Source organism: Equus caballus, chromosome 11 (assembly GCF_041296265.1).
Source record: "Equus caballus isolate H_3958 breed thoroughbred chromosome 11, TB-T2T, whole genome shotgun sequence".
NCBI classification, from domain to species: domain Eukaryota; kingdom Metazoa; phylum Chordata; class Mammalia; order Perissodactyla; family Equidae; genus Equus; species Equus caballus.
In genome coordinates, this window is record NC_091694.1 from 25758868 (window position 1) to 25818117 (window position 59250).

At 56.2% G+C, this 59250-nt stretch overlaps 1 protein-coding gene and 1 long non-coding RNA gene across 6 annotated transcripts; one reads left to right on the top strand and one right to left on the bottom strand.

Annotated features, from left to right (window-relative positions):
• Window positions 1–27789: 27789 nt before the first annotated feature.
• LOC138916151 (uncharacterized) lies at window positions 27790–43944 on the bottom strand. Its single transcript, XR_011422954.1, has 2 exons — window positions 40469–43944; window positions 27790–30910 (listed from the first exon to the last, which is right to left on the bottom strand). It is a non-coding gene; the product is annotated as an uncharacterized lncRNA (long non-coding RNA).
• A 3967-nt stretch (window positions 43945–47911) lies between these two features.
• Window positions 47912–54289, top strand: DLX4 (distal-less homeobox 4). Of its 5 annotated transcripts, none has more exons than XM_070226279.1 (4): window positions 47912–49020; window positions 52223–52370; window positions 52497–52693; window positions 53099–54289. In XM_070226279.1, exons 1-4 carry the CDS (start codon window positions 48453–48455, stop codon window positions 53464–53466), a joined length of 1281 nt encoding a protein of 426 aa, XP_070082380.1. In that variant the 5' UTR covers window positions 47912–48452; the 3' UTR covers window positions 53467–54289. The 5 variants fall into 5 exon arrangements, with proteins under 5 accessions (XP_070082380.1, XP_023508471.1, XP_070082379.1 ...); XM_070226278.1 differs by having other exon boundaries at window positions 48342–49020; window positions 53757–54289; XM_070226280.1 differs by having other exon boundaries at window positions 48461–49020; window positions 52268–52370.
• The last annotated feature ends 4961 nt before the right edge of the window (window positions 54290–59250 follow it).

The window sequence follows — 59250 nt, forward strand, 5'->3', positions numbered from 1 at the left end:
TAACAAGCACTGATGCTCGGGGCGTCCCTGAGTCACGGGAGGTCAGGAGACCTGGGTTGAGTCCTCTAACAGGCTCCGGGACCTTGGGCAAATCTCTCTGGGCCCCAGTGTCCTCTATAAAGATGTAGATACTTAACCTTCTCTGCCTGCCTCTCTCAGTTATTTTAAAGATGATTTGAGCCAATGTATGGAGAAGCGTTATGAAAAGCACTGCAAACATCTGAGGAATAATAAATACCAAGAATAACTCTCCCACCCCTCCTACTCCTCCCTGGGCGGGTTCTTTTGTACACAGGTGTACTTGTGCTGGAAATCTAGCCTGCTGGGGATGGGGTGGGGGAGGAGTTAAGTGGCCAACAAAGTGGAGAGGGGAAACCACGGTGGACTTCTTGGAGGAGGGGAATGTGGAGCAGGACTAGGAAGGAGTGAAGGGAGCAATATTGGAAAAAGGAGAGAGATGTCTCTGCTGCCTGGGGGAAGGGCAGGAGAAGGAGAAGCAGGAGCCAAGGAGGAGGAGGGGCTCCTGCCTGGGTGCCGCAGCTGGAGAAGTGGCTTGGGGAGAGGGTTGTCTGCCCAGTTGGTGGGTGGCATGTCTCCCAGAAAGGCAGATTGGTGGCAGATCCTGGTGCAGCACGGGTGGTGGGTGGGGGCCATGCCTGCTGTCCCTGGGGAGTGTGGGGCTCCCCTTGGCCCCTTCCTCGTTCCTTTCCTGCGGGCGTTGGGCACCTGGACGCTGGTCCCTGGGCTCGGGGCGCCAGGTGCAGGGAAGCTGGAGCTGTTGTCTCCTTTGCTTCCAGTGGCAGTGGAAACTTGTTTGCCAGGCTTGGTGCCCAGGGACATGCGTTCTTGCTCCACACCTGGCAGAGCCACATGTTTCTGCTCTGCTTTCTGGAGGTCCCTAGTGGGCAGCCTGGTATGGGGGCAAAGCCCATGGTACCAGCTCCTTGTTATGGGCCCTGACACATACACACTTGTTGACAGGACAGAGAGCTGAACCTGGCCAGAGAGAAGAGGAATCTGTAAGGGTTCCCGGAAGAGGAGGCTGAGGAGCACCCTGGAAAGCATGGAAAGAGAGGGTGAGGCCAAGGGGGTAGGGAGGGCAGAGGGGCCGGGCCAGGTGTTTCCACCCGAGGAGTGGGCTGTCAGATGAGACCCTCCCTGGGCCTGCCCCATCTCTGATACGCTCTGGGCCCCAACCCCTTCTCCAGGGCAGAGCATCTCAAAGGCTTACAACAGAGAGCGCTTTGATCTGCAAGTGGGATGAGATCTGCAAGTGGGCTGAGGGGCACAGACTCGGCGGGGGCGCGAAGGGGCTCGTGGGCTCTGCCTGTCGTCTCTTACCTCCTCCCCTGGCTGGAGCAGGTGCTGAACTGACCCACCCAGGGTAGCTCACTCACCCCCCTGGCATGTCCTGTGCCTGTGCCAGCTGGGCACAGGGCAGGGATGCCATGGGAAAAGAATGAGGGAGCCCAGCAAGGGGTGGGTGGCTGCCCAGAGTAACCTGACCAGGTGGGGCTGGGCCACCCCTGTCCTGAGAGCTGGCCAGGCTCAAGGAAGCTCCCTGACTTCCAGGCCTGGGGCCCCCTGGACACCACTTCTCCCAGGGGCAGGGCCCAGGTTTCCCTTGGGGGCGAGGATGACAGAGTCCTGGGGAGACAGTCCTCCCGTAGGTCACATCCTTTCCTTTGGAAGATCTCAAAGCGTTTAGCCTGACCGACTTCTTCCTCGGCCTTCTCCCTGGGAGCTGGAGGAGGAGGTAGCCCAGTCATCTTACTGGGGGAGGGTGACCCAAGACCGGAGAGCCCCAAGGCTTCCAGGACACCACATTCTGCATTAGTAGCCAAATGCTAAGAGGATTCCACTCCCCACCCAGGCCAAGGGCTCCGCCAGAAACCCAGGTGTCTCTTCTGTCCCCTTTCCTCATCCCCTCCAGCCCTCCCATCGCCTCACCCCCACCTCCTTAGAGCCCACACTGGCTTCTGCGCACACTGCACACCCCTCAGACCATGAGCAAGCCTTTCTCAAGCCCACCTCTTGCAGGAAGCCCACCAGGCTGAGCAGGGATGGAGAAGGGGGTAGCCAGACACCCGCAGGCCTTCATCTCCAGCCCCTGCAGTGGGCCAGGCCTGAAAGAGGTAGTGTCCTGTTTTTTCCCTGCCCACGCCCCCCAGCCCCAGGATCCTGGAGGTCAGGCCTTTGAGCAGTGGGGAGAGGGTACTGAATCTGAGGCCTCTGTGGGCTCTGGGCCCCAGCTGCCAGGCTCAGCTTGGGGTTGGGGGTGACTCTCCTGGTTCAAACACTTCCATGGGGACTGGGATGGAACTTTTGGGAGAGGGAGTGGGACTCACCCACCGGGGTCATCCCTGTCATCAAAATGCCCACAGGTAGGCGCCACGGGCAGCAACTCTCACAGAGGAGTCCTTGCTCTCAGGAACTCAGGTTTGATGCTTCCAGAAAGGGCAGGCTGGAGGAGGGGACCAGAAGGCGAGTTGCCCCACGTGACCTCTGAGTCTCCTCCAGGATCCGTTCCTGGATCTGTGGTCCTGTGATCCTAAGAATCTAAGAGCTTGAGATGTGGTGGTCCTGACAGATTAGGGGTGTAATAACCACCATCATCGTGATAGCGCCGGGCACTGCTAGCAAGCTGTTCAAGCTCCGTCCCACTTCCAGCTCTGCGGTGCAGAACTAAGGCGCAGAGAGGGTCAGTTCGCTTGTCCCCTGAGAGCCTTGGGACAGGGAGCCCAGCCCGGCTCTCTGGGACCTCAGAGCCTACTCCCTTGGCTGCTTCTCTGCCACTCTTGTGCCCCTGAAGCCCCTGTTCTCTTTAGGGTCTGAGATTTGGTGAATCCCCAGGTCCAACACCAAGTCCTGACACAGCATCTTCCGTGGGGAAGGAGCAGGTGGGAGGGGTGCATCCTGGCAGAGGAGCGATGAAGACCGCAGTCATTTGTCATCTTCTGGGTCCCAGTAAGCTTCCTGGAAGAGGAGGATGGGCAAGAGAAGGCAGAAGAGCAGGAGAGGGGAAGAGGGTATTTCAAGGTGGTTAGGAGGATGGCCATTCCAGACAGCAGCATGGGCACCTGGAGGGAAATGACCTTGTCTGAGATGAGAGGACGGGAGGGACCCAGAGCAGGCAGGACGGAGGAAAGGAGTCTTGTCTGGCTGCATTCCCCTCATCCCCCAGCTCGTGGGCTCGGGGTCTGAGGACTCAGACCCCAAGGGGCAATTGGACTGTGCCCCACGCCCTCTGAGAAAGCCTCCTGTTTCTCGCCCCCTCCTGCAGCTGCTCAGTCCTCTGCCCCAGGCCTGAGGCCACTTTCAGCCACTCTCAGGCCGAACCCCTAAGGGAAGGGCCCCGCTGATCTCCCCCAGGTCTGATTAACAGCAAACAGCTGGTGGCGAACATCTGCTGTCTCCTAGGGGAGGCCTGTCCTCGTTCCCCCAAAGGTGTGGAGCCTGCAGGCATCTTCCATGCCCACTAAGGAGACAGGGCTACCTTCTCAGGCATCCAAGGAGGCTGGACAGAGGGAAGAGAGAAAATAAACATTTATCGAGCGCTAGCCTTTGGGCAGGTGGGAACATCCTCATTTTGCAGAAGGAGAAACTGAGGCACAGGCCAGTGCAGGCACTTGCCCAAAGAGGTAAAAGACTGTGTGCCAGTTGTTCTGGCCCCAAATCTGGCTCTTTTCTGGCTTCAAGGTGCTAGGGGTCTGTGCCCAGCAGGTGCATCTGCCCCCACCTCCAACCCCCACCCTTCCCGCGCCCTGCCCCTGGCCCGTGGGTTTGCCCATGAAGGAGCCCAAAACTCCAGAAAGGAGCTGTGGTGTTGACCGGGTCCCTCTCAGGAGGCAGGGCAGATGGCAAGGTTGCCAGGCACCCTGAGCAAACCCGGCGCAGGCCCTTCCACGCCTTGCAGGTACAGCAGCCTTGCTGCTGGCTGGCTAGGAGCCAGCACTGACCTTCATGAGGGCCTACGATGTATCAGGTACTGGGCTAAGCACTTTAGCACATAACATGTTTAATCCTCATAACAGCCCTGTGAGATAGGTCCTGTTACTCTCCCCATTTTACAGATGAGGAAAGTGAAGCTCAGAAAGGTGAAGTAACTTACCCAAGATCACACAGCTGTCAGCAGTAGAGGCGAGATTTGTATCCAGAATCCTCTCTCTTAGGCTCTATACGACTCCCTTGGTGATACAATTGCTGGGTGTGTGACACTCCATCTCCCCTAAGTGGGGTCCAGGTGGATTGGAAGAGCAAACCTTCTCTTGTCTACCCTCTGGCCTCCTCTCACCTCCCTGAGAAGGATTGGCTTGGGGCTCTGCCTCTAAGAGGTGAGGCCATCCCTCCCAGCCCGGGGTGCCGGGACGGCGCAGGGAAATTGGACAAGTCATGAATCCAGTTTCCTTTCTGCTCACTCCTGTCGCAATTTGGAGTTCCAGCTCCCTCCAGGGTCAGAAGGAAATGACTTGTGGGGTGCCTGGTGTTTGGAAAGTGGATAAGAGTGCAGGCCCACATCCTGCTACTGGCTTGCTGTGGGACTCTGGGTAAATTACTTAACTTCTCTGTGCCTAAGTGATGGCATCTATAAAACGAGGAAACAAGAGTACCAGGCTCGTAGGGCTAAGGAGAGCATTGAGTTGGGAAGAGTTTGCAGTGTCTGGAAGAGTGCCTGGCACACAGTAAATGCTGTCATTCTTATTATTAGCTGGAGAATCAAGAAAGGACTGTTTAAAAAGGGAGCTCAGAAAACATGGGCAAGTCTATAAAAAGGACGTGGTTGATTTGGGGGGGTGTCTAGATTTCCTAATTTTTGAGGGCCCAGGGTTCCTGAGAGGGAAGGAAAGGGTGGATGGTTTCCAGGTGACATTCCTCTGCTCCCACCCCCATCCCCAGGAGGATAAAATTCCTCACAGGTTTCTGTGCTTTCATGTGGAGCCTGCCAAGCCCTGGCCAGCATTCCTCTGCCCCTCCTGTCTGTTGGGGGCTGGTGGTCATTAGCCCCTTTTACAGCTGTGTAAAGTGTGAGGGTAGACGCCTGTACCTGAGGTCCCAGCTGGGACCTGCTTGAAGCAGGTGGCCTGCCCCCCAGCAGAGGGGCTATGAGGCTCGAGACAGGGGGAGGAACCCCATGGGCAGGCGTTTGGGTCTGCCTTACCCCCCACACCTCATCTGCAATGCATGCTGATGCCTGTCGTGTGGATGCGTCAGGCACCAGGCAGGTGTGGGTCTGGTCATTTCCCCTGCCACCATCCCTGTCCTGAGAGCCCCTGAAGACAGCGTTCCACGTGGACACCATGGGACGTGCAGTGTTGCCCCAGGGGAATGAACCTCCGTTATTCCCTGCCCCTGAAGCGCCCAGGCAAGTAGGGGGTGGGCAGGACCTCGAGAAGCATCCAACCCAACTGGTCAGAGCTGGGGAACCAGAGGAGATGGAGGAGAAGGGGAAGTAGGGCAGGCTTCCTGGAGGAGAGGGTAGGAAAGATCAGGGCCTGGAAAAGGAGGATCAGGGCTGGAACTATGCGGCTGCATGTGGGGGATACGGGGACCTGGTCTTTTAACCCTCTGCCCCAGTGCACACATGTTCTTCTGCACCCATCCACCCATCCATCCATCCATCCACTGACCCATTTTATGTTTACATGTCTGAACAGGACGAGCAGCAGCCTTTTCCCCATTAGCTGGAGCTGTCCCAGCACAGATGGGCTCAGTGACAGGTAGGGAGCGTCCCTTCACTCAAGTTTTGTCAGCAGCTCTTGCAGGAAGGAGCCCTGCACAGGGCGGGGGCTCCCGTAAGTGTCCTCCATGACATCCTTCCCACTCTGGAGGACTGCGAAGTCCTCCGCCTCCAGTTCTGCCCTCTGAGAGCCTGGAGCTCGAGGCCTTCTCCCTCAAATCAGCCAATTTACCCATTTCTCCTGTCTCCTTCCCTGCCATCTCCAACTCACACCCCCTCCCTGTGCAGGTGCGGTCCCACCATGGCCCACGTGGACTTTCTCATCCCTCTCCCCAGCGTCCCTACCTCCAGTCTGGCCTCTTTGCTGCAACCAGGGCTACTTCTGAAGGACCTTGCTGTAAGTGTGGACTTTCCGTTCCTCAGAAGCCTTCCATGGCTCCCCATTGCCTGCAGAAAAACAACCAAACTCCTCCATCTGCCTTTCGAGGCCCTCTCCGGGTGGGCCCCAGGCTGTCACTCACATTTACAGATGACATTTGCTCCACCTGCAGCTCTTGCCAACCACCTCTCTTGGAAAACCCCAACTACTACTTCCAGTCTAGGCTGAGAAACTGCCTCCTTGAGGAAGGCTCTGGCTGGCGCCCGCACCAAGGCAACAACTGAGTTGCTGAGGCGCTTTCCTTAAGGGTGGGGCCACATCTTCTCGTTTGTATCCCCAGCACCTGGGGGAGTGAGTGAATGAATCCCCATCCTTCTGGTCTGAGAACTTCCCATCTTCCCATCACTGCTGTCAGAATCTCTCCCTTCCTCTGAGGGCATCTCAGTGCCTCCCCATCCTGAACGCCTTCCCTGGGAAGCCTCTCTCTTCTCTGAAGCCCCACAGTGGGTCCTTCTTCTTGTCCGTGTGTCCAGGGCCCGCTCCCATCGACCGGCAGGCTTCTCAAGGGCGGGAACTGAGTCTTCCTTCATGATGCTGGATTGTTATTACTGTTGCTATAACCTCTGATGCTTTAAAAAAAAAACTTTCACCCACACCCCATTCAAGATTAATTCAGCAGACACTTAGGGACCGAGCTTCTGCGGCCAGCACGTGCCGGGCCCTGTTCTAGCCTGGGGGTGGGGATGGGGGCGGGGGGGCGCTGCAGGGCCCACAGAGTCCTGTGAGGGAGGCAGACATAAGTAAACCCACTGAGGTCAGGCCGCCATGGCCTCTGTCCCCACTTTAGAGCTGTCACTGAGCCTAGGGAGGTTGAGTCTCCTGCTGGGCCACCCAGCCAGGGAGTCGGGGGCTGGGCTAGCCCCCTGGCTGCCCTTTTTCCCTTGTGACCTAGAAGGAATCCTTTTACCCAGCCCAGGCCCACCCAACTCAGATGGGTGCCCGGTAAAGCAATACATCTACAGTATAGAATTTCTTTTTAAAGTGATAGCAAATGTCGCTTCTTATTTTATGTGGAATCTTGTTGATTGGGAATCCAGGAGGTGTCCCAACTAGGTGTGAGCCATTTCTATTTCTGACGTGAAAAGATGTTTCAAGGGCAACTTATTACTTTCTGGATAAAACCAAAGTCGGGGCCACTCTTGGTCCCCCACCTGCTTCCTCTGTTTCATCTCTCCTAAGCGGGGAGGGTCAGGCTTCGTCTCTCAGGGCCTTTTTCCCACCCTGGCAGCTCCTGTGATTAGGGGTTGGGTCCTTGGTACTCCTGTGTTCCCTCTCAGAGCAGAGATGGGCTCCATCCCGATGAGCAGTGAATCCCACACCCTACCCAGGAGTCTGACCCCAATCCCTCTGGCTCTGGCCACTACCATCTCCCTGTGCTCTGGCCCCAGAGGGAGCATGTCTCCAATGGGGAAACCTCTGCCCCTAGACCCCTTGCTCCATCCCTGAGATCCTGCCTTCCTTGCTGTAGAGCGGGCTCCCAGCCCCCACCAGGCTCACCTGCTTGGCTCCTGTCCCGGGGGAAACAGAGATAGTTATCCCTGGGGGTACGGGTCTCAATGGGGGCATTGTTCCCACGGGGTCCAGAGCAGGATCAGGGAGGGACAGGGCAGAGACTGGGAATGTCCCAGGTGTCACACAGGCCAGCTTTGTCCTCCTCCTCCTTCCTTGCCTGGCCCCCTCCCTCTCGCCCCCACCTAGACCACAGACCCTCCCTGGGCCCCCTCCACAGGCTCCTCCTCAGCCCCGGGGCATTGCAGCTGTTGCCCAGGTGGGGTTCAGGATGGCCGCGGGCAGTTCTGCGGGAGCAAGGTGTCCCCCCTACATGACAGTGCTCTTGGCACTGGGCCTCTGCCCCAGCCCTGCCTGATCAACTTGTCTGGCCGCGGCACCCCTGTCCAGGAGCACCCTGTCTGGTCCCTGCCCTAGGCCCACCCCCTCCTCTCCACAGGCCCTGCCAACCCAGCCCAACCTCAGCTGCCCCACGGAGACTTCCCGGCAGAACCACACCAATGGGCCCAGGACAGAATAGGAGGATGTAACAATCAGCTCCCAAGAGCTGACCCCAGAGCCAGGACTCCCGGACTCAGGGTCCAGCTCTGCCAGTAGCTGTGTGAGCTTTGTGAGTCATTGCAACCTGGAGGCTTCCTTCTCTACAGTCCCATCTAGAAAGTGACAGCATTGGACCACCTTCTCTAAGTTCCAGTTGGCCTCGTGGGGCTGCCTCTGAGACATAGAGCTGACCTGGGGAGAAAAGAGCCCACCCCCCACCCAGACGTCTGGTCTCCTTAACCTCCAGCCCGAGCTTTGTCCCCAAAGCATGAGTGACAGTCAAAGAAAGCTCATGGGAATCCACACTGCTGCAGGCGAAACTGATCTCCAGCCCCGGATCCAGTTTCTCCTCTCGGCCGGCCCCCAGGCCTCCCTCACACCTGCTCTGGTCTCCTTTGTACGTTAGGCCAGGAGGCTGGCCGTCTTTCATCCACCTCCTGCCCCATTCATGCCATAAGCCTGGGGCGCCGCCTCCCGCCTCCTGGCTGGGGCTCGAGTGCAGTAGGCTGGCCAGGCGGCACCCCGGAGCCCAGCTTTCCTCCCCCTTTCTCTCATCTGGAAAGATCACAGGGAAGGGAGATTAGGAAGGGCCAGAGGGCAGGAAAGAGGCACTGTGTCCTGTCGGAGGCAGTGAGGAGTTCTCAACACTGGGGTTTTTTTTTTCTGCTAAAAAAGGCATAAATTCAGGAGGGCTTCTTGGAGGAGGGGCAATTTCTCACATGGATGTAGCACAGGTTTAAGCCCAGCAGTGCCCGTGAGCAGGTCCTGCCCTTCCTGTCGGACTGGTCAGAGCCGTTCATTGATTTATTCGGCAAATACTTATTGCTGTTGACTCTGTACGAGGCACCGTTTTAGGTGTTGGGAATATAGCTGTAAACCAAACCAAGCCCCTGCGTTCTCGAGTTTCTGTTCCTGAGTGGGCTTGAGGGAGACAGACACAACAGGTAGATAAGATGTTATTTGGTTATAACTGCTTAGGAGAAAAATTAAAATGGATCACGGAACAGGGAGTGACACGGGGAGATTGAGATAAGGAGCTCAGCAGGCCTCTCTTAGGAGGTGACATTTGAGCAGAGGGCTGGGGGGACAGCTGGGGGAAGATGTCGCAGGCAGAGGGAACAGTCAGTGCAAAGGCCCTGAGATGGAGAGAGCTTGTCATGTTAGAGAATAGCAAGGAGCCTGCCATGGCTGGAGTGGAGTGAATGGAGGGGAGGGTGGTAGGAGATGAGTCTGGAATCAGATCACCTAGGGCCTTGTAGACTGTGGCAATGACTTTGGATTTTATTCAGAGTGAGGTGGGGTAAAGAAAACAGCCAGGGTGCCTCACCTTTGGGGCCCCTGGAAGGCTCTAGAAATCCCCTCTTCCTTACTGCCGTCCAGGTTTAGGGGGAAGTTAAGAGCTAATTTGAGAGTCAGACAGACCTAGGCTGACTCATCCATACCCCCATCTATCCATCTACTTGACAGATCTTTCTTGTGCACCTACTGTGCACTTGGTGCTGCCACTCACTAGCGGGCTGACCTTGAACAAATAGCTTATTTTGCTTATCTGTCAAGTGGACCAGCAATAATTCTTTCTTTCTTCAGAGGCTTGAGAGGACTAAGCAAGATAAAGGGCTTAAATCGCTTAGCACAGCGCCGGGCACGTGATGAGGGCTTCAGACATGAGCCCCAACCCTCTCTGACCTGCCCAAGGGGGTCACCCTACTCTGGGGAGCTCTCAGGGGAAGTTCTCAGAGCTTCCATGTTCCTGTCCCTTCCCAAACTGCCCAGCCCTGCTCCCTGCCCCCTGCCGTCTCCCCTCTGCCTCCTGCCCTATGTGTGGTGTCAAAGTTCAGCAGGACCTTCACTCTGGGCCTCATGGTCTACTTTCCCTCTTGTCAGCCCGCCTCTCTCTGCCCCGGCCCGTGGCCACCCACCCACTGGCCCCCTCTCTGGAAAGGAGTTGTGCTGTCTTGTGTTGGGCCCCCAGCTGGGGACTCAAAGTCCAGAAACAGAAACTTAATTTCCAGGGAGCAAAACCTGGAAAAGGCCTAGGCTTTGAAGCCCTTCGGAGTAAGACGGTGTTGAGTAAACCCTGGCCCAGCACATCCTCGCTGTCGCTCCCTGCAAGTCATTTCTTGGCTCTGGGCCTCAGTTTCTTTATCTGTAAAAGGGAACAATACCACCTGCAGGTGCAGGGCTGTTGGTGGATTGGCGATCACACACAGAACGCTCCTGCATGAAGAACACGCTCGCGAGTTGCTGTTAGCAGTGGAGGAGTCGGGACGCACATCCCGGCACTGAAGCCTGGGGGTGTGACTCTCAGGAGTCTGTTCAAATGTGCGTGGACTTTTGCGGGGGGTGAGGATTTGCAGCTTTCGTCAGATTCTCCAAGGGGTCCTGAGCCAAAACGATGAGGACGGGAGGATGACATGGCCCCAAACTGAAAGAGTTGAAGAAGTCAAGACTAGAATTTGTTGGTTCCGTTTTAAAAAATTCAGTTATTCGGATGTGTTTTTGGTGCCAACTCTGTGCCAAGCCCTGTGGGGGAGTCAAAGATCCACAGGGACCCCCCTTCCCACCAAGGTGCTCCCTTTGGCAGTGGAGATAAGCCCCATGAGGGCAGTGCACTTTACAGTTTACAGAGCACCTCATGTGAGTCATCGTCAATGATCCTTTCCACTCCCCTGTGGGAGAGGCAGCGCTGGGGGGCCATCTTACAGATGACAAAATCGAGACTCAGAGATGCTAAGTGACTGGCCCAAAGTCACACAGCTGATAAACCAGGACTGAGAGCCCTGCCTTCAAGCCTCCCTCCTGGCATGTCCCCCGGCTCCCAGGAGTGGCAAGCTGCTTCCCTGGCACAGGGGCGCAGGGGGCTCCCTCTCCTTTCATATTGGCTGGTTCCTCCTCCTTCCCTTCTCCTGGCCTCAGACGCTTGATGCAGCCTGCCCACTGCCCTCTGCCATGGGAATCGGCAGGGCCCTGGCCATGCCAAGGGTGCCCTTCGGTTGGGAGTTACCTGCCTGTATTTTCTCTTCCCACTGTTGAGGGATGCACTCTGGACCTGTTGGAAGAGGCAAGATGGCTTTAGATTCAAAGGTGCTGAGGAGGGGGTGGCTTGTGCTTGAGGTAGAAAGGGTGGGGTTGTGAGAGATGGGGGGACACCTGCTGACGGACCCTCCCTCCCCACACAGCTTCAACCACCCCCCCCCCCCAACACAGGCTTTTTGATGCTGCTGAGGATAAGCCAGGCCTCAGCCCACGCGAAACTCTTCACACACACCTCCAGCTCCAGGCGGTCCCCAAGACCTCGTCAGGGGCTGGCCCCGTGCCTAGGTCCCAGCCCAGGGCGCCGGGCAGCAGCGAGGGGTGGGAGGTCCAGCGTGTTCCAGTATTTATTTGTTTATTTGAAGGCCCAGCATTTACACATACCGGCTCTGATTAACGCCCCCCGCCCCGGGGCCGGGAGGAGGGGGACGCTGCTGCCTGGGCCTTTGATGTACAGGAGAAGAGATGGGGAGATGGGGAGATGGTGCTGGGAGTTGCTGCTTCTGCTGCTGCTGTGGGGTGTGTGCGCCTGGGGGAGCCCTGGTGATGTCACCTCAGGAGGCTGAGGATGGCAGCCACGGTGGCCCGGCCCAGGGGTAACTAGAAGGGGTTGGAAGTGGGAAAGAGTAGGGGGATCCTTCCTGGGCCGGACCCTTGGCCCACAACTGGGCTGCCCTCACCAGGGCCATGGCCATTGCATTGGGTTTGGGAGCAGTATGCTCTCCTAGGGAGAAGGGGAGGAGGGCGGAGGTGGAGGGAAGCCAGGAGGCAGGAGCCGCCACGCCCTGTGGGAGAACAATCCCATTCAGTACCTCCCACCCTCAAGACCCACCAGGATGGGCTCTGTAAGTGGGTCCTCCTGTCTCTTCCATATGTCTAGGGTTCCCAAGAGGATGCGCGCTGAGTGATGAGGGGCGCTTTCTCTAAGAATGAATGAATGAATGAACATAATGACACAGATGCAAAGAAAGACAGGAGCATGCCTAGCGTCTCACCCATATTTACCCCTGAGTGTCTTCTATGGGCTAGGCTCTGTTCTAGGGGTGCACAAATGAGTAAGATACAGGAACCCCAGCTGTAAGAGAGGAGTGGGGTGGGGTGAGAGCCGGAGAGATGGTCAGCCATTCTTTTTAGCTCTTTCACTGGAAATAATTTCAAACTTGGAAAAAGTTTACAAAATGAAAACAGTGCAAAGAGTGTGTACATTTCACTCGGACTAACCTACTGTTAATATTTTATCCCATTTGCTTTATCAGTCCCTCTCTTTCTCTCTCTATATACAAATGTATATATTTTTCCCTGAACAATTTGAGGGTAAGTTACATATATCATGGTCCTTTACCCCTAGATGATTCAGTGTGTATTTCCTAAGAATAGGGATATGCTTTTCCTTAACCAGAGTCTAGTCATCCACTTCATAAATTTGCATGGATACAATATTTTATCTGATCCAGCATCCATATATCCGTGTTCCACTTTTTTTGTTTTAAGACTTTGTTTTTTTCCTTTTTCTCCCCAAAGCTCCCCAGGACATAGTTGCGTATTTTTAGTCGTGAGTCCTTCCAGTTGTGGCATGTGGGATGCCACCTCCGCATGGCCTGATGAGTGGTGCCATGTTCGCACCCAGGATTCAACTGTATTCCAATTTTGATTGGACCTAATTCAGTTGCCCTAATAACATCCTTTCTAGGACTTTTCCCCCTACCATTCACAGGAGCCCAGCAGGTCACGGCACTGCGGGGAGGGAGATGAGTAGTGACAGAGCCATCCGGAGACACAGGCCAGAAGAGTGAGCAGCGGAGTGGATGGAGATGAGCACGTGTGCGTGGGGGCTGGTCCCAGGAGTCCCCTGCAGATCCAGATGTCCTGGCTCCACACTCTGCAGCCCTGACGAGGGCAAGAGGGCGGCCCAGGCCTGCACCCCTCAGTCCTCGAGGGATGAGGTGCCTGCACTCTCTCAGGGACCCCATTTTGAAAGCACTTTAAGGCCAGATCCCCAGGTCTCGGGAGCTTCTGAGCGGGCTCCTGAGCACCCGGGGAAGCTTCCTCTTGCCCTGGCCTCTGAGGGCCGGCAACACAGAAAACAGAAAACCCCTGAATTTCAAGGTTTACACAGCCAGCATCCCATAAATGTCACCTGCCACCCTCCCCAGCACACACTTGGAGGGCGGAGGTTACAGTGGAACACGACATCACTTCTTCCGGAGGCTCCAGTGGGTAAGTCCCAGGCTCTGGCAGGGTCAAGGGTGGCCGGTGGGAAAGTCTTGTCCCCTTCCCAGGGAGCCTCTGGGATTTTTGGGTGGAGTCTCTACCCAGAGCTTCCCTGGACAGCTAAAATACTCCTCCCTCTGAGGCCCCTTCCGGAAACAACCCCTCCATCTCTCTGAGGGGCCCTGGCCCCTTCCTCACACTCTTGATCTGGCTGGAGCGGGGCCTTCTAGGGCAGAGCTTCTGCCCGTCTCCTTCCCTGCATGTCCCCACACCTAGAGCAGTGCTCAGCACCTAGTAGGTAGCAATAAATATTTGTGGGACAAACAGACAGTTCTTCTTTCTATTCTGGAGACCAAATTAGCAGTTATATTTTATGGTTCTAAGGCTCCCCCAACAAACCACTGGGTTGCTAATCCTGGGGGTCTATGGGCTTTGCATAGTAGTGGGTGGGAGCACACTCTCTCCATCCATTGGCTAAATCCAATTATCTCCATGCACCACCTATTGGAAGACACAAAAGGAGCTAGAGAGAGAAAGCACAGTGGGGCAGACAGGGGTCCCAGGAAGACAGAGATCACCTGGTCTTTACCCCTGCTGAAGGCCCAATGGGTGGGGCTTCATGGTTCAACATCAGGAAAGACTTCTCAATATATTTTGGTGTATATTTTCATTGTTGACCTGTCCAGAGGGAGGGGGATGCCAGAAATGACTTCTCGACCCTCCTACATGGCCCTTTGGGGCCTCCCAGGCCCATCCAGGGCTCTGCCCACCAGGCGTGGGTGGCTGGACTGTGGATGGTTGGCTCAAGCCTGAATCCTTGGACTGCACCAACCAGGCCAAAGGTGCCCCACACACTGCCTGGCCTGGGATAGTGTCCAGACTTGGTCCCCAGGGTCCTCCCACCCCTGCTGGACAGCGGCCTCTCCCAGTGACTCAGCCTTGACGTCATGGGGCGAGCGGAAAGGCCGAGGGCGTGGGAGGTGGTAGCTCCCTCCCTCCTGTCCTCACCTCCCTGGGCTCAGTCCCTACAGCCTCCTTCTCTTCCATCGTCCCTATCCTCTCTAACCTTCTTGTGAGTTTCCCATGAACCCATGCGCCCAGAGCTGTTGCCCTTGCCCATGGAGACATGCTCTGTGTGTGCCTAGGTGTGCCAGGCCACTATGGCTCACGGGATAGAAGCAGCACAGTATGAGAGAGCTCCTGGTCTGGATCCTATGACCCCTCTCCTCACCCTAGCAACTCTGCCCTATTAGAGGATGGTGGGGCACCAGCTCCTTTCTTAGGTGGCTGGGGCATTCTTGTTCACACTTGGGCCTCTCTGTGTCCCCAGGCCTTGGATCTGCTTGTCTACCCGCTGCCCTTCAGGTCCTCCCTTAGGTGTATGATATCAGCTTTCTGGTTTCCCCCAGATTGGAGACAGTGCCTGGGACTCACACCGTTCCCCCTGCAGCCAGTGCATTCGGGCCTCTCACTCTGTCCCGCCTGCACCCCACCCAGCTGGCCCCTTCTCCCCGCCACTTCAAAGCCCAGAGCCAGCAGGAGCTAATTACATGCCCCCCGCCCCCCTCGCTCGTTAAGTGTTATTAGTCCCAGTTTACAGATGAGGAAACTGAGACTGGAGAGGTAGAGGACGTCACCTCCTCCATCCCCACCCTGGCCTCTGAGCCAGGACTGGCACAAGGTCTTGGGACCTTGCCAAGACTCCCCTTCCTCAGAGAAGCCAGGGCCCAGTGCCCAGTCCAGCTCCCACTTCCCGCCTTCCCCAGCCCCTCTCTCCTTCCCTCAAAGCCAGCTGTGGGTCTGGGCAGACAGCTGTGGAGCCCCTGCGATGGGGTGGGCAGGGAGCCTGTCTGAAATCACACAAAAGCAAAATGCAAATGAGCCCCCCAATTATTATAGAGTCAGGGCGGTGGCGCTTTAGGTAATAGGACTCGGGGAGTGGGGGGACCCCCACCCTCCTGCTCATCAGTTGTTAGAGGCCCCCGCTAGGGAAGAGTTGGTGACGCTGTCACCCTGCGTGGAGCTGGGCTGGGTGGGGTTGGGTGGGATGAGGTGGGGTGGGGTCGGAGGAGGGTGCTGACACTGGCAGGACTTAGGAGCGCATGGAGCTGATGCTGTCAGCTCACGGCCTTGCCCTCAGGGACAAGAGCCATGCTCTGCATCTCAGCCCCTCTTGGGCAAGGCAGAGGCTTCCCTCTGTGGGCTGGGAGCACAGCCAGCTCCTTGACCCTGTTTGACTCAACTGGGGCCTACCCGGCCATCAGATCTTTGAGACACATCCCAAAGAAGGGGGACAAGGGCCTCTTCTTTACAGACAGGGAAACTGAGGCCCAGAGAAGGGAGTGATTTGTCTGACTGGAGTCACACAGCACAGAGGGCGAAGAGGAGAAAATGAAGAATATAGCCAATGAAATTAGGGCTCTTGAGGGAAAAGTGAAAGCTGGGAGTGAGGCGTGGATGAGACGTGTGGGGGCTGTAAGGGGAAAGGCATTGCTCACAAAACTATAACTTCCCCCAGGGCTGGGATCTTATGGTAAATTCTTTCCTTGGCTCCTATGGGTAGATGGCCTGCTGGGCCCAGGGCAGAAGAGAAATAGTTATTTACTCACTAGTTGAGTTTTTCAGTGCTAATGACTCAGTGAATGCTCAGGGGTTTAAATCGCAGCAAGAGAGACGGAGGGCAGACTTCAGGAAGAACTTTGCACTTTTGTGGATGAAGGCCTCTGAGTTGAGTGCCCAGTGAATACAGGAGCAGACATCCTGCCCTGGCTGGTAGCCTAGATCCTTGTCTGGGATGGAGGGGCATCTCTGGCATCCACTGCATAGGCTTCCCCCCTCTGCACTGTCCTCAGCATGGAATGAATCGCCCATAGACTTTGTCATGATGAGAAGATCCCACATCCAGGAAACCTGGAGACAATGTCATGGAAGCTTGGACCAGGTTGGAGGCTGCCCCTTGCTGAGCCTTTGCCCCTGCGGCTGTGAGGGTCTCCACTGAGGTCTTGTGGGGGCGCTGTGGGGAGAGGCAGAGTCAGGAAGCAGAGGGAACCAGAATCGAAGATTCTTCCCTTCTGTCCCCACCCTGTCACTTTAACAGGCCTTTCAAGCACAACATCTGTCTCTTCAGGGTCCTTTTGGCCTGGCGACTCCTTGTTGGTGGCCAGGGCCCAATGAAATGACTTGGAGAGGGGAGAGGGAAGAAGGCAGGGAACCTGGCTCTGTGGGGCTCAGTGTGGTATCACTGCCCTTCTCTGAGCCTTAGTCTCCTCTGCTTTCAAATGAAGGGCTTGGGCACAAACAGTGGCTTTTAGAGCAGTAAAGGATTCCACGTTGTTGAAACCTGCACAGAAGGACAGTCTGGGAGACAGAGCTAAGCAGACTTCCTGCGGGTGAATCAAGGGTGGGTTCCACGGTGGGCCTGCTCTCTGCCGACACTCATGGTTCCAGACTCTGTGTCCCCTCCCCTGGGGACAGCCTCTCCTTCCTCAGCCCTCAGCAGCAGCAGAAGCTCAAGCTTTCCCTGGGACGTGGCTCCTGTGCCTTATACTACTGTCAGTGGGCTGCTGCCCACCTCCCCTTCGAGAATGGAAGACCCTCTAGGCAGGGATCAGCTTCTCCAAGACTGACTGGCCTGCTCAGGTGAAAATGTGGCAGAAGCTGAGTCTCATGAAGCCTGGGCTGCTACAAGTCTCTGGGCTGTCCCTATCCTGGAGTAATTTCTAGAATACCCCTGCCCCCACCCCCTCCCAGAAGGCTCAGCTTCTTCTATTTCTGGCCTTGGTCCCCATGTCAACCTACGTGCTACAAGCCTTTGGTGAGGGCTGTCCCCTCCCTGGGCCTCAGTTTCACCAGATCATCTCCAAAGTCTCTTCCAGTTTGAACATTACATCAAATCCATGCTCAGAAACTCATTTGGTCCCACCGACTAACTTATCCTTCCTTTGCTTATTTGCATCTATTTGCATAAATCTGCATGGAGCATCTAACAGTCTCTATGTTTTTCTGTTGAGCTCCCTTTGCTTTGATTTTATTTTTTTTTAAAGATTGGCACCTGAGCTAACAACTGTTGCCAATCTTTTTTTTTTTTTCTGTTTTATCTCCCCAAACCCCCCCGTACATACTTGTATATCTTAGTTGTGGGTCCTTCTAGTTGTGGCATTGCTTTGATTTTTTGTCTCATCTCTCCCCTATGAACAAGGAGTGGGTACAATGGCCAGAGACCACATCCTGTCTCTGAGACCCCGTCACCTGGCACAGGGCCTGTCACACAGTGTGTGCCCTATAAATGCTTGTTGAAATGAAATGGGTGAGAAGAAGAGCTGGGTGGGTACTTGGTGGGAAGGGGAGGGCAGAAGGGGATGGGTGGGGAGGGGCTCACTGGGGGTCGGGGAATGGTAGGTAGTATCAGGGAGGGAGGTGAGTCAATGTCTTCATCCACAGATTCGTCAAGATGGTGAAATGGGGTCCCACAGTGATGTGACAGCTGCCCAAGCCAGTTCAGACTTGAACCCTTGACTTCTAGGCTGATGCTGGAGAGGTTTGGAGGTAGGATGGGAGGGAAGGGGCTGGGTGGGGGGCTCTCCCCTTCCTATGTCACCTTCCCTGAGACTGAAAGAGAAGCTGAGCTCAGTTCTCCAGTTACAAGGAGCCAGACAGCTGTGGGAAGGGGCAGACCCTCTGGATGGTGAGGGGGGTCCCAGGCTTTGCAGCGGCCTCTGAGACACTCAGAATCCAGTTGGAAAGGTCAAAGAGCAGCATGCTGTGGTCTTGACATTCCTTTGGGATCCGTGATGGGTTCTGAAGAGGGTGAAATCTTGTGCCCTAGGCGTCTCGGAGAATCAGGGGAAGCTGGTGAGATCAGCCTGGTGTGGTGGCAGGGACAGGGCCCTAGGACTGCTCAGAATGTCCCGGTCCTGTGACCCTGGAGGGGGTCCAGGAATCACACAGAGAGGGGCACCCAGAGCCAGCATGCCCCCCACAGCTGGCATTCCAGGCAGTCTGCCCTGCGCATGCCATTCTCACCAGTCACTCAGGGCAGCACCTGGTGGAGGGTGAGGGGATTCCTTTAGTCCCCTGCCCCCTTGGAGGGGATTAGAGTGTTTACGCCCAGTGGAGGCCAAAGAGGGAAAGCTAAGGGGCAGGCTTCAAAACTGGGGGTGTGGGTCTGGAAAGATGCTGGGACGCATTCTTCAAGGGGTGAGGCCAGGCCCCGCCAGCCTCTCCATCCTACCACTCCTCCCTGCCCCATTTTATGGGCCCTGCATATGCAGCTCTTCTCTGAGCCACTCCGAGGGGATGGTGGGGAGCCCTTTTGTCCAGGCCCCATGCTCTTACCCAGGACTCTTTTGCTTTGACCACCAGGGCCCTCTGGATGGAGCTGCTCCTCAGGGGAGACCAATCAATCCCTGAGCTCACCGAATTCACAGCATTTGAACTCAGCTTACAGGGAGCCCTCCAGAGTGATGGCTGACAGTAATCAGTCCAATGGGGGAGCCAAGGTACCAATATACTCAGGATATAGATACAGGTAAAGACAGCAGAGTATAGACGAAGTGAATATTGAAGGGCTATGACACAGAGGAAGGGTAAATAGAATTTGGGTAGGGGAGTCTTGGCAGACTGCATGGAAGAGTCTAGAAGCTAAGGAGGGAGGAGAGAGGGATGTTGTCTTGGAAGGAGGAAGGGCTTAGGGGAAGGGGAGAGTGCCAGCGGACAACAACCCTGAGCTGAGGAGCATGAAAGCTGAGGGAGGACATCACAAGGCTCCAAGGAGCCGCTCAGAGGAGAGCCCAGAGCCTAGGAGAGAAGAGGAGGGCGAGTGGGAAGCCAGGAAGATGGTGCCTCAGTCCCCTGAGAGGGTGAGGGGGCGGAGGGAGGACGCTGAGTCCTCACAGGGCAGAGGGAAGGATGGAAGCGATGCAGGGGCCCAGAGGCAGGCCTGGCCCGGAGCCCTGACCGCACTCCCCCTCCTCTGTGCCCATCCTGGCCCACCCTGGCTTTGCCCAAGGCCAGCCGTATCCTGGCCCCCAGCTCTCCCCAGGCAGAGCCAGCCCCGAGCTGGTGCCCGGAGAGCAGGGTGCCGCAGCAGCTGTGAGGGTTCAGCATGGAGCCTCAGTGGGGGTTGATGGGAGACTGCCAGGCGCCGCTTAATAGGATTTTAATTATACAGCTCCAGCAAGAATTTTTTCCCCCCTGGGCTTGGGCCCTCACAGATACCTCCATCTCCACCTCAGCATCTTCCCAGCCCTGGCAGCAGCTCTCCCAGGCCCTCGCTGCCCACCCCCACCCACTGTGGGGGACTCTGGCCTATCTCCTGGGGGCCCGAGGAGGGCCTGGCATCTGCCCCCAGCAATCGTGGGGAGGACACTGGCTCCTGGGGAGGGACCTGCTGTGGGGAGCTCCTCTGAAGTCTGCATCCAGGGCTGTGCGTGGCCAGAACTGACTTTGGTGCTGGGCAGAGAGGGTGCGCCCACCCTTCCACGCACTGTGGACTCAGTGCTCATTTTTCCAGGGTGACTGTGCCCCATGCCAGGCCCTTCCACGATAGGTGTCTCATGTGATGCTTACGACAACTCTAGGAGGCAGGCAGGGCAGATAGAATGATAATCTCCATTTTATGGATGAGGAAACTGAGGCCCCAAGAGTTTAAGTGACTTGCCCAGGGACAGGATGAGTAAGGAGTCTGGACTCCAAGCTGGACTCCACGTTCTGGCTGTGGCCCTGAGCTGACATTCCCTTCCACTCCACATCCCAGCCCGAAGGAGCAACATACAGGTCCTCTATTTAGAAAGCTCTCCTCGCTTCTCCCCCGTCTATCTCCTACTTACCCTTCAGGCATGAGAGGTTCCCTCCCTCCAAGTCTGGGTCAGGGTCCCTGCTTTTGTGTTCTCACAGCTCCCACATTTTGCCACCATAACCCCATGGCACCATAGCGGACTGCCTGGTGGTCTGTGTGGCTTACCATTAATCTAGAAGTCCCTTGATTCATCAAGACAAACCTTCCTAATGCCCGCTGGTCCAGCCCTGAGAGCCTCCCCATCCAGCTGTGCTCCTGAAATGACCTGGGACCTCTCCTGCCACTGGGCCGCTCCCACCTCCCACCACCCCCAGCCTCTCCTCAGGCCAAAGGTGGCCACCAGCGTGGCAAGGTCACCACATGGACTTTTCTAGTGACAGCACTTCGTCTGAGTGAGACTTTTTTGTTTTGGTCCTTATGATATTTTTAACACCTACTTTTTTGTTTGAGAATAACTTTAGATGTACAGAAAAGTTGCAAAGATAGAGCAGAGAGTTCTCGAGTGCCCCTCACTCAGTTTCCCCCATTGTCAACAACCTACATCACTGGGGGAGCTGTTCCAGCTCAGGACCAAACAGCAGTACATTACTCTTAACTAAACTCAATACTTTATTCAGATTTCATCATTTATTGTGTTTTTTAATTCCACCAGTAGTAGATGAATACATTCTTGTGTGAGTTTCAACAGCATAAGAAATTAAGCAGTAAAATAAGGGTCTCCCTCACGCCCTTCCTCCAGGACCCCCCGCCCCTCGTTGCACATACACCTTCTTCCTGCTCCCTTTCCCCAGACAGCGGGTCTTGAGCGCCGCTGGTCGGCAAGTCCGCTCGCCCTCATGCTCTGAGTGGAGTGGGGACAGTTGTTCTTGCCTCCCCCTCTCCCCTGCGGAGAATGCTCTGCTCCCCAATTCCTGCCCATCCCTCTAAGCTCTGCTCCAGCCATGCTCTTTCTGGGCAGCTTCGAGGATCTCTCAGCCCCCTCTCTCTCACTCTCCACCCCACATCTTTGTTTCCCTCCCCTTGAGCAGCAAACGGTTGGGGGTGATGACAGTGCTGCCCTGCAGCTCCCTGTGCAGCTCCTGGAACGCAGGAGGGACCTGGTAACGAGGCTGTGGATGATGAAGTGAACCAGGGCTTCAGGGAAGTCACCTGGATGTCACCGGCAGTGGGCAGTGGCCCCAATACTGTGGTGGAGCAGGTAGGAAGGTACAGAAGAGCCAGTGTCTGCCCTTAGGGGACCCCCAGCCTGTGCAGGAGACACCCACATATCCTGGTCTGGCTCTTGGATGACTGTGGCCCACAGGGCTCAGGCCAGGCCCACCTGTCTGTGCCAAGAGAGTGCTCAAGGCTGGCGGGGCGGGGGGCCAGTTTCTGGACAAAGCCTCTGTATCCACACATCCCCATGCCGGGTGCAGCTTCTGTTCTTTTCTGCTGGAGGCAGGGGGATGGCCAAGATACGCCTTGGCCTCAACTCACTCCAGCCAGAGGAGGAGGCTGTATTGCAGCCTTTTCTGTCTCATCCATACCTCGGTCCACAGCAAGCCCTAGAGGGCAACTTGAAGTTATTTCTTCAGCCTACCTGCCCCCATCAAAGCGTCTTCTGCCTCCCTCCCAGCCTCCCGGCAGGCTGCTGCCACCCACCAGTATCACAGAGAATTTATCCTGTCCCCCTTCCCTGCCTATGCCAGGCGGCCTCACCCCACACTGTCCCCCAAGGCCCTGGGCGTGGAGCTGGGTCTAGAAGGCGGTCAAAGCCTGTGCTGGCAGCCTGTCCGCCTGTGGAGCTGCTGCCTGCCTCCACCAATCCCAGGAAAGGAAGAAAATTCTGGTGAAGAAAATGGTAGCTCTCATTCCCAGTGTCTGTCCCTTCGAGGGTTGATGGTTGATGGTTGAGCCTTCCCCTGCAGCCTCGTGGCCTCCCCCTGGCTGCCTGGGCCTTCAAGTCAGAGAAGACAGGGCAGGAAACAGGAGGGGTCCTGGGGGTGAGGAGTGATGGAGGGGAAGTTGCCAAGGAGGAAAGGACAGTGGGGGTGTGCCTCAGGGTGTGTGCTCATGTTTACAGGGTGAGGAGGGGCGTACCCCCTAGGCCACCCTGGACAGGGTCTGCAGCAGGAAGCCAAGGCCCTGGGGGACCCGGGTCTCCGGCCCTGAGGGGCCCAAGCCCCAGAGAAGCTGTGGAGCTGGCCAGCCTGGGGGGCGGGGGATTGCAGCATCGGCGGCCGGCTGCTGTGGCATGAGATGAAAGGCCAGGAGTGGGCTGTTGGCAGACGGACAGGCGGGGCCGGTGGAAGGGTGGGGTGGGGGAGGGAAGATAAGCATCTGCGAGGGCTGCCAGGTGTAGACATGGTGGAGTGTGGAGGATGCGGGCGGAGTTTTAGCCCTTGGGATCAGGCAAAGAGCATGGAGTTGGAAGGGTTCCCTGTGAGGTCATCTTGTGCAGCCTGATGTCTCCAGGCGCTCGGCCCCAGCCTGCCTGGGGAGGGCTTCTAGGGCTGGGTGCTCTTCCCTGGCCCCAGCCTGTCCTCCACCTTGTGCCCGTCCCGAGCAGTGCTCCCAAAAGTTTAGCTCAGATCCTTCTCTTTGCACTTACGGGCTCTGCCGCCATGGGCAGGGTCGGCCAGCCCTGGCATCTGGTTAGCCACTTGCTAACTGCCGGAGCACATCAAACAGCCCAGGACTGGGTGGATCTTGGTCATCTCTTGTCCTTGATTCTGAATTTCTCTTACTTTGGCTGTACGAGTTTTTGTCCGTGTCCTCCCACCCACCCTTGGAGAGAAGGTTCTAGAGACCATGGAGAGAAGGAGGAACTTTCTTTCTTCCTAAATACCTCTCCTCAGCATTCTATGCCCATACCCACTTCTCTGTCCAGGCTTCCACATTTTCTCACCCAGAAATTACTCCAACAGTCCCCCCTAAAATTCCCCCTGACTCCTCACTCCCATCTAATCCATTCCCCAAAGCTTCCAGGCGATCTTGCTAATGTGGGAATCTAACCCTGTCCCTTCTCTGTTCACCCCCGTCCATCAGTGCTGCCCTCATAGCCAGCCAGAGGGACCCCTGCTCCAGGCCCCTCAAAACAGAAACACAGCCCTGACACTGCATTTGTCAAAGAACCTGGGGATGCCTAGGTCGTGGGGGATCTTGCGCTGAGCGCTGCGTGGCCCGTCCCACAACTTTAAACATCTGCTCTTGTGATTAATGCTGATCAGGCCCCGGGGAAACTTCTCGCTCTAAGTTCTTGAAACAAAAAGCAACTGCGTCTGTGTGCTGTCAGAGTGTGCCTTTGCCAGTGACAGAGATGGACATGGGACAAGTGCTTGGGTGAAATAAAAATAAATGGATATGTTTGTTAAATCCAGATAACATACATGCAAAAGGTTGTTTTTTTAAAATATTCAAGAATAATGCAATGGATTCTCACATAATGAAATTTCCTGGTAGTGTCAAGCATCTGTGTTCTTGCTTCTCTCTGAGTTCCAGAAGTACATGCAAATTAGTGTAGCATTCAAAATAGATGTACATTGCAGGTGAGAAACATTTTACTCTACTAAATTTAGAATTGAGAGCATATAGCTCTTAATCCGTATAAATGTAGGTCTGGATGTAACATAATGAAATTCGATAATGAATCTTTATTTTGGCAATTTGATGGGCACTGAATGTTGGGATTACAAAGCATTATATTTTATAAAAATATCTCATGTTTAATTCTATTGACAAAATTTTAAGTTAGAAATTTAGATTTACTTCAATAATTTTATTTACTATTTTTATATTCATTAGCTATAATTTATGTTTTGCCTTTTGATTTTAGTAGTTACATTAGAATATTTTAGTCACCTAAATATTCAGCCTTATAAAAATCAAGACTTTATGCAAAAAATAATTTTTTTTGGCGAGGAAGATTGGCTCTAAGCTAACATCTGTGCCGATCTTCCTCTATTTTGTATGCAGGATGCCACCAGAGCATGGCTTGACTAGCGGTGTGTAGGTCCATGCCCAGAATCCAGGCCTGCAAACCCTGGGCCACCCTGGGGGCCACCGAACTTAACCACTAGGCCATCAGGCCGGCCCCTATGCAAATTCTTTGATTTTGTTGTTATGAAGGCTTATTGTCAAGGAAGGCAAGAAGAACATTATTTTACTTAGCAATTTGTTATCTCCACGTGTGGGCCTCCGTCGATACTCTTGTCCTGGGGTCCACACATTTTAGGGGTGGCCAGCTTCATTGCTCCCCATTTCCCGCTGGACTCCTAGGCATGGCCCACAGATGCCTGCACGGCCCAGCCCCTGCCTGCTTCTCCAGTCCCGTCTGCTGTGTGTCTTCACGCAGCCCTGGGCCCTGGGGGTTCCCAGAACATGCTGTGCCTGCCCCGTGAGACGACCTCTCCTTCCCTCGCCATCGTTTGAGGGCCAAAGACCAGCTCATACTTCTAGTGTCCGCCTGCACGTGCCCTCCCCTGGCCCCAGCAGGCAGATGGGCGCCCTCTGGATGCCCCACTCTGTTCGAAAGGCGCCTCTGAGAGCAGTTCTTTCACACAGGGTGAGGCTTGCAGGCTACCCTCCGTGGATCAGGACCTTCTTATGAGCAGGGATGGGCGGGGGCTCTGGGTGTAGCCGGGGCCTCAGTGGAAAGGGGCAGAGGCTCTGTGTGGTGAGCAGGGCTCATTCTGACCCTCAGTGCTGGGACCATGGAGGCTTTGATGCCTCTGAAGTCTGTAGAACTTGCGCCCTAAAGAAACTAAAAATTCTGGGGAAAACTAGGTGAGACCCTAGTCTTCCCTCAGGTCTAAACACCTGCATAGGCCCCGGAGAGCCAAGGCCCGTCTGTGAGGCAGTCGGCAGCAACTCCATTGCCCTCCCTTCCAGCCACCCTGGAGGAGCCAGGATGCTGGGGGGCAGCCAGAGTGGGGAGTAGGTCGAGATGGCCGGGAAGAGGCAGGGACCAGCAGAGGAGGCCGGCTGATACCTTCATCATCGTCTGTGGCTCCCTGGAGGAGGATTCTCTTATTAGCAGGAGTGGGCAGGTGCAGTATGAGGGGAGCCCTGCCCTCTATCTCCTCAGAGGACTGCTTCACGCACATTGGAACCCCAGTATTCACTGAGCCCCCACCACATGTCAGGCACTGTGCTGATGTGCTGCCCCTCACTTTCCCTAGAGAACCAAACAGCCTGTCCATCGGGTTGGCATTAGAGACCATCTAGTCCAATCCTCCCACTTGACAGAGGAGGAAACTGAGCTCAGAGAAGGCATGAGTGAGAGGCAGAGCCCGGGCTGGAGTTTGGGTCTCCTAACTCCTTGTCCGGAGGGTTCTCTCACTATCCCGGGGACCTCCAGGACAAGGACGTTCTCTGCCCAGAGCTGGTGGAGCCCACAGCAGTGAGGGCACATCTCAAGTCCCCGGCATGGTAGCAGGCCTTACAGGAGAACTTCCTGATGCTGCCGTCCTCTGCGCGTGCCCCCACTACCGCTGGCATCGTCCAAAAGGCAGAGCAGCAAAGGAACTGGAAGTGGCTCAGTTCGGCCTCAGTTTCCCCTTTCTCCTATGGACTGGAGAGCCTGGGCTCCCTGGGCCTTACCTCCCACTGGCCCGGCCATCTCCTTTCTGGGTCCCTGGGTCCCTATCCAGCCTTCAGTTCCCCTAAGGCCCAGCCCCCTGGGATCCTGCTTCCTTTAACCCAAAGGCCAGGAGACTGAGACAACCCCCAGGACTAGGAAGTGACAGGCCGGTCTCTTGTCTCACCCTGTTTATTTTTTTCATCATCATCATTGCCATCGACATCCCCATAATGACAGATAACATTTGAGTGCTTGCTCTGTGCTAGTGGCTCTGCTCACAAGAAAGTACTATTATCTGCTCCATTTTGCAGCTGGAAAAACTGAGGTCAGAGAGGCTAAGTGAGGCCCAAAGCCGCCCTATTAGAAAGTGTCAGAAGGGGGCTGACTCTGCGGTCTGTGAGAAGGGCACAGAGTGGAGCAGTTCCCCCCTATCTCCAGGCCCCCTGAGCCACGGCCACCCCTCCTTCTGCTTCTCCTGGAACATCCAAGAAGCCTACCCTGACTCCTACCCCCATGTCCTGCTCGCACCCCAAGCCTGCAGCTTGGTCAACCAGAGAGCTGTCGGGAGCTGGGTGTGTGTGCAGACCTGCCAGGGAGGGAGCTGGGTCTCCTCCTCTCTGCCTCTGCCCTCTCGCCCATCCTGCCTGTGGCTGGGCCCGCAGGGGGCTCCAGGTGTGCCATGGATGGACAGAAGCTCTGCTGACAGTCCCTGTCCATTCAGCCAACAGACATGGACTTGAGCTCCTCTTATGCGTCCCACACCACACTGGGCACTGGGCAGACAGGTCCAGGCATGGACTCCACCCTCCTGGAGCTCACTGTCCAGTAGGGGTGATGGAGAAGAAATCAGTTACCTCCATTCGTTCCACAGATGATGACCCCTGGGTGCCAGGTGCTAGTCTAGGCACTGTGGAGACAGCAATGGACAGAACAGCCCCAAATCCCTGCCCTCAAGGAGCTCACATTCTGGAAGAGGGAGACAGAAAGCAAGTGACATAGCCTGAGAAGGGGATGTGCGCTGTGGAGAAAAATAATGCAGGGAGGGACCAGGGAGTGTGCCTGCAATTACATCTCAAACCCAACTGGTGCTGTGATAGTTAGGGGCTCCAGGAGAGTCGAGAAGGGACCTCAGATCCCTCCTTCAGCCGTGCCTGCTCCCTTGGAGGGAGATGAGAGCAGAACTGGGGAATTTGGAGCAGCTGAGTCTCAGGCCAGTGGTCCCTAAACATCGTGGCAGATGTTTGTTTCAAGCACTCCATCCCCAAGAGGCTCAGAGTCTCGTGGCAAAGCAGAGAAGACATGAAACAACAGGTGGCATGATGGCAGGGAATGCTAAAGGCGGGACCACCGAGCAAGGGATCACAGGAAAACCCCAGAAGGCAGCAGGAGTTGAACCAGGCGGGGTTGTGTTTGCTAGATTAAGCTGCAATGACTACAGCTCATCTGTGATGAAATGAAATGGGCCAGCTTAGAAGGCAGTGAGTTCTCATCACTGGAACCTCAAAGGGAGGCTGGACAACCACTTGTGAAGGGGACTCACGGACTGGATTGGGGGATAGTACTGATGTCTTCTAAGGTTACTGGGGTCCTGTGAAGTTGGGGAAGCCACTAAAGAACTGGAGGGAGGAATGGCAGGGTGAAGCACTTGGGTTTTAGCTTAGAGGGCAATGGGGAGCCATGTAGGGTGTCAGAACAGCAGAGAAACACGGGGAAGGCTGAGTCTCGGGAAGACAAATCAGACAGCATTATGCTGGGCTGGATTGGAACAAGGAGGGAGGTGGAGGAGAGGAGACCAGCTACTGTACTAACCAAATGCATCAATGGGTGTGCGCATGTGAACACACGTATAACGCATGTGCAAGCAGAAATCTCCAATGACTAGACAACCATCAGTTGAGAGAGCACAGAATGGTCTTGAAGAAGAGGCTGACTTGGACGCTCTCTTGGCCTCATTTCCAAAGTTGCAGGCACATGCATGAGTGTATACGGCGGTGTACGCACACTTGGGTACACAAAAGTCCACATGTAGTTCAGCACTCTTTATTCATTGATGGGGCTCTGTCCGGTTAGCGGGAATGCACACTGTATTGGTGCTGGGATTGGGGTGGCTTTGTGGGCCTCTGTTTGGGGGTGTAGCTGGGGAACAAACAGTAAAGACGAGCATGCCCCTGGGAGAGTCTGTGAGGAGTTCAGGGGTTCTGCTGTCACGTGTGTGTATGTGGGTACGCGTGTGTAGGGGGAATGACTAGGGAGGCCGCTGTGTGAATCTTTGAGAGTGAAATTTGCTCATGCAGCCTCGGGTAGAGGACTGACTTGTGTGGCTCCAGGTGAGAGTCAGATTTCCATCCAGTCTGGGGAGATCTGTCTTGAGGTTTGCTAGGAGCCAGGCGCTTTCCTGCACACCAGCCCACTGAGCCATCCTACCACCCTGCATGGTATGTATTATTGTTTCCATTTCAGCAGGTAAGGAAGCCCAGGAGCCGAGAGCCTTGCCCAGCGTCCCAGTACTATCCAAAGCAGAACCAGACCCCAGGTTTTCTGACTCTGAGCTGGGCGCTCTGACCTCAAGGGCCACCTCCAGCATCTGGAGAGGTGTCACCAGAACACGCTTGCAGGGGACAGTGATTCCTTCAAGCATCCCTCCCAGGCACCCTTACACCATTGGGAGCCCAGGTGAACATCCACCTGCCTAAATTCTCTGCCCCCATCCCTGCCCTCACCCTGACCCCCTCCTGCCACCAGCAGGCTCATCTGTTCCCCACCCCGGTCCCCTCTCCCCTGCAGCAACCTGGGTGCAGCGCGCCTGGGTTCCAGCTCGCCTGTGTGTTATCCATATATTTTCACCCCCAGCTGGGTGCTCAGTTATTGTTCTGGCGCAGGAGGGCGAGGGGGCGGCTTGTGGGCGTAGTGACGCCGGGCTGTCTGCTCAGTTCTCCGCTTGTTATTACCTCTCCTCCAGGCTCCCATTAGCCCGCCTGCCCCAGAGGGCTGCGCAGGCTCCCTGCTCCTCGGCACCTTTGTTCCTTAATTATCACTGGGGAGCTCTGCTCACCTGCCTGCCACTTTCTAAGAAGCTGTCTGGCTCCCCTTCCCCGCCCTGCACCCCCAGGACCTAAGCCCCTACACCCCCTGGGGTGGGGGCTGGTGTCTAGGCAGCTTGCCCCAGGCTTGGTAAGCTCCAATCCCTGGCCCCTTGTAGAAACCCTTTCTTTTTGTCCCTGCCACCTCCTCTGAGAACCCTGCCCTGATTGATGCTGTCTTGGATCTCAGCACTGGAAGGGACTTTAAACTATCACGTGGTTCAACACTGCCTCCCCACTCACTGCCTGGACTGGGCCACCTCCAGAAGGGACTCAATGAATAGTCAGTGAGAAGATGATTAACTTCTGTGGCCTCTACTTGAATGTCTCTGCATTGGGCAGCTCCCTCCCTCTCAAGGCAGCCCGTGGCACCTGGAGATGGCTGGGACTGTTAGAAAACCACTCAGCCACATCTCTCTCAGGAGCTCTCTGATTTTCATGGCCTGAAATCAAGTGTTTCTGAGCCCCAGGCTCAGCCCTGTCTTTCCTGCTGGAGGCTCACTGATGCCCCCCTCAGGCAGGGCGCCTCCCAGCACAAGGTTCTGTCGGGGGGGGCGGGGGGGCCTTTCGTACTCCCCTTGGACTTAGGGACTCAGCAGTGCCCCGGCCCACCACCAGCCCCTGGCTTTCCTCCGTCTCAGGCCTCTGGCTGCTGTTCTTGAGCAGGAAGGCGAGGGGGAGGAGGCAGGGTGCGAACCCTTAGGCCAAACAAGCTCCAACAGCTTGCTGCGCACCGAGGCCAAGGCTGCGGGAGGGAAGGCCTCAGGGAGCTGGGGCAGGAGACAGGAATCTCCCCTCCCCAGCCAGCCCGCCACCCTGCCTGCTGACCCTTGCACAACTCCCAGCCTCAGTGCACTGTGGGTACAAGGGGGTCAGAGGCCGGGCTTCTGGACGAAGGAGCCACGAGCGAGCTGACCCACACGGGCACCCATGGCCGCTTCGTGTCAGGACAGTGCCTGCCCTAGGCTCTTGGGCACAGTGCGTCTCTCCCTGACCTGGTCCACTGGGGGGTTTCCTTTTGACCTTCATCTTTGTGGGGGGTTTGAGGGTTTTTTTGGTGAGGAAGAATGGCCCTGAGCTAACATCTGTGCCAGTCTTCCTCTGTTTCATGTGGGATGCCTCTACAGTGTGGCTTGACCAGCAGTGCTAGGTCCATGCCCGGGATCCGAACCCACGAACCCTGGGCCGCCAAAGCAGAGTACGTGAACTTTACTGCTATGCCACTGGGCAGACCCCTTCATCTTTGTGTTCTTTAAGTGCGTCTCCATCTTCTCATCTTCTCTCAGACTGGGGGCTCCGTGAGGGCAGGGTCACGCCTCCGTCAATTTGGGCACACGGGAAGGGTGGAGATTGGAGCCCAGTCACGGCCTGGTCTTGGCTCTGAGCATCTTGCGTCCCAGGAGTGCTACACTGACGCCGGGAAGGCGCCTGGTGCGTGTCGGAGGGCTCTCTGGATGGACACCAGCTGGGGGTGGAGGACTCGAGCTGGGAGGCCACCTCCAGCCACCAGGCCGTGATCTCAGCTGGGCCGCCCTGTGCCGCTCTCCGGATCTGACTCAGTCTGTTCCCAACGCTGCTGGGCGTCCATCCCCAGGGCAGCCCCCAGGAGGTCCGCCAGATTCCACCGGCCCCACCCAGATGGAGTCCCCCCACCCCCGCCCCTTGCTGGAGCAGCCAGGGGCTCCTGCAGGGTTTGAGGGGAGGGCAGAGGGCAAAGGTCACCTGCTGGTCCACTTGCTCCACCACCTCAATCCCTTCCTTCTTCCCTTAATTTCTCCAGACCTGAGATGTCTGTCTAGGTGTCGATGTGACCCTGGTCAGGGGCTACCCTCCTCACAGAGCCCCTGACACAGAGACACCCCTACACCAGGCTGGGGACAAAGGGCCCCCCAAAGGGAAAACAAGGCAGTTCTTCCACAATAGTCATTTCCTTGGGGGTCTCCCAAAGTCTCCCCAGAATCCTTCTCAACGTGAGACAGTAAATGAAGGCAGGTCTTCTGGAATGTTCCCTGGAGCCTGTGTCCAGATGTGCAGAGGAGTCTGGGGACCAGGGGGCATCAAGATCCTAGAAGAGAAGGATGAGAAAGGACCCTGGCTGATCTCAGTACTCACTCCCTCAGCCGAAGGGACCTTTATGAATATAAATCAGAGCGTGTCCTTCCTCTGTTCCAAACCCTCCGAAGCCTCTCATCTCACTCAAAACAACATGGAAACTCTACAAGGCCCTACACCATCTGGACCCTGCCCACCTCTCTAGCCTCATCTTCTCCTTCTCTTGCTGTTTCTCACACACACACCAGGCCTGCCTCTGCCTCAGGGCCTTTGCACGGGCCATTCCATCTAACTAGAATGCTCTTCCCTACACTTTCCATTATTTTGGTCATTCAGAGCTCAAGAGACCTCTTCCAAGAGGCTGTCCTAGATGACTCAATCTAAAAGAGTGACCCTAGGTCTCCTGGCATCCCTGCCCACCCACCCGCCCACCCAACGTCTTCACAGCTCTGCTTTATTCTTCCTTGCAGCACTAACCTCCTGAAACGAGTTTCTCTTTAATTACTTGGTTATTATCGGCCTCCCCTATTAGAATGCAAGCTCTCTGAGGACATGGCTGTATCCTTAGGGCCCAGCACAAGGCCTGGTGCTCAAGAAATATCTGTTGAATAAACGGATGACCTGGGGAGGGGAAGAGACATGCGCAGGTAACCCAAGGGCTGGTGGGGCTGGGACAAGCAAGGACAGGGGAGCAGCCCTGGTAGGGATGTAGAGGAAGGAGCTGGTCCTTGGGTTCCCGGGCCTCAAAGGGCATGCCAAGGGCTGATGGAGGAGGGGGAGGGAGAGGAGGGAGGGGGAGGCTGCCTTCCTAGGATGCTCCCCGCCCAGGCCCCACTCTGAGGGCCAGCGCGGAGGCCAAGGAAGGAGGTACCACAGGCCCCATTCTCTGGGCGTCCCCAGTCTCAAAGGGACAGGAAAGAGTGCCTGGAAAGTCCTGGAGGTCAGGCCTCTCCGCTGAGCTCAGAGCCGGGGCTTTTTCTACTTGGCCACTGCGCCAGGCTCAGCCTGTTCCAAAGCCAGTCCACATCCTTCCTGCGACTTCAGGTTCTGTCAACAGCCTCCTGCTCCTGGGCAGGGAGGCTCAAAAGCCCAGCGTCACCGCTGGCTGCTCCCTCTCACTTACCCTGGCCCTCCAGACTTCTCCCTATGCTGACCGGTGACGAGTGTCCCGTCTGGTCCCTGTTCCCTCCATCCCATGAGCAGCTGGAAAATCAACCTGCCGAGGCAGCTTCACCTCCACTGGCCCCAAACGCTCCCAGCCCCTAAAGCAAACTCCACCAAGGGGTGGGTGGGGGTGGGGAGGGAAAGAGGATCCTGCCTAACTCTGACCCCCGTTGTCTTTGGGGGACAATGGGTTGTGCTGGCAGGTGCATGGACTCTGGAGTTAGGCAGACTTCGGTTTTCTCACTTTCTCCTCAATTCTGTGATCTTGGAGAATTTACTTAACTTCTCCAAGTCTCAGTTTCCCCATCTATCAAATGGAGATAACAATGCATGTCTCACCGGGATGCTTGGGGATTAAGTGGGAAAACCTAATAAGCACCTAGCTAGAATCTGGAATACAGTCAATGCTAAATAAATAGGAGGCCCATCCGTTCCCTTTCAACCTTCACTCCCCTGCTCAAGAACCTGCTCTGGCTCCCTGTTTCCTATCGTGTCTGATCTACATTCCTGTCTTTGGCTCTCAAGGGTCTCTAGCATCTGGCCTGACCTTCTCAACCCAGTCTTCACTCCCAAGATTTCCCACACACAATCTGTCTCTACTTTGGTGCCCCCAGTGAGCACACCATGGTCACTCCTCTGCTGTGCCCTCTGTCCACACTGCCTTTCTTGTCCCTTCTGCCCATCCTACTTGTCCTTCAAGGCCCCTTCCTCCAAGAAGACTGCCTGAACCACTCCTGCCCTGATCGTTCTCTCTCCTCCAAAACCCTGCTATTCACTTAGGCTGGATGAGAGCTGCGGGGTCGGAGTGGCTGGATGTCCGTGTCTGTGGATGACACCTGTCCACCCAGGCTGGCAACCTTCTAGGTTAGCAACCCTTCCTGGACCTCTCCGGAGCTTGCTACAGAGCTAAATATACAGCAAGTGCTCTGTCAATATCTGTCTTTTGATTCGTCACGAAGCAATAAATAAAGGAAGTGAGTATAAGGCAAACCGAGGCCCTGGGGGGATTCTGGAAAGGGTGGAGGTGCTGAGTCTCCCACCTGGGGCGGGAACCAAGCTCGGTGCTTTATGCGTTCTCTCTTCTTTCTCACCACCCTGGGAGGTAGTATTAGGCCCATTTTACAGATGGGAAGACTGAGGTTCAAAGAGATTTAGTGACTTGACCAGGGTCACTTGGCCAGAAATTGGCAGGGGCAGAACTTGATGTGAGGCTGAGGGGCTGTTTCCTGGGGGGAGGGGCATTCCAGAGGGGGAGCAGCCTGTTCACAGGCTCAGGGGCCGGGGTGGGGGGGGGGAGGCCCAAGGTGGAGTATGTAGAGAGAGACGGTGGGCAGACCGACTGGAGGGGACGAGGGGTACATGGGGGAAGGAGCTGGATGGCCCATTTGAAGAGGACAGGGAAGGGTCTGGAACCATCTTTGTGACAGGCTAGAGAAAGATACAGCAAAACCCCCCTGGGGAACTGGTTGCGGCTTCAGAATTTTCCTTACCAGAAAGTGCCACAGTTAATCCCCTGAGTCCAGACCAGCTAGTGCTCAGCCTCCTGTCCCCAGGGCTTAGGGACAGAGGGACAGAGAAGCTGGTGTCTCTGCCCCCTCCCTGCAGAGACAGGGATGTCAGAGAGGCTGAGTGGCGTCATCTGTGACCTCTGGTTTCTCAACCATCTTCCCAAAAGCAGATTCTTCAGAGTCATTTGTCCAAGTGACTTGCCCAAAGCCCTCATATCACAGACCTGTGGCTGTCACCCCAGCACTTGTCCCTGGTGTGGCCTCTGCAGAGCCTTACCTGCCCCCAGCTCTCATTGGGGTGCCAGTCTCGACTTGGCACAGAGACCCTCACAATTCCCCAGCCCCTCAGTGGCCAAGCCCTCCCCGCGGGCAGCCAGGCCCAGCTGGAATAACAGCTCCCTCCCTCCCTCCCACTAGCACTGGGCTATTTACAGCTCACCAGGGCCTTCACACCCATGAGCTCACTGGAGCCTCCCCCACCCACCCTGGGAACCCAGCAGGGCAGGCACCATTAGCCCCACTTTGCAGATGGAGAAACTGAGGCTAAATGATTTCTCTGTGAGCTCCCCAAAGCAAAGCCTGGCCTCTTGACTCCTTAGCTTGAGGCTCTTCCCAATTCCTCCAGGGGCATGGCTCAAACACCCAGAAATTTGAAGTGGAGGAGTTTTGGCCCAGGGAGGGCTCTCGCGCGGTAGACAGTCCCAGGAGCTGCAAGGAGCCCCCAAGGCAGGGGGCCAGGAGGGCAGGAGGGGAGGGAAGTCTTCACGGCCTCAGCCACTGGCTGCTAAAAGCCTGGCAGAGGCATCTGCAGGGTGGACTCAGGGGGCTGCAGGCTGGGCAAGCTGGCTGGGCGTGTGGTTGGGGCGTTGGCCCCCAGGCCAGGGCAGGGGAAGGGGATGGTCCCCAGCCTCAGAACTCCCTCCTGGACAACCAGACATGGGGGTGCTGTATGCTGGCTGTAGCTGGAGGGATACCAGGTAGACACCAGAGGGGACTTCCTATGCAGAGGGGAGTTCCTCTGCCACGAGAACAGAGTCCAGCTCAAGCCCTCCCTGGTCACCTCACACGAGGATTATGCCACCTTGGCCTTCCCACCTCGTCTCGCCTCCTGGACTCGTTCCATCCCTAGGTCCTGCCAGCTGTTCACCCTCCAGGACACACTCTCCCTCCCAGCCTGTCCCAAGTCCCCGCAGTCCCTGCCAGAAGCCTCTGATTCTTCCTCTGACTTGGAACATGACTCTTCTCCCGGCCCAGGGAGCCACAGTTTGAATTCTCCTGGTCTTTGTCTCAGTGCCTGTGTATTGGAGGGTCCTGACTCCCCCTGAGACTGGAGGGCTCCAGGGGACAGCGAGCGAGTCTCCCCATCCAGCTGTGCAGCCTCCTTCCTCTGGCTCCGCCTCCTTCAGCCTGGGCAGCCTCTGCCCATAGGGGGCGCCCAAACAGTGCTGCTGAGGCGGGGCATCCTTGCTACTGCTTGCGCTGGACCAGGGGTGAACCCGGAGCTGTGGATCTGGGTGAGATGTCAGATGCACGTCCAAAGCCCCAGCTTACCTTTCAATTGACCTTGTGACTGGAGGCATCTTAGATGAGGAGAGAGCCTCTCATTTGGGGTAGGAGATGGGGCCTGGACGGTCACCTCTAAAGACTCGCTGACCTTCCAGGCTCGGGGAGGGTGAATGGCTCGAGGTGCTCACACAGCCCTCAGTGGACCTAGATGTCTTCCTTGGCCCTGCTCTGGAATCCTGGGCTAGTGGGCAGAGGCCCCAAGCAAGCAACCCCGATTTCCTTCCCCAAGTCTCTCGGAAAGAGTGGTGAGTCAGTTGCGGCCATGAACTCATCCAAGGCAGTAAAAATAGGAAAACAAACAGGCTTCTCCTCCAGGCGGGAGGAGAGGGGCAGGGTGAGGGGAAATGGGTTTTTCCCTCGCTGGGCAGAAAGGGCCGCCATCTTTTGAAGTCCTCAAGAGTGAGGCAGGCGTCCTGCGGCCCCTAGAAACTCAGCCACATCAAAGAACCCAAAGAAGGTTGTTTGAGGGGCATGCTGTCTCACACACAGTCACAGTCACACAAGGTGACACAACCAAGTCCCTGAGGGACACACAGTGACACACACTGCTGAGGGCATAACACCTAGCTACACACACAACATGCAATGCCAGTAACCCACCAGGAAGTTGCATAGATGCCCACAATAACAGTCAGACCCGCCGGCACACTCAGAGACAACATCGCAGAGTCCCACAGAGTCACACGCATCCATGACAGCTGTTTCCACCCAGAGGTGCACACAGATCACGCAGAGCCACACACAGCCACACAGATGGCCACATGCTCTCTCAAAACCAGTGCACTCTCCACACCCAGCCACTCTCAAAACCAGCCTCCGTGAGCCACGCACGACATCGCACAGGCAACTCCCATTTCTACGCACACAGTGACACAAACACACAGCCACACGGACAGTCACATGCAGCCCACAACCACACAGCTCCCACACCACGCACAGAGCCACACCCAAGCCACAAAGAGTCACACATACAGAGTTTCAGTTACACACTCGTCACATGCTCACAAAAGCAACATCTCCACTTTACGCGCACCATCACGGAGACCCATTCTGTTCATGGAACCTCTGGGGCTGAGACCTGATGGGAGTTGGCCCCTTGGGTGGGAATGGGGAGGTGTCTGATTCACGGCTGCCTTCTTCACCCCCTCCCTCCTCTCGGCTGCACCTCCCTGGCCATCCTCTGTTCTGAGCGCCCACTGTTTGGCGTTCTCCAGGCTTCGCTGAGTCCCCACACCTCTTGCCACTGAGGGGAGGGGCATGTAGCCTTGGAGATGACTGAGTCCAACCAACATTAAGGATCATCCATTTATTCAACACGCCATCATTCGGTCCCATGTGCCCAGTGCTGGTGCCAATGCTGGTGCTGGTGCTGGTGAATAGAGAGGTAATTCCAAATCAGACCAAAATTTTCCGCCAGTGTAATGGCTATTTTGGAATGTGTGCCTGCATGACCCTCCATGGATCCAGCCCCAAACACCGACTCGCTCCCCTGCCTTGGCCTTGAGGAGACCCCGGCAGGCCCGAGACTCCTCATCTCGCTGTTTTGAGCGGCCGTTTCCAGGAGGGTGACTGGTTCTTGTGTAACTGACACGACCTCTGAAGGAGGCCTGGGGACCAGACTCAGGAAGACCTCCAAGTGAACTGCCCTCCCCTTCTCCGGGGGAGTGAGCCCTGACAGGCAGCCGTGCTGGAAAACACCCTGTACCAGGGTCCAGAGAGCTGGGCTTTCGTCCAGTTCCAGTATGTCATCCTGGGCCGTCTTGTCCCCTCTCAGGCTCAGCTTCTCCCCGAGGGCAAGGGAGCTGGGCCAAATCAGTGTCTCATGGCAGTAGAGGGGGCCAGCTTATTAATATGCAGATTTCCAGGCCCACTCCAGACCTTCTTGAGCCCAGAATTTGAGACCCAGGGGCTCTGGGGACCCCTGAGGTGCCTTCCATCTCTAAAACGGACTATGAAACTTTGAGGAGCAGCAGTGCTAGAGGCTGAGGGCTGCTCCCGAGGTGGCCGAGGGCCTTTCCTAGCCCGGGGTGTCTGGCATGCAGGAGCCACCGCCACCTTCCAGGAGGTGCCACGTCATCTGGCTGGTTTAAAGGCTTGGGCCAGCAAAGGGCTTGTGGTTAGGGCAGGTGACAGCCAAATCAGAACGTTTGGGCCCTGTTCTTGGCTGAGGCGAGGCTTTCAGGGCAGGCCACGCTGATGGGGACTCTCGCACCTTTTCTGGGGTTAATGATGCCCAGGTCCGAACCTTAGGTGTGGGGGGCTTGCCTAAGAGGAGGACAGGCAGAGCAAGGTAGGAAAAGTCCACGGGACAGTCTCAAGAACCTAGGGACTCTGAATGGGAGTCCTGTCTATTTTGAACCCAGTTTTCCTCCGTTGAGTCTATCTGCTTCCTGGTTTCTACTCAGCTCCTTTCCTGATGCTCACGGAAAAGACTCACGTGCTGTCAGAATTGGGACATTAGTGGGCACCTACCCCATTTCTCTAGCCCATGACACAGCCCCTCAACCACATATGTCATCAAAAAAGCTGCATTATTAGCTTTCCGTGTGCTGGGCACTCTGCTAGTCACACAAGGTGCGTCATTTGGTCCTCACAACAATTTTATGTGGTAAGGACTATTAACTCCATTTTACAGATGAGAAAAATGAGGCTCAGAAATTCTAAGCCACCTCGCCTAGCAGCAGAACTGGGATTCAAACTTACTGGCATCCGCTCCAGAGCTCAGGCTCCCAACCACATCTTAGAACATCCCTTGCCTCGGCTGGAGCGCCTCAGTGACCGGGACTCCCAAACACTTATTGAGGACAGATTGTACACACACACACACACACACACACACACTCACACACACACACGGTGAGGAAGTGAAGCTCAAAGAGAGGTGAACCTGCCCCCCCAATGCTTATTCCAGCAGAGGAAACAAGAGTGAAAAATCCCTCTGTACGAGGCAGCAGGAGTTGGTGCCTGAGATGCGTGGAGAATGTGCTGCTTTGGAAAACTCTACTAAAAATGTCTTCCTTCTGTTGAACCTAAATCTATATTCCTCTGACTTCCATTTGGTTCTCGGCATTCTGGCCTCAAAAGTCGCACAGAATTAGTCTGAAGCCCTTCACGCTTTTGCAGACAATTCCCACAGCCTACTTCCCATGGGGCCGGTTGCCTTAGTTCTCTCCATGTCTCCATGTCCTGACTCCTGTCTCTGTATTACCCCCTACAGAGATCCAGGCTTCACCCCCACACATGGCCAGAGACCCCCCAGGCCGGTGCGACAGCCAGTGTTGACAGTCCCTCTCTCCTCTTCACCCATTCAAAGACAGATGTGCTGCTCGGGAAAAACTCAGAGAATCTCCGAGTCCAGAGGCTGGGGTTCCAATGCCAGCTTTGCCACTTAACTGGTTGTGCAATGTTGGGCAAGGCCCTGAGCTGCTCCGAGCATCGGTTTCATCTGTGAAATGGGGACAGCAATACTTGCCCCACCTGACCGGGAAGTGAGGATCAGCTGAGGTCCTCCGTGAGAAGGTATTCCACGTGTTGCTGCGGGGCAGACCCTCACAAGTGGCCCTGTACCAAGGAGGAGCTGAGAGTGACTTCGGGATGCTGGAGAATGAAAGCCGCCCTGAGCACCTCGGTATGCAGGGTGCAGTGCCAGATGCTGTGAGGATGAGGAGCTGAGGAAGGCAGGGTCTCTGCCCTGCAGGAGCTTTCTGTCCTGGGAGTGACACCTTCAGCCACTACTGGGTCCTCTGGAAACAAAAGCTTTTTAATCAAGTGGGCTCTGGTACCCTCCAGGTAGATTAAGTGATGGGGGTAGGCATATCCTTGTGATGAGCCAAAGGAACCAACAGAAAGAGGGAGGGAAGCTAACATACGTGAAACATCTACTAGGCACCAGTTACTTGGAGTAATTTACTGAATCTTAACCCCCTGTGAGGTTGGGGTTATTATGCCCATTTCACAGATGAGGAAACTGAGGCACAGCGAAGTTTTATTCACCCAAGTCAGTAAGGTGTGGAGGCAGGATTAGAATGCAGATCTGCCTGGCTCCCAAGCTGGTGTGCTTTCCATTGTACCTGGCTGCGCCACAGAAAGGGCCAGGATCTAGGGAGATGCTACCATTTAGGCCTTTCATTCCAGAGGAGTAGCAGGAGGGGAGGGAGGGAGAAGGGGCCCTTTGGCAGGAGCCTACCTCTGGAATGTCACCCTATGGCCTCCAGTATCAGTCCTGTCCTGAGATTTCTCATAAATGTACGCAGAGGTCACCATTTCACTCATTCTCTTTCATTCATTCAGTGCCTGCATACTGAGCACTTATGGTGTGCCTGGCCTGTGCTGGACACCGCCTTCACCGAGGCATAAAGGCCCCATCCCTGCCCTCGTGCAGCCAACCCATCTGAGCATCTGAGAGGGGCAATGCAGCTGAGCACGTGGTCCAGGTGGTTGCAGTCCCGGACAAGGAAGTCAGGGGAGGATGTCTTAGAATCCACAAACTGTCAAGTGAGAGAAGCAAGAATCCTGTGTACAGTATGATTCTATTCATGTTAAGGTGATAAACAGGTGAAAGTAAGCAGATACAGGTGATGAAACTGGAAGGAAAAGCAGGGAGGTGATTAACACAAAAACTGGGATGCTTAGGTGGAGGAGAGGATTATGATCAAGGAGGGTCACTCAGCGGGGTTCCTGGGGGACTGGCAGAGTCCTATTTCTTGACCTAGGTATCTAGTTTATAAATATTCCTTAACTGTGTGTATCTTAATTCACTGTACTTTATATGTTTTTGTTCACAATTTTAATACACAGAAATTGCCAAAGTCACTATTGGGTGGGACCGAGGCTGATTTCTCACAGTGCCCCACACAGAACTGTACTAGCAGGTGCTTAAAAAGAGAGTACTGATAGCACAACTAGAATATACAACTATGTACCCGGGGGCTTTGGGGAGAAGAAAAAAAAAAAAGATTGGCAACAGACGTTAGCTCAGGTGCCAATCTTTAAAAAAAAAAAAAGAGAGGGGCCGTCCCTGTGGCCCAGTGGTTAAGTTCTTGTGCTCCGCTGCAGGCGGCCCAGTGTTTCATTGGTTCGAATCCTGGGTGCAGACATGGCACTGCTCATCGAGCCACGCTGAGGTGGCGTCCCACATGCCACAGCTGGAAGGACCCACAACTAAGAATATACAACTATGTACTGGGGGGCTTTGGGGAGAAAAAGGAAAAAAAATAAAATCTTTAAAAAAAAAAAGAGAGAGAGAGTACTGAATTGCAGAGAGTTTTGAAGGAGCCGGAAGTGAGATGCACAGTCCAGCCAGACAGGGGGTCTAGAGACAAGAGCTCACTTACTTGCTGAAGTTCTTGAGGACGGAGAGGATGAAAGGTATCTTTCCCACAACTGTCTGGATGCCTGAGGATCAGCAGTTCCCCAAATGGAGCCCCAGACTCTGGAATCAACATCCCCTTCTCTCAGCCCAGCACCAAGCCGTAGAGTAGTGTAATGAGCACTGAGTCAGACGGCCTGGATTGGAAATCCAGCTCTGTACACACTTAGCCAGGCTTTCCCTGGCAAGGCACTTCATGACATGGGCCTCAGTGTCTTCATCTGTAAAATGGGGCTAATAAAGCACCTACTTCACAAGTTACTTTGAGGCCCCAGTGAAGCAGTAGATGTGAAAATGCTTTAGGGCATGCCATATGTGTTGTCTAATTATAAATATCTTATCACCCAGGTATTCTTCCTGCCTTCTCCCCTCCTGCCACCATTTTGCAAGGAGGCCCCAGAATAAAGCTGTACTCTGATTTAGAAAGTCCCCAATCCCAGCCCCCTCCAGGTCCTTGGGTTGGTGATTTTCTGAGGCTGAGCTTCAGGGTGATTCCAAAAGCAAGTTCCCCAAGTTGGAGGAAGCCCAGCTGGGGAGGTGGCATTCCAGGCGGCAAGTCAGAGGGTGAGTCAGGGCTAGGGCGGCCCTCCCCCTCCCCTGGCTCTTGGCTCAGGGCCCAGACCTGGTTACTCTCATTTGCATACATCTGCATATATGCAAGTGTCACCTGTGCATCCTGGCAGGGTGTAGGAGAAAGACACCTGTGCAGGAGCGAGAGGGAAACCAGAGTGGCTGACTGCATGCTGGAGCATCCAAACCTCAAATCTTGGGCCATGGTCCATCTGCCCATCAAATGCCTGAATCTCTGAACCAAACACATGGCTTCTTCCCCAGGGCTCCTCCAGTTGCCCAGGCCAGGAACTTCAGAGTCATTCTTGTCTCTACCCTCTTCCAGTACAGTCACCAAGCCCTGCAGAGTTGTCTTTGAGCCACTCTTCTCATGCTTCCCCTCCTTTCCATTGCCTCTGCCACCAACCCGCTGGGCCCTCCCTCCTCTCTTCACACACGACCTATTTGCAAAAGCCTCCTAACTGGGCTCTCTGCCACCTGACTCTTCCCTTCCCAGACCACTTTCGTACCCAAGATGCTCCTAGGAAGCCTCTCAGCAACCCCTCTGCCCCTCACCCATGGGCCCCATTCTGAGCTCTTGGTGGGCGTTCCAAGCCCTCCACAGTGTGGAACTCCTGACTCTCAGTCTCAGCTCTTTCCTCACTTTCTTACCTTCCAACCAAGTGGGTGTAGAGGATACACACACTTTTTCTGTGCCTCAGTCTCTTCATCTGTAAATTGGGGCATAGTAATAGGACTCCCTTGCAGGGTTGTTTGAAGATTTCAATGAGGAAATGCATGTGAAGCATAGTATACAAGCCCACAATAAATATCGGCCATTATTGATATTATTACTTACACACATCTTACCACCATTTCCATAGAGGGCATTCCTCTCCTGGGGTCCTCTCTGCCTGCTCAGCACTTCCTCTTGCCCTTGCAGAGTGGTACTTCGCCAGGTAACACAACTCCATGGAGTTAAGAGGACAAACTGGCCTGAGTTCCAATTCTAGCTTTTAGCAAGTTACTCACTCTTGCTGTGCCTCAATTTCCTCATCTGTAAAGTGGGGATAATATGATACTTCATAGAATTCGTGTGATAAACGAAATAACGCAAGTAAGAGCTCAGCATAGTGCCTGCAACACAGAAAACAATAATTGTAGCTATTATTACCATTATTATTGTGTTACCCAAGACTCAGGGCCTCAGATCACGGCTGCTCCCCTTGTCCTCCGAAAGCTCTAGAAGGTTCATTAAGGTGTTTCCAGGAACAGTGCCTCCATCTGGATCCTCCTGTGCCTCAGACAGCCAAAGAACCACTATCCGCGCCCCTCCTTTCCTGTGGACAGCAACTGAGGCAGCCAGCGTTCCTTTGGGTTGGCTGGTGCTTGGGAGTGGGGCTGAGCTTGCCCCTCCTACTAGTTCTGAGGCACGTTCCACCCAGAATTTGGGCTGGGGAGGACTTGTCTCCCCCCAGAGTTTGGGAGCCGTGCCTCAGCCAAGGTCCAGCCTGGATAGGTGTGGGTCAGCTCACAAGTGGAGAGGGGTCGTTAGGGGAGGGGAGGGGCACACTGGTCTGAGAAGATGGAAATGGGCAAGAGCGCAGCTCAGGTGGCCATGACTAGCGCCCAGCACCCACCCCACCCCGAAAGTCCCAACCCTTCTCCCTTACTGTCCACATCCGTGTCCTCCAGACTTTTCCAGGCATCCGTTGACGAACTTCCAGTGTGTGATCCTTTCCCAGCGCGAATTAATAAGGGTGATTGGCGGCGGAGGGCAAATGTGGGCGGGAGGAGGTGCGCCAGCCGCCGCCCCCTCCTCAAACAGAAGGAGTGGGCCTGGGCCGCTCCTCTCGGCCTAGCGCCCCCGCCCCTCCTTGCTGAGCCGGGTGGGGGAGGGTTTGGAAGAAAGGGGAAGAGTGGGGGTGGGACTGAGCTGTCTCTCATCCCCCACTCCAATCTCCCCTTCCCCCACACCAGGCCTGACGCTCTGAAGCCCAGAGCCCAACGCGGTGGTACGCAGAGGGAAAGACTACGGGTTTTATTTTTGTGTTTTGGCGGGGGGGGGGGTTTGTAATTGTGATTATTTTTCTCACTTTGGGGGTCAGGAGGTGCGGGTGCGTCTGCGGCGCCCACGTGGTGGTCCCGCTCTCCTCCCCAAGACAATATTCCCTCATTCTCTCAGGCCCGGCCCAGCAGAGGTAAGGGGCAATCTCCGCAGCCCAGACTGGGATGCGGGGACCAAACCTACCTTTTTGTTACGAAAGAAAAACAGGCCGGACCTCCAACGGGTCTAGTTGGGGAGTCAGAAAGTGAAAACTGTAACCCCACCCGTGTAGACCTTCCGCGGAATCGAGGGGGTCCAGAGGGTCGGGCGCGAGTAACGTGTGTGTATGTGTACCTGTGTGGTGGGTGGGTGCTGTGTGGTGTGTATGTGTGATGTGGTTGTGTATTTGCCGCAAGTGTGTGCTTGCCTGTGTAGTGTGTGCTCCGGCTGCTGGGTTATGGGAGTATGAGTGTGACTGTGCTGTGCGTGTGTGTTCGGTGCTATGTTGTGTGCGCCCGTGCACACACTCGCTTCGTTGGCGCCCGCTAGATGCATGTCCCCACTCCGCCACGTCCTACCTCCGGCTTCCCCCGGGACCGGATGATGGAGACCTCGGCGGAACGCCCTAGTTTCCGTGCTGCGGTCTGGGAAGGTCTGAAGAACCTGGCCGAGCTGTCTTCGTTCGGGGCGCGGCGAATTCGTTGCAGCCGGGTTGGCCGCGGGGCCTCCCGCCAGCTCTCCACGTTCCCCCGGGCGTCCGGCGTGCCGTCCCGCGGTCTGTCCGCCGGCTCTGGGCGCGGGCTCCTCCCTCAGGCCCGCCGGGTCCGAGGCTGGGACACCCGACCGAGAACTCCCGCGTCCCCGCCGCCGAGCCCCGCGCCTCCGCGCCCCCTGCCCGGGCCATTTCCCGCGCCCGCGCTCCGCCAGCTCCAGCCGCGCAGAGCGGGGCCTCCAGCGCACCTTCAAAGCCGCTCCAGTTTTTGCTAAATGTTCTTTTTGGGGCGTGGGGTGGGGGTACTTGGTCTAAGAGTGGTTCATAGTTTGTTTTATTTTTAACCTGTTTGGTGACTTCGCATTTACGTGTATTTTAAACGTCCCAGTCAGTCCCAAACAGAAGGCTTTCGCTGGGGCGGAGGCTGAAATTTGGAAATAAAGCAAAGACGACGTGGGAAGAATGTCGCTGAGGAGGGAGCCGGAGACCCTGGAAGGGAGCCCGCCTGCCCAGCGGTGCCCAGATCTCTAGGTGGCGCTGACCCCAAGGCCTCTCCCCTCCCCCTCCCCTGGCAGTGTCTCCAAGGTTATCTGGAAAATGAGGCGGGAACGCCAGTCACAGAGAAAGCTCTCGTGGGAGCGTGGAGGTGAGCGCCAACCGAAGTGCACGGCCAGGCTGGCGGTGACGTCGGTAACCAGCCCGCCGCCCCGCTTGCGCCAGCGCTTATTAACTGCTCGATCAGAGAGAAGAAAAGAGACACAATAATTCAAAATTTCAGGAAAAGTCAAATTGGAGTGGGTGGGGATGCAGGGGTCTCTAGACTGCCCCTTCCCCGCCTTGCCTACAGTGGGGCTTTAACAACCGCGCAACAGGCTGAGCAGAACGAGGAATCCTCACCCCCTACCCCCGCCAAATAAATTATTCACAGTTTCCCCAAACCGAGTTACTAGGGAAGCGCCGCCAAATCGGACTTAAATTCCACTGAGAACGGACAAAACTAAACTAAAATTTCGTTTGGGGACGGTGGGTGGGATGGAGGAGAAAGGGCTCGGATGATCCCGCTCTGGCCCCCGAGGGCCGAGAACTGGGGTCGCAGTGGAATCTATTTCCCTGGGCAGATCCACACAGGTGCTGCGTGGAGAATCTGTACCGGGTTACAGACCCCGGAGCGGACTCCAGTCACAGACGCCCACCTTTTGCTCAGGAGCGTGCAGCCCGCTGGATACGAAGCCCGAGGGCTGTGCGGAAAGCCCTGCGCACCCACCACGTGTTTCTGGTGTCGGAAGGGGCACTGGTTTGGACGGAGTTCCCGGCTTCAGGGGAGAGTCCGAACTCACTCCGAGTAAACTGAAGCGAGGTATACATCTCAGGGTCGCGGGCGCTTATTCTGCATAAAGAATCGTTACTGGATCCGGTGGGTTGCGTTTGTCTGGCGACTTGCGAAGAGCCTACAAACATCGCGCTCCGCGCATATCTGTCAGGTCCAGTCGCCGCACCTCGGCTGATTCCCGAGCCTGCGGTGGCGCGGTGTCCCCCACTCTGGACCCCGCGGTCGGCTCCCAAGGCCTTATTTCGGTACCGGGGATCTTCAAGCGGACCCCTTTGGCTAAGGGAGAGGACCTGCGTGAGAAAGCTGCGAGAGCCACTTTTAGCTTTCCTGACCATCCAGAGGCTATGTTATTGGTAGAGACAGGAGAGAGTTCGTTTTGTTTTGCCTTCCTTCCTCCTCCTCCTCCAACTCTTCTTCCTCCTTCTTGGTTTTACTATGTTTTGGGATTTTGGTGTTTGCAATTCATTCTAAAGCCAATGACAAAGGCTTGGAGGTTGTAAGTGCAGCTCCCTCATTTTATCCCTTCTGGCTAAAATGAGACTCAGAGATGGGAAATGGCCAACCCAGGCTTCACACAGCCAGCCAAGCTGGGATGGGAACCCAGGCCTCAGGCCTCTCAGGCCAGCCCTCCCTCCCCTCTGAGCAAACACACATTTACTGCCCTTCCTAGCCCCTGTCCCCATCCCTACCTCCTTTCCCGACTCTCGCTCAGAGGCCCTGTGGTTGGTGAAATAGAGTCTGCATCTGAGGACACTGCTTTGGGGGGCGGGGAGGGGGGGTTCCCACCAGGTGCCCCAGCCTCACACCCTCCAGCACAGGGAAGTAGGGAGCCCTGAAGATGGAGGTGGTGATGGAGGGAGAGATTTTTTCATTGGTAGACTGGAGATAATAATAGTATCTGCTTTCCAGGGGTTTTGTGAAGATGCACAGGGCTTGGATGTTGTGAGTGTTTCATAAATTCTAAAGGGCTGCAGGGTGTTTTCTACTGCTGCATGGGGTTGAGGATCCTGCATGAGTTCAGTGAAGCCCCTTCAGAGTTTAGGAGGGCCTCTCACTATGGGTCTTCCAGCTTTGGAGGATGTCAAAAGTCAACTGCTACAGAGGCCTGCCAGAAAACCCACCTTTGCCCTTTCTTGTTAGGTCCAGCACAGAAAGGTCTCTGGGTTCATTGTCCTGGGAGGAAGTGTCCTTCCACCCAGCCTTTCAGTTCCACCTCAAAATCACCCCCTTTGTAAACCTTCCCTGACAGCCAGCCCCACCCCAAAGAGCATTCTTTTCCCTTGGTGCCCTCTGAGATGCTGTCCTTGGAACCCACCAGGGCACTGTTGTGTGGCTGCCTCCCTGCAGAAGGTGATTTTGGTAGAAAGGATGGTTACCCTGTAAGTTCATAGCCCCAGCTCTAAGGAGGTGGTGGCATGGCTGGAGTTGGGGAAGAAAGCAGGAAAGGTGGTCCCCATATGGAAATAGCATTTCTCAACTGAGCTAAACCTGCATACCCTGTTGGATGAGAAGGAAGTGGGTTCTCCAGGTGCCCAGAGAGTAGGCGATCCCCTAAAGAGTCTGCTCCTGAAGCTGCAAGTCTTCAGTGGGAAGAGCTCAGAGCCAGGTGCCAGGGGTGTGTTTTCCTGGAAAGACTCATTTCTATCCCTTCCAAAGGGGAGTCCAGTATGCTCCTCCTCCCCCAGGGACACCTGACTGGGGGGGTTTAACCACCTCTGTACACCCCTTCAACCTTTCTGTCTCTCCAAGGAGGTCTGAGCCTGGCCACCCCCTAGGGCCTTCTCTTACTCTTCTAAGCTTCCTTCTTTCTCAGATCGTCATCCTCTCTCACCACCCCCCCCCCCCCATTCTAAGACTGCTATCTTGACTATGAACTCTGATGAGAGCACACGTGTGTGTACAGGCATGAATATGCCCATCCGAGGCACGTACTCAGGTGGGAGAAGATACGTGGGTATGCTGGGGAATCTGTGAGGACTGGTGGGCTTGGGGGTGTAACTGTCTTTGTCCTAACATGCAGCAGCCTAATGTGTGTGGACAGGTATCTTTCATAGGGTGGGTACACATGCATCAATGTTTATGTACTTGGGTTTTCTGTATTTTCGAGTGTGTACACCGGCAATTTGACTTGCATAGTCGCGGGTCTGTGTAAGAGACAAGAATAGTGCTTTTATTCAGGGGTATTACTGTTCATCATTGGGAATGTAGATAGGTAGACATCACAGCCTATACTCTGTATTTGCAGATCCATAAACGAACCTCTCTGTTCGTGGAGAGATGCTAGTGCGAACATTGGTGTAGACACCTATGTGTTGGTATATGCAAGTGTATATGTTGTATTTGAATGGAGTCTCTGTGTAGTTGCGGACCTGTGGCCATAGACGCTTGTATACGTAGACACCTGCCCTTCGAGGCCTTGGATACTAACGTTCAGAGGCAGGTCCTGCACACACACTGCAAAACGCGGCCACCGAGACTGGCCTCCTCTATTTCCCGCGCCCTCCGCAGAGCCATCAAACCGGACTCGCCTCTCACTCCCGGATTTTTTCCCGGTTCGTGCAAGGCTTCAGCCTCACGCGGCGCCAGGAAAGGCGGGGCGCCACTCGGGAAAAAGCCGAGACGGCGGATCCCTCCCGCGGCCTCGGGGGCCTGCAGGAGCTGTGACGTCGCAACCAAACCCGGGCCCCCGCCGGAAGTGGAAGCCAGGGCGGGGGAGGAGGGGGGCCGGTGAGGCGCAGTCGCGGCGGTCGCGGCGTGCCCGGCCGAGGGCAACCCGAGGAGGCGTGCGCGCCGCGCGCCTGCGGGGCAGGCTGGGCGCCCGGCGGCACCTCCCCAGACCTGGCGTCTGTTTACCAACAAACTGCCCGCGCTCGGCAGGGACGCATTCCGACGCGCTGAATAAGCTGCGGGCACTGTCTGTCTGGTCTCAACTCCCCTGCAGGTCCGTGGCGGCAGGATCAGAATCGCCCTGCAGATCCCCAGAGCTGGAGAATGCGACCGCAGGTTCCCTGCGTCCCCGAAGCCACAGGGCCTCCGCCGCTGTGCTGCTCCCCTCGCCCCTTGGCCAGCCCAGCCTCGCCAACTCCCTCGTGTTTCTGTTATGACCGAGGTTCTCAGACTGCCCCAACCGCGCTGCAACCTCGGCACCTCTCTCGGAGAGGACCCCGAGATAGCTGGGCCTAGAGCGTGCGCACCGTCCTCCTCCCATCTCCCAGTTGTGAATTTCCCTGCCGCGGGCTGCCCCCGGGGGCGGGCCCGGCACTAGGCCTCCGTGAGGTCACCGCGTGCGGGAGCCAATCCACGGCGTCTAAATGGGCGGGGCCCCCGTCGGGTCCCGGGAACCGAACCCAAGAGCTGGAAGAGGGGGGCCCCATGGATTTAGGGGGGAGGGGAAAAGCCATGGGGGGCACCCCCCCGGAACCCCTTTCCCAGGCGCGCGCTCTCCGCTGGAAGAGGCGCAGAGAGACATTTTCCTCAGGATCTTAAGAGTGGGGGAGGCTGGCTGGGGGGCTCATCTGGCCCCAACGCCCGAGGCTCGAAAAAGAGAGTTGGCGGAGGGAGAGGACTACGTGCCGGGCCATGGCCTAGGCCCTTTGGCCCCGGCCCCGGCCACAATGACCTCTTTGCCTTGCCCCGTCCCTGGCCCGGACCCCTCCAAAGCCATCTTCCCGAACATCGCCCCCGTCCCATCAGTAGTGGCTGCCTACCAGCTTGGCTTGTCTCCCGCAACCGCAGCAGCCTCCGACTTGCCCTATTCTGGGCCGTATGGCCACCTCTTGCCCTACCCTTACGCCGGGCCGGCGACCCCCAGAGACTCCTACCTGCCCTGCCAGCAACCCGCGGCGCCCTCCCAGCCGGCTCAGCAGGAGCGGGAGGCAGGTAAGTCCGGGCGGCGGCTCTTCCCACCTCTGGGGTCCTGCTCCTGTGCGCCCCTAAACTTCGTCCTCGCCTGGTTGGGCGCGGCTAGCGGGATTCAGACCTTACTCGGATTCCACTCGGATCTGGGGGTGGGGGGAGGGCGAAGGGATGGGGCGGGAGACAAGGGGGAGGGGCGGGGGCGAGTTGATCTAGGTCTCCTTTCAAGACCGACCTGGTTTCGATTTGCACTTGTGTGAAGCCCGTCGGCAGGGCTCCCTACCCCACCCCCTGGAGCAGCGGGGTTGTGTGTACCTACGTGTAACGGAAAACTGAAACAATCCAGATGTGGGTGTGGGTGCCTAGCCCCTTCTCCGGGATTCTCTCCATCGTGCACTCCTTCTCTTCCCCATGTCGCCTTTCTCTGCCTTCGTCTTGTCTCAGAAAGCAGTGCTCAAGTCAAAGCCTGATAAATAGAAATCAGGTCCCAGCTGGAGGGCGGTAGAATTGAGGTATTCGGGGGGGTCCTTTCCCCTCTCCCCCAGACCGAGCCCGAAAGTGCCTGACAGAGAGGGAAAGCTGGCCTGGCAGAGTCTGGGGTTAGGACCCCACCACCCATTGTTCTAAAAATGTAGCCATAGGTGGGTCAGGCAGTCTCTCATTGTAGACCCCAGCCTTCCAGCCAAAGGAGCGAGCCACACCTATCATCTCCACCCTTTGCCTTTGGGATGGGTTAGGCCCCAGTTCCCATCGCCTGGAACAACTTTGAGCTCCTGAGAAAGTGCTCACTGGAAGGTCTCAAAGAAGCCAAGGAGCTGGCCTGTCTTCCTGGTCCTGGGCCTTGCATAGGCAGAACCCATGCAAGGCTATACATACACCCATCTGTACTGGCTCAGGCTTAGACCTCAGGCCCCCTGCACTCCCTGCCCCCACCTAATGGCCCCCACAATTGTCTTTGGCACAGTTTCCTCCAAGGATGCACATCCACTGACTGACTTCGCTGGAGTCAGCCCAGGACTAAGACACGTCCCTGCCTTCCCCTGTTGCTCCGCTGGGACACATGACCTTGTAAACATCAGAGCCACAATTGATCTTAGAGATTTGGGAGCTCAACCTCCTTGATGTACAGATGGGCAAACTGAGGCCCAAAGAAAGAGTGTGCCTGGGTCAAAGACAAAGCCTGCCTTCCAGGCTCTTGGCCCTTGCCTATTGACTCTCACTGCATGGGACCAAAAAAGAGGATTTTAGGAAACTTTCTCAGAGTCCCCAGAAGTTAACTGCCTTCTGTGCCAGAACTGGGGCTGCCTCTCCCGGGTGCTGGGTCTGTCGTTGGAGGAGGAGCAGGGGATGGGGGGGGGGGGTAGTGTTTCTACAAATGATCTAATTTCCACAGACGAGTCCCTTGGATGCTTGCCTTCAGTGTCTGCCAGTATGGGACATTTTCGTGTGTCTGTAGTAGGGTGGGAATAAGATAACCTTGTCTTTAAGAGAACTGTCGTTAAATGAGCTTGGTATTTGCTGCCCTGTTTTCCACACTCCTTGCCTTCCCTTTGCTTGGTCTAAACACAAGAGAATGGAGAGTTCCTTTTCTTTACGGAATTTCCCCGGATCCAACGAAAACCACACATCGCCTTACATTAGATTGTAGCATTTTTCTACGGAAAGTGGTGGGTTTGGCCCACTCTAGACTGAATGATTGGGGTGTGAGTGAGGGCTTGGGGTCTTCCTTTTGCCCCCACTCTGTGTCCACTCCCGCCTCAGGGAGAGGTTTGGCTCCAAGTGAGCTGGCTACCACCACGCACTGAGCAGGTGAGCACGGAGGTGCCTCGAGGGAGGCCCTTGGGCTCCATACTGGCGACCAGGGCAGATCCAGTCAGACTTGCTGCAACTGGTGTGGAGAAAGGCAGCTGTCGGGCAAGGAACTTAGAAGGGGGTCTGGTGGGAGAGTTAGGGCGCAGAGGGCGGAGAGAGTTCAGTAGCTGGGGCTGCCTCCCTGCCTGTCTCTGCGTCACCGCCCAGAGCGCGCCGTCCACGCAGCCAGAGAGGCGCGGGTGGTCGCTCCGCTGCTGCCAGCCTGGGGCCGTGAGCAGTAGGGTCGAAGCAGGGGAGGCCGGACAGGCGCGGGCGGGAGCGGAAACCCAATGGTTTTTCTGGGAAGTGGCTGAGGCGGGGGTCGAAGGGGGTGGATCTAAGAAGCCCGCAGCGCCCGAGGCCACGGGTGAGGGATGCGGGGGAGGTGAAGGCAACTGGTCACCGCGGCCGGCCAAGGGCGGGGAACCTGACGTATGTGGAGTGAGCCCGGTGAGCGGAAGAAGGCAGAGGGCGGGTCAGGGACCCGGACGGACACCTGGGCACCAGGGCCAAGCGCTCTTTCGGCTGGGGCTGGGGCGGCTCTGCAGACCCGTGTGGGGTGCGGCGAACATTGCCCTAAACCCGGGGGCATTGCAGCCGCTTGCTCCACCTCCGCCCTACCATCTGCATGGAATGGCCTCGGGTGTCCCGGTAGAGTGGCATAGGTTAGCCATCGGAAGAGGGGAACCTCTCGCACCTCCACCCCCCTTGCAATCTAAGGCCAGGCTGTCCCACGGCCGAGATTCCTTGAGAGGCTGGGCCCTGGGGGCAGGAGGTGACCAGATCTCCGGCGGCGGCACCCGCAGCGGGATCCAGGAGCGGCCCCAGGGCCTGCGCTGAGGGCGCTGCGCGCTCTCCGAACCAGTCACCTTCCCTGCCCGCCTGGAACCCCTCTGTGACTGCAGCCGGGCGGAGGGGGCTGCCCCACACTGACCTGGCTTCTAGGGCCCCTGAAAGCCATCTCCCCAGGCAGCCAGCCATGGGGCGGTGAGAGATGGTCTCTTTCTTGCAGGGTGTGCGTTTGGAGAGGGGCGGGCCCTTACAATAGGCGAGGCAATGACAAACCCTGGGGGCACTTTCCACACTCTCTTGCTGGGAAGGGTGCTCATCTTGGCGTTCAAGGTTCGCTCGGTCCCCCCCACCCCCCCACCCCCCCACCCCCCCACCCCCCATCCACCCTTCTTCCGGCAGCGGGGAAGCTGCCACGCAAACACTGCCTGGGGCCTCTGAGCATTGCGTTTGCGTTCCCTCCGCCTGGAATGCCCTTCCCCCGTCATCTCCAGGCCTCAGTCCAGCCCTCGACCGAGCCTTTCTGCCCCGCCCCACCCCAAGCTGGCGCCACTGTACCCTGCTGTACTCTGACCTCCCGCCGCAGGCGCCGCCCGTACCCTCGCTCTGGCCCTTGGTGCTTCCTTCCTAGGGTCACAGGACCCATCAGAGTGGGAGCTCCCTGAGGGCAAGAACTGCGTCTCGCACCACCTGGCGCACGGTGGAAGTGGGGTTCGAAAGGAGCGTGGAGCAAGGTAGAGAGAGGCCGGCCAGGTGCCTGCGCTTTTTGCTAATCCGAGGCCGGCATGCAAACGAGATGCAAATGAGCCTATGAAACTGCGCGTGCGACCCTCTGGAAAACCGTCTTGTGCCGCCCCTAGGCTCCGAGAAGCCGCCGCTGTCCCCGGAGCCCTCGGAGCGGCGCCCGCAGGCCCCGACCAAAAAGCTGCGCAAGCCGAGGACCATCTACTCGAGCCTGCAGCTGCAGCAGCTGAACCAGCGTTTCCAGCACACGCAGTACCTGGCGCTGCCCGAGAGGGCTCAGCTGGCGGCGCAGCTCGGCCTCACCCAGACCCAGGTGGGGCGGTCCCACCTTCCTGCCCACTCACCGTCCCCACGTGTGTGCTCTGGGAACTCACCTACCCCCCACCCCGTATGAATGACTGATGAGTCCCCTAGCCCTGCTGTCACAGCTCTCTGGGGTGTGTTCATAGGTGGTCCTCAGTAAGTTGGGGGAATGTGTTAAAAGGTGGGGGGCCGGGGTCTGTCCAGGTAGAGAAGGGTACCCAGACTGGAGGGCTAGGTACTAGCTCAGAGGCAGGAACTAGGGGCTTCAGGGGCTATGGAGGATGGCAGCAAATGTTCCTGACCTCTGCACTTCTCCCAGGGCTGCTCCCTATCCCTGGGTCCCTTTCCCTCCACCTGACCGGTCCACATATAGCCTTCTCCTGATCTTCCATTCCTCCCCCTTTTCTCCCTGAAGGTAAAGATCTGGTTTCAGAACAAACGCTCCAAATACAAGAAGCTCCTGAAGCAGAACTCGGGGGGACAGGAAGGGGACTTCCCTGGGAGGCCCCCCTCCCTGTCTCCCTGCTCCCCACCCCTTCCATCCCTCTGGGATCTACCCAAGGCAGGGGCCCTGCCCACCGGTGGCTATGGCAACAGCTTTGGAGCCTGGTATCAGCATCACTGCCCAGATGTCCTGGCTCCACCTCAGATGATGTGAGTCTGGGGAAGGGCAGCTCGGCCCCCAGCCCTCCTACAAAGCCCAGGACCCAGCCCACCTGCACCCCTTCTGGACTGGGAGGAAACCAGCTCCAGATGGGTTTTCTCTGGAGGATGAGGAGCTAGAGAAAAAGGATGGGGTGGAGTCCTGTCCCCTTTGCCCCATAACCCAAACAGCCTAATCAAGGACTTTGCTCTTAACCACTGCCCCCCACTGCTACCATGGACTGGACACCTTCCCTCCAGCTGGTCAAGGCTCTGGTGAGAGAGTCACTGGCTGACGTTCGGATGGCTCCCAGAATCCCTAGCCTTGCCACTTCTTCCGTGAGGGGGTTGCAGTCCCACCACAGCCTGGGGTCAAGCCAGCAAGAAACACTGAGTGTTTTTTCTCTTTGTGTGCCTTGGGCCTTGCCCAGGCTCTTGGCGAGCAAAAGCAGAAGCGCAGTGGACATCCAGAGTCTTCGAGTTGACCACCGTTGGGTCCCGCCCACCGACTTTTCCTGGAGGTCAGCCCATTGCCCCATAACTGGTAGACCTGCTCACCATCCTGTGAGGTAGAAGGGATGCTGAAAATGTGGAGTTTTGTGGACCTATGTGTAATTTATGCTCTCTTCCTAAAAAAGCCCTCCTTCCCCCATGTCTATCCACTTTGAGTAAATAATGGATCCAATTATCATAGAATTTCACCGGTATTTATTAAGAGCCTGTTCCCCATCCCTAATACCTAACCAATGCACACGCACACACTCTCGGGAACCCAGAAGGGAACACTTTGGGGAGAATGGGGACAAATGAGCTTTCTGGATGAGTGTAGGTGGAGATACCCCCAAATAGGTGGGGTGGACCCTGCAATCAGCTCCTCACAGCTAATCTGTCTAGCATCCCCCCAAGCTCTTACCATCCCCCATCCCATGAGCTCTCAGAGATTAAAGTTCGTACAAAAACCTGGGCCTTGGCTGTGAGGTGTGTTTCCTGACTTCCGGGGCTGGTTGCTCATCTCTCTCTCCCATCTGACTCTTCTAGCCTTAAGCTAGAGGCAATGGATCCCAGTTTTGCCTCTACCACTAACTAGCTATCTGGCTCTAGCTCTGGAATGTTCTAACAACATCCATATTTTCATATGCTCCATTGTGAAACTGGAAGATGCTAATGCTGGGAATGACCAAAGTCTGAGCGATCCTCACCAGCGAAGTCTCTCCTGACCCAGTTCTGGAGGGAGCCGGGAACCTCACAGCCTCCCTTGCCCCTGCTCACCTTGGGAGAGGGCACCCCCACTGGGCCAGGCCAGTCCTGCCCTGGAAGAAGTGTGCTCCTTGGGGTAGAATGGCCTCAGCTCGCCTAGGGGAAGGAGGAAGGGGAGAAGAAGAAAACCCCAGAAGGAACTGGACTTCTCCTCCATCCAACAAACATTTGTTGCACCTCTGCTCTCTGTTACATCCTGGGGATATCAAGGTGACCTAGGCAGACAAATGGCCAGATGCTTGTATGTGCCTGGCTGAGGGAAGTACAGAAGGCAGTATGGGCACAGTCAGAGGCTCCATCTCAGATTCATGGCCACTGCTCCCCACCACACACACAGCACCCAACACAGGAGGGCTGAGGACAAGGGCTTCGAATAATTCAGGAATCCAGCCCAGCATGGCCCAAGGGGCTGGGGGAGGGGCCTCCAATTCCAGGCCAAAAGCTCCCAAATGGAGCTTCCTTCTTAGTGCCTGAACTCGTCCCCAGGCACTGCCATCTTGGGGCCTGCCCCAGTCTGAAAAGCCCACTCAGGCACCTGGAACCAACCCCGCTGGCCAGAGAGATGCCCCAGTGGAGTGAAACGTAGGGCTGGTGGGGGTTGGGGGGGGTGGGGATTGTGAAATTCAGTGGAAGCCCCCCACCTGGAAGGAGGCCTGCTCTCAGTCCTTCCCAAGCCCCATTCTGGGTCAGTGGCCACACCCACTGCTCAAAACACACATGGAGATCCACATCCTGGGGATGGCAAATGGCACACAGTGGGCCAAAGCCAAGACCCAGGAGCAGTGAAGAAAGAGGGTGCCAAGAGGAGAAACATCCGCCTCTTCCCCTGCCTCCCCACCAACGCCTTCCCCTGCCCCTGGCTCCCGCCTCCACCTGCTCTCTTCGGCCCAGACCCCCCTGAGCTCTCCTCTGGGTCTTCTCTGGGGCCACAGGCCCTCAGGGCCCTGTTCCCTGCGGCTGCAGGTTGCACACTCCTCTTTCCACAGACCTGAGATAAGATCTACCGCCCCATCTCGGAAAGCCTCCAAAGCAAGATTAATTGGACAGCCCAACACGAGTCGCATCGTTAAAACAACAGCCCAGGTTGTAAAGTTAAGTAGCAGAGGGAGTGTAATTACTCTCCCAGCCAGAGGCCAGCTGAGCTGACAGCACCCCTCCTTCCCTACCCCCATCTCTCGGCCCTTTCCGGGGGAGACGGGAATCCTTTTCCACTTGGGAGCTGGCCCAGTTTCCCTGGGCTCCTGGGTGAGGATGGGGCTGGAACCCCAGTGGAGGAGGTGCCCCATTACCCTCCTTCAAGCCATCGGAGCTGTGGAAGGGGAACGTGTGGTTTCTTCCCGTGAAGAGGACGCCACTTTGGGAAAACTGGGTTAATAAGGGAGTGGTTAAGAATGGGGGCTTTGGCCTCCACAGAGTCCCAGCTCTGCTGTGTGACTTTGGGCAAGTTACTTAACCTCTCTCTGAGCCTCGTTTTTCTCCCCTTGAGATGGGAATACTAATGGGACCTGCTTCCCAGTGTGGTTGTGATGATGAAATGAGATAGTGCTTGTAACATGTTTGACAGGGTGCCTAGAACATAGTAAGCCCTTAATAAACGGCATTTATGGCTGCTGTAGGATTATCGGGGAGGAGAGGTCACGGCGAGGGTGAGTTCGTACTGCCATTGCCATCTATTCGTCTCTGCCTCCTGAGGGTAGGAGGAGGAACCGGGCTGGAGACTGGAGAACTCCACACACCTCTGGGCACCACCCTCTGAGAGCAGGACAGAGGCAAGCTCCTAAAGGCAAAGGGCCACAGCCCTGGGCATCTGACGTCAGCTGAGACTGGAAAATGGAGAAGGGGGTCCAGGGCACGTTGTCTCCCCGACAAGGGTCTCAGCCACAGGAAAGCTGACTTGGGGCTTCCTTTCCCTCTCCCCATAGGCTATTTTAAGACGTGCCCCCCATTTTCTCCCCCAACAAAATGAGATTCAATTAAAGCAATTTTGGGAGCAGCTCCTGAAGGCTTTCAATGTGAAATAATTACAAGTAATTTGCTGCTGTGAAGAGGAAAAGGGCACACGGGGTCTGGGGGGGAAGGAGGTAGCCCCCTCTCCACCCAACCCACTCAGACCTAGAAGGATTCCACACTGTAATCTTAACTGCCCTCCCATTGGCCAAATTACTTGCAGGTGGGAAGAGGGAGAGTGTGGTGGTGGGAGGGGGCTGGGAAGACCCTGAGTGACAGACCGCCCCTCCCCCACCCAAAAATCCACTGTGCGAGGTGGGGGTGGGGAGCTGGTCGTTCCCCGACAAAATGTCTGCACAGCCCTAGCAGTCGATTACTCAGCCCCAAACCTCATTTGGAGTTTAGATGCCTGAACTTGCCTCTGGGATTGGATCCAGAGTCAATGGAATGTTATCCGGGTGGCTGAAGCCTGCATAGACGGGGTCTTGGAGATCAAGGACTTCCCCGAACTTATAAGGGATGTACATAGAGAGGGGAAAGGCCAGAGAAGGCAGACACTGACTTCCTGCTTCCAAGGTGATGAGGATACACCCACTCTCTCTCCTCTCCTGATCTGATGCTTTCTTGTTCTGCCCGATGTCTAATCTCAATTCTTTCCACTGTAGTGGTGGCAAATCTTCTCTCAGCTTTCTGTCCTCAGGGCCACTGAACCCTCTTCCCTCAGAAAAGCATCCTGTGGGCGTTTCCCACCCCCAGCTCACCTGGGATAACTCTTTCCTTGCTTGGGCTCATTTGGCCGGGGCGGAGGTAGGGGGAGTGATGGTGCTAGAAGGGAAGTAGAGGCAGAAGCTAGCAGCAGGCAGTGGCTGAGATAAAGGTGTGGGGATGGGCTCAGGCCTCTGCAAAGACCCCTCTAAACCCTGCCCACAGGGGAGCTGGCTTTCAAGGGACTAGGAGCCCCCTTTATGTGGGAGCTCCTGTTCTAGGAGGTGAATAATGTTTTAACAATTATGGTGGAAAAGAAAAATTCACGGACCCCAGAGTATTTCTTTCATAGCTTCCCTTCTTTCCCATCTTTCCTTGCTTCTCCCATTCCAAGGAGGGGTGAAGAGGAGGGCGCCTTCAGCTCTGGTTCTCCGGACTCCAGCCCTTGCCCCACCCCTTCTCTGAGTAGTATGGCTGTTGGACCTGGGAGCCAGTGAGTCCTTGGGCCACTTCCGTCTCTCTTCTTCCAAGACAGAACTCTTAGAGAGGGAAAATTGGCTGCCTCTCCAGGCCTCGCCTGCACCCTTTCCTGGCCAGCTTAGATTGGTTCCAAAGAGGGAAATTAAAGACCCTTCCACCCCACATCTCAAAATACAAAGGTTCCAGACAAATGCACAGAGACGGGCAGAGGCAGGGACCCGAGCACAGGGAGCCTGTAAGCGCACACACACTTCCACGGAAGAAGGTGCACGCGCAGCCAGGCAGACACACAACAGCATACGTGGAGCGGGCAGAGCCGAACAGAGAGACACACATGAGCACATGTGCATGAAGCCTTCCCATGACGGTACATGGACATACATAGAGAAATATACTCACAGAGAGAAGCTCAACACCCTGGAATGAACCAAGAAGATGCACAGGGACTTAAACACATGCAGAAACAGACTGAAACATACCCCGAAATAGGCAGACCAGCTTCCCTTATGTGAGTGTTTGTGGGGGCGGGGGTGGTCTCTTTCTCTTTCTCTTTCTTCTCCTGCCCCTTCTTGGTCCCACCCTTTTTCCTGGCTCTTCATCTCCTATTTTCTGGGAATGTTTCCCTGGTGAGTGGTTGGGGAGGGAGACCGAATGGACACAGAAACCCGATAATTTCATTATGACTTTTTCTTTGTTCCTTGAAGCCTTGCCTCCTTCTTTCCCTAAGCTCTAGCAAGAGCTCCTGTCCCAGCTTCTCTTGGCATGTCCCACAGCTCCCAGAAGTGGCCATCAATTCCGGCCCAGGCACAGGAACCCCAAGACTGTCCTCTCAGATGTCTCCACTGATTGCTCTCCTCCCCTTCCCTGACAGCAACTCTGGCCCCAGGGAGGGAGGAGGGGGGCCTGGGATCACAGGGTAATGAGGAGAGCACTGCTCTGCTACTACTTCCTGTGTGACCGTGGCAAGGTTACCTACCCTCTCGGAGGCTCAGATAATTTCTCTTGCCAAATCCTCTGTGTGTGTAGGAGTTGATATGTGTCCACCACCACTTTCTACTCCAGTCTAGGGCTCTATAAGGTAGAGCCTGTCCCCCATCAGATTGGGGGCCCCCTGAGTATAGGGCTCTGCTTCCCCTGTCAGAGTAGATACAGTTTGCGGCTCTTTCCAACCCCATAGCTTGATGACTCCGAGGTGCTTAGCCCCATTGGCATCCTGGGGGACATGTCTGGCCAGCCTAAAAAAGGAAAGGAGTTGGCCCCAAGCTTCCTCCAAACATCAAGGTTTCTGATTCAGCTCTTCACAGTGCCAGGCCTTCAGCCTCTCTGGCCCAAAAATGGAGAGATGACTTCATTTCCAGGGGAGGATGCCACTCTCTGTGGAATATATGTGGAATATATTCCTCCCGGCTTCCTCTGAACTATCCCCTTTCAGAGTTCAGTTGAATTGGGGGTCAGATGGAAGGAAAACCCTTTGGCCAGCCTGAGGTATGCCCCTGGCCTGGGGCCCCCGCTCTCTTACCCACACCCCCCCGCCAA

What these genes read in the sequence shown, in the direction of transcription:
- DLX4 (XM_070226279.1), top strand. Translation starts at nt 48,453, where the DNA reads ATGGGCGGGGCCCCCGTCGGGTCCCGGGAACCGAACCCAAGAGCTGGA. An exon ending in TCAGCAGGAGCGGGAGGCAG is followed by an intron (nt 49,021 to 52,222) that starts GTAAGTCCGGGC and finishes CTCCCGCCGCAG; the next exon opens with GCGCCGCCCGTACCCTCGCT. An exon ending in CGAAAGGAGCGTGGAGCAAG is followed by an intron (nt 52,371 to 52,496) that starts GTAGAGAGAGGC and finishes TGCCGCCCCTAG; the next exon opens with GCTCCGAGAAGCCGCCGCTG.